Source organism: Lycium barbarum, chromosome 9 (assembly GCF_019175385.1).
Source record: "Lycium barbarum isolate Lr01 chromosome 9, ASM1917538v2, whole genome shotgun sequence".
NCBI classification, from domain to species: domain Eukaryota; kingdom Viridiplantae; phylum Streptophyta; class Magnoliopsida; order Solanales; family Solanaceae; genus Lycium; species Lycium barbarum.
Genome location: NC_083345.1, coordinates 752,672 through 815,419, shown reverse-complemented (window position 1 = coordinate 815,419; position 62,748 = coordinate 752,672). Strand labels below are relative to the sequence as shown.

General features: G+C 34.6%; 5 protein-coding genes across 12 annotated transcripts in view; 4 read left to right on the top strand and 1 right to left on the bottom strand.

Moving 5' to 3' along the window:
* The first annotated feature begins 19,442 nt into the window (after window positions 1-19,442).
* On the top strand, window positions 19,443-41,494 carry LOC132610032 (signal peptide peptidase-like 5). Its single transcript, XM_060324285.1, has 14 exons — window positions 19,443-19,729; window positions 20,852-21,013; window positions 22,945-23,056; window positions 23,160-23,279; window positions 32,067-32,190; window positions 33,630-33,798; window positions 36,041-36,075; window positions 36,168-36,324; window positions 37,723-37,776; window positions 37,887-37,979; window positions 39,238-39,380; window positions 39,699-39,769; window positions 40,918-41,001; window positions 41,076-41,494. Exons 1-14 carry the CDS (start codon window positions 19,616-19,618, stop codon window positions 41,207-41,209), a joined length of 1,572 nt encoding a protein of 523 aa, XP_060180268.1. The 5' UTR covers window positions 19,443-19,615; the 3' UTR covers window positions 41,210-41,494.
* A 2,418-nt stretch (window positions 41,495-43,912) lies between these two features.
* LOC132610608 (putative late blight resistance protein homolog R1B-17) lies at window positions 43,913-48,234 on the top strand. 6 transcript variants are annotated; one of them, XR_009571190.1, is made up of 4 exons: window positions 43,913-44,069; window positions 45,037-47,427; window positions 47,745-47,856; window positions 47,962-48,234. XR_009571190.1 is itself a non-coding variant. In XM_060324923.1 (4 exons), exons 2-3 carry the CDS (start codon window positions 45,066-45,068, stop codon window positions 47,798-47,800), a joined length of 2,418 nt encoding a protein of 805 aa, XP_060180906.1. In that variant the 5' UTR covers window positions 43,913-44,069; window positions 45,037-45,065; the 3' UTR covers window positions 47,801-47,844; window positions 47,962-48,234. The 6 variants fall into 6 exon arrangements, 4 of the variants coding, with proteins under 4 accessions (XP_060180906.1, XP_060180908.1, XP_060180909.1 ...); XR_009571191.1 differs by having other exon boundaries at window positions 47,745-47,866; XM_060324923.1 differs by having other exon boundaries at window positions 47,745-47,844.
* Window positions 48,235-52,416: 4,182 nt separating this feature from the next.
* On the top strand, window positions 52,417-54,870 carry LOC132609342 (protein WHAT'S THIS FACTOR 1 homolog, chloroplastic). Its single transcript, XM_060323260.1, has 2 exons — window positions 52,417-52,523; window positions 53,474-54,870. Exon 2 carries the CDS (start codon window positions 53,474-53,476, stop codon window positions 54,671-54,673), a length of 1,200 nt encoding a protein of 399 aa, XP_060179243.1. The 5' UTR covers window positions 52,417-52,523; the 3' UTR covers window positions 54,674-54,870.
* LOC132609343 (DNA polymerase zeta processivity subunit) lies at window positions 52,417-58,129 on the top strand. Of its 3 annotated transcripts, none has more exons than XM_060323262.1 (6): window positions 52,417-52,523; window positions 55,619-55,729; window positions 55,829-55,909; window positions 55,995-56,107; window positions 56,396-56,585; window positions 57,572-58,129. In XM_060323262.1, exons 2-6 carry the CDS (start codon window positions 55,705-55,707, stop codon window positions 57,769-57,771), a joined length of 609 nt encoding a protein of 202 aa, XP_060179245.1. In that variant the 5' UTR covers window positions 52,417-52,523; window positions 55,619-55,704; the 3' UTR covers window positions 57,772-58,129. The 3 variants fall into 3 exon arrangements, with proteins under 3 accessions (XP_060179245.1, XP_060179244.1, XP_060179246.1); XM_060323261.1 differs by lacking the exon at window positions 52,417-52,523 and adding an exon at window positions 54,285-54,423 and having other exon boundaries at window positions 57,563-58,129; XM_060323263.1 differs by lacking the exons at window positions 52,417-52,523; window positions 55,829-55,909 and adding an exon at window positions 54,285-54,423 and having other exon boundaries at window positions 57,563-58,129.
* A 2,208-nt stretch (window positions 58,130-60,337) lies between these two features.
* Window positions 60,338-62,748, bottom strand: part of LOC132610171 (ATP-dependent DNA helicase 2 subunit KU70) — a 12,183-nt gene continuing 9,772 nt past the window's right edge. The window contains exons 16-19 of the mRNA XM_060324457.1: window positions 62,706-62,748; window positions 61,321-61,423; window positions 61,015-61,186; window positions 60,338-60,703 (exon numbers count right to left, since the gene is read on the bottom strand). The exon at window positions 62,706-62,748 is cut by the window's right edge and continues 75 nt beyond it. Coding sequence (XP_060180440.1) covers window positions 60,590-60,703; window positions 61,015-61,186; window positions 61,321-61,423; window positions 62,706-62,748 — 432 coding nt within the window. The 3' untranslated portion in view covers window positions 60,338-60,589. The remainder of the gene's footprint in view (window positions 60,704-61,014; window positions 61,187-61,320; window positions 61,424-62,705) is intronic.

The following is a 62,748-nucleotide window of genomic DNA, read 5'->3' as shown; positions in this document are numbered from 1 at the left end:
GTCTGATCTCAAGATGAGTACTCATCCTTCCATCTTCTTCATTCTGCTTCAAACTCTTTATCTGCCTTCCTAACTTCTTGTTTTTTGTTGTTAAACAGTCCATTATGAGCTTGCATGTTCCCATTTTGGAACTTGAGTGAAGCTGATGTGGACCTAACGTACTCTTCATGCTTGTGTTGACTAAGGTATTCTTTGCTCTTATTGTCAAAATCCACCTGTTATATACCTGGATATGTGTGTTGAGCTTGTATTTGTTCATATCTGGCATCTTAATTGACCGGTGTGGACCAAGAACACGTACCTTTGTTTTTATCAAGACTTTAAAGCTATGATTGTTAATTAGGGTTTTGGAATGGCACATAATTTAATTAAGATTGGCTGGAAACTGTTTTATAATAAACACATGTCGTGCCTTTATTGTGAGCTACTATTTTTTGTCATAGGTAGCAATAACTTTATTACAAGCTCATTAGTCAATAGCTACAATATCACACATTCCACGAGTCATATTGATATGATTAGCTTATTGTCCGTAGTAAATTTTGTGTATGAAAATTAGTAACTATATCGTGAAAAAAAAATTATTAATAAGAATTGCAGTTTTGTCATTTTTATATCTCTTTCATTTTCTAACTATTTAGAAGAGTGAGTGGGCACTTTTTCGTCGTCCACCCACCACTTTTTCATCGTCCGTTTGTCGGCCCAAAAAAATAAATTGTGGGCCCACATATTTTAAACAACTACTAATATTTTAAAAAAAAATTGTGGCCCATATATTTTAAACAACTATTAATATTTTTTTTAAATTGTGGGCCCCATATTAAACACCAACCAGTAATAAAAAAAAATAAAAAAAAGTGGAACCCACCACATCCAAACTCGCGGGAAAAAAAAGTGGATCCCATATTAACAAAATCAAGCAATATTAAAAAAAAAAGTTAATCTCATATTAAAAAAACAAACAATGTTAAAAAAAAAGTGTTTCGAAAATCAAACAATTAAATCAATAATGATGGATTCATTGCCACATGCGTATCAACCCATTAGAGGGAGCAAATGAAATTATTGTACAGCAACATACTTAAAATACAAAAATGCTTAGAAAATCAAACAATTAAATCAATAATGATGGATTTATTGCCACATGTGTATCAACCCATTAGTGGGAGCAAATGAAATTATTGTACAGTAACATACTTAAAATACTTATATATATATATATATATATATATATATATATATATATATATATATATATATATATATATATATATATATATCCGTTTTCCAATTTTTGAAAAAAATAATTGTGGGCCCATATAGCCTCATGGATTCATTGTCACATGCGTATCAACCCATTAAAGGGAGCAAATGGAATTATTGTACAACAACATACTTAAAATACAAAAGTGCTTAGAAAATCAAACAATTAAATCAATAATGATGGATTTATTGCCACATGCGTATCAACCCATTAGTGGGAGCAAATGAAATTATTGTACAGCAACATACTTAAAATACTTTAAAAAAAAAGTGTGGTCTCATATTAAACACCAACCAATATTAAAAAATAAAAAAAACACCAACCAATATTTTTTTTTAAAAAAAAAGAAGTAAATAAAGTGGAACCCACCATCTCCAAACTCACGGGAAAAAAAAAGGTGGACTCCATATTAACAAAATCAAGAAATATAAAAAAAAAAAAAAAAAAGTGAATCCCATATTAAAAAAACAAAAAATGTCAAAAAAAAAGAGTACAGACTTTGTATTCGTAGCAAACACTAATATAATAAAGTTTTAGATACGGAGCACAAACTATAATGTTATATTAATCGTGTTTTGAACATAGTATCCCATATTGACAAAATCAAGCAATATATATAAAAAAAAAAAGTGAATCCCATATTAAAAAAACAAACAATGTAAAAAAAAAAAGTGCAGACGGGGTGGGGCCCATACTAAATAACACCGAGCAATAAAAAAAAACAAGAAAAAAAATAGAACTCACCATCTCCAAACTCATGGGAAAAAGAAGTGGACCCCATATTATCAAAATCAAGCAATATCAAAAAAAAAAAAAAAAGTGAACCCCATATTAAAAAAAATATAATGTTAAAAAAAAAAGTACAAACTTTATATTCGTAGCAAACACTAATATAATAAAGTTTTAGATACGGAGCACAAACTACAATGTTATAGTAATCGTGTTTTGAACATAGTATATATATATATATATATATATATATATATATATATATGCATAAAAATAGTGCAAATTAATAATGTCCAAAAAAAAAGTGCACCCCTTATTAAAAAATCAAACAATATTCATGTAATTTCCAATGTATCTCATTAAGTTAATAATGATGAATTCATTACAACGTGCGTGTCAATCCATGAAATTGTTTTTCTTCAAAAGGTTAAGTAGTCAAACCATACAATGTTCTTTTTTTTATATATATTAGCCTGAGATCTAGTCTAGATATTAAATTGTTGTATTTGCTATTCCGCCATGTCATTTATTTGTTATGTTTACTAAAATAAATATACTTAAAATATTTATATTTTAAAATAAGATAGAATTTAATTACTTTTTTATTTTTATTCTTACTCTAATAAATGTGAAAAGAAATTAATGTCGTAAAAAAATATATCAAATGCAGATCAAATAATAAATAAGGTAAATTAGTCAAATTATAATTCTAATCGACGTTTTCCTAAAAAACCATGCAAAAGACAACATGACAAGTAAAATGAGCTAAATCGAGAATATTTACTAAAAATTAAAAAATAGTATTTCTTCATTTAAATAAAAAATCAATTTCTACTTTGTTTTGTTTTAGACATGTAAAATTAATTTAATAATTTGAATTAGAATTGTCCAAATCAAAATTTGATAAAAAATAATAAGTATTTTACACCTTTAAATTAATCGAATTAAAATTAAAAGTATCAACTGATGCTTAAATATTGCTATTATTTTATCTCAAAGAGAAGAAAATAGTTTCCTTTTAAATAAGTTTTCTCTTTTAAACAATATTAATAAATTTGCCGATTTTGTGTACATAACAAACATTAATATAATAAAATTTTAGATACGGAACACAAATTACAATGTTATATTAATCATGTTTTGAACATAATATATATATATATATATATATATATATATATATATATATATATATATATATTATCACTATTCAAAAATAACTACATATACATAAATGCATTATAATCTAAAATGTTGGGCCCGCACAGCACGGGCATAGTGAAGAAGAGAAATGGTTGAAAGAAAAGTTTAAAAAATCAGGAAGCTACAGTCAGCAACTACGAAATCAGTTATTGAGACATGACCCGTACTGACAACAACAATGACAGTATCACATGACATTATGCTTACAAGAGGCACAATCACACAATCACTTTTATTATAATAATAAATAAATAAAATTGCCCTATAAAACGTGTTCATTTGTTATGTTAATTAAGATTTATAATAGAATTTAATTCAATGGAATTGCTACAATTTCACTAAATAAGCTAGTTGTTTTGATTCTCACAGTTCTCATTTTATATTATATTATATGTTTGTTTGGCCAAACTATTAAAATCAGTTTATTTTGAGAAACATTCTTTAGCAGAAGTGTATTTTTGAAAATATATTTCGATAGAATTGCATTTTGTGGTTGGCCAAATCATGTAAAAATTGTTTTTTTAGTAGAATATGCCCGATCAATATTTTTAAAAGTTACTTTAAGTGTCAAGTCATAAAAATAAAATTACAATTAATTTTATAATTTTATGAATATGAATCTTTGATGTATGTAATTTTGTACTAGAAAAATCAAAAGAACTTATTTTTAGGAGAAATTACTTTTTTCGGTTTCTACTACTTAAAAACACTTATTTCTTTACCAAACGCTTAGCCAACACCTTCAAAATTCTCCAAACTGATTTTCTTGTAAAAATACATAAATAAGCTAAGTACTTTAGACTTAATAGAAGTTTGGCTTATTTATTTATTTATTTTAGGCCAAACAAACTCTTCGCATCCTCAAAAAATAATTTTATCAAATATTTAATTTTTCTTTTCTTTCTTTTGCCATTATCAGTCAAAGCTTTATTTTAAATTATTTTAAAAGTATTAATTATACTCTAATCCAATTATGGAAGGAAGACATCTAGAAGATTTAGGTAAGATATTTCCAAATTTATTATATTCTAAAAATATTTGTAAAGTCTTTAATTTGTGTATTCCAACTCAATTTTTAGTCACCCATCTTATTCTTACTTAATACTGTATCAACTTGAAGAGATTGTGAAATCCTATCTACCCAATGCTGTTCAAATTATTTCATACCATATTTTTTAAAGAACAATCAATTTCTCAGCAGTCTACTTTTTTCTCATTTTAATGGGGTTTTTCATATTCATTTATTTTATTTGATATTATTGTGCACCACTGCACTTCGAAAAATCTATGAATCGTAATGCTGATGCATATACTTATTAATGTTGTAGTGGGAGCAAGAATTTTCTGTAATAGTTGGTTTCGGAATAGAAAAGTCTACTACAAATAGTGTTCGACCAGTTATATATAAATTGTTACTATATTTTTTGTGTGTCGCTCGCATCATCCCTTGAAGAATCATCCCTTGAAGATTAACTCTTATTTTCTCCGTCTCAATTTATATGATGATGTTTGACTGGACACAAAGTTTAAGAATGAAAGAAAGACTTTTTTATATTTATGGTCTAAAATAAATCATACATATTTGTGTGACTATAAATCATCTCATTAAAAATAAAATGGAAAGTTTGAAGTTAAATTGTTAACTAAATATAGAAATGTATCAATTCTTTTTTAACTAACTAAAAAGAAAAAAGTGTCACATAAACTAGGAATCTTTTCTATCTGACTAATTATCGCCCAAACATTGCTTACACTTATAACATAGGAGGGAGTGATCAGCCGATTTTTACATGGACAAGCCGAGATCATCTCACTTAGAAGCTGAATTTCGAATTCTGCGATACATCAAAACCTCACAGGGAAGAGGTAAATTGTTAACTAAATATAGAACTGTGTCAATTTTTTTAGACTGACTAAAAAGTAAGAGTGTCACATAAGTTGGGACGGATGGGGTAAATTCGATGTCTTCGAGCAAGAATTAGGAAGTCAAGGTTTGAGAAAGAGCAGAAGGCCAAGTTTATAATTGTCAAACGCCAAACGCAATTTATAACTACAAACGTAATTAGTAAATCGCATGTTTTATTTTTTATTTTTTTTAAACCCCTCCCCCAGGAGCTCCCTCCTTTGCTCCCTTGGTGACTCGAACTCGCAATCTTCGGGTTGAAAGTGGAGGGCGTTTACCATCTGAGCAACCCCCTCTTGTCGTAAATCGCATGTGAGAAATGAGATTATAAGTTTTTTTTTTTTTCTCACTAAACCACTTTATTTCTTTTTATCCTTTTGGATTCAGAATATCGTGAGACCATTTGGTCCGTATCTTTGGCCTCTCGTCAAAACAAGGCACTAAAGCTAAAATGCATTGAATATAAACAATTTTTATCATTATCATGTTAGGTTGATCGGTTGTATATATTACTATATAATTTTTTTTATTTTTCAGATTATCATATTAAGATTCTTATGAAGATTTACTACTCATAAGTATACTTAATTTGATGGTATAGAAAATTTATACACTTAAAACTTTTTTAAAAATAGTTTATCAACAAAGGTGAGCGTAGATTTAAACGAAAATAACATTTTGCCTCCGGCCCTAAGTCATTGACCATGAAAAGTGAGTACTCTCTTCTTTCTTTCATTTTTTTTTTTTTTTGGGCTTAAGGGATTAATTATTTTTTATTATATATTGCTTTGAAGACGAAAGCATACTAAGTCATTTGTAAGCATAGCTCATGAATGAGCTTATCATGTAGCAGTATAACATCTTCATTATAAGACAGAGAGAAAGTAAAATCCAAATTATTTAAGTCCAACATAAACTTAATTTTTCGTTGGGTTATGAACACTTTAATATTACAAATTATAATATTAAAGTGTGACATTTAATCCTTTTAGTTAGTGGCCATAATAAGGCAGAAAGTAGCGCTTCATTTATCACGTTCTTCTGGCAGCTACATGGCCATTACTTTTGTTCTTCCTTCCATCTCATTAATCCTATTAGTTAGTGGTGGAATGTGATAATTATATTCCTTGTAACTCTTATAACTTTTAACACTTTATTCTTCCATATTATTACCAATTTATTAACTCACCTTCCCACCTCTCATAAGGATAATTTTCTTCACCTATAAATAGTTATTCATTCTTACTTTGTGGTGTGTAGAAAATTATAGAGTGCATGAAAAAATGAGTTAAAAGAGTGTTTTTTTAGTTGAAGGAAGGTGTTCTTATATATAGTGGAGCTTTAGACTCTTCAACTAGACCGGAGTTGTTTGAGTTACACGACGTTGACTGATTGTTGTATCCTGGAGGGACAAGCCAGAGTACTATTACTACTGGACCGGTAAATATTATACCGCAGTGGGCTTGAATCTCTTTAAAGAGAGCGAGATATACGCGCCTCAGCCTGAAAGTTTATTATTTTGTTCTTCATTTTTATTTTTATTTTCAATTGTAATAATTTGTGGTATGTCAAAAATATTTTTCGCTATAGAACATTGTGACTATTTAACAGCAAAAGATAGAAAATTGTTAGGAAAAAATCTTGTTGTGTGTATGTTCCGGAGGTAAAAATCTATGTTGCTCAGACTCTTCAAAAAATGTTGATAAGTATTTGTCAGATAGTTTATTTTTTGTAGATCTGACACAAGTACAGTAATATTTTTAGAGAGGATCGGAACAACATCGATAAAAATAGATATTTATAGTACTTTTAGATATCTGTTATTATAGTTAGTTATCTTAACAAACATAACCTTTTATGATGTTGCACATAAACTTTCGACTTTCAATATAAGTTAATAAATTTGAGTGCTTAACTAAATAAATAATTGAATAGAAAGCTCAAAAAATTAATTAATTTCGGCCTTCGTTTAGGACTAGCCTTTTGACTTTATATTATCTAATAAAAATTTGATTTTTTCTTCAATATTTTCCGCTAATCATTTTATTTTAAATTGTACTAGGGATGTTTAAAAAGACTTCATTCTTTTTGTATTCTACCAATAATGCCAATTCACATCAGATTATAAATGATGTCCAAACAAGGTCAACAACCAGTAGTCAGTAGGGACATTGTGGTGAGATGAATAAAATTCATTCATCATAAATTAGATTCGAGCGTATGAGAAAATCTTGTTAGGAAACGTTTTTCTCTTAAATGACATTACATTAATTCGAATTTATCGGAACATCAATACGAACACCAACGCAGAATAAGAAATCAAATAATAAGGTCAACTTAAAAATTTCACTAATGACATAAATTATCATGAGTTGACTTCATTGTGTCCTTACTTTGTTGCTACCATGTGGGGAGGATTCCACGTAAAGTTTAGTGCCTTTTAAAAAGTATCTTCCATTTGGATCTTAGTGGTTTGAGTATGGTATCCCACTAGGAGTAATAAATAGGATTAAATACGCAGTTGATTCCTTTTCTTGTTCAATTATTCAGTTTTTGAGTTTTATTGGCTCTCCTAATTTATAATCGTGTTAGATCCATTGAGGAGTATTAAAACGCTCTCTACATGATTGAGTATATGACCGAATTAAAGGAGTCAAAAGGGATTCAATTGGATCCCTCCACAGAAAAATTGCATTGCGTAGATGTAAAAACAGATTTGTTTGGCTATACGTGTATTGTTAAATTTTCTTAACTTAATAAAATATTCTAATTTTGTGATAATGTGGTTCAAAAATGGTCTTATGTCACAATATTCCATGTGTGACACTCATTTTTTTTTTCTTATATAAATTTGTTGATCTGCCACTAATGAAGAGTGAAAAAGTCAGACCATTTTCCACAAAATGTGCACTTATGAAAATTCAAAACATACATAAACGCAAGCAAGAAATGTGATTTGCATGCCTCTTCAGCTAACTGAGGTAAAAGGTTATCTGACATATATAGTTAGTTCAAATACATTTCAGGAATAACATTTATAAGTTGCATTTATGAAGAGTATTTGGAAAGCCACTTAGGAATTGAATTTGTGTGTAATTGGGTGTAATTACACGATTTGACATGTTTATTTAGTCAAGTAATTACTTATTGGTAGCATAACTACATAATTGAGGACCTTTTAAGTTTATTCATGTCCTCTTGTAGGGCTTCTAAAAAATTTCGTTACTTTTTATCTTCGTTGGGAGTTTTCTTCTTCGCAGGAGACCTCTTTCATGATTTTCACACCTTTTCCTTTCCCGTGTGTATATTGTATGTATATCCGGCATATCTCCTATGTATACACGTGACATACACAAATATATATATATACACACACACACATCTGAAGCTTGGAGATGCTAATCAAAAATACCCATGGATGTTGTGTCTATTTATCTATTCCCCAAGCGAGCTCTCTGATTTTGCACTTTCCGACACAAATATTTTCCCTTTTCACTTTTGATTTCATGTTCATTATGAGAAACAATTTAGTGAATTTCTACGTCGGGTTGTTTACTGTATTTTAGGCAAATTAACGTCGGGGTGGGGTGGTGGGTCGGAGACAATGACGTTTGTATGAAGAAGAAGAAGATAAGAAGACTGAGAAAATCACCAAAATCCTTTATGGAATTATTAGAGGTTAGATAGGTGTTGACACCCAATTTTGTCCCTCCTTTATTCCAGTTTATTCCCTTGGGCTTCTAAATTATTAACGAGCTAAGTACTTCATTCTCACTACTATTTTTATTTCTACTACTATTAATATCGTTACTTTCATCTTCACTATTTTACTATCAACATTACTAGCATTACTTTATCACGAATTTTTATGGTTTGTCATCATTTCATTTTAGGATTTATACTCGTTAAATTAATTATAAGTTAATACTTTAGTAAGTTCTTTACTTTCTACATATTAATTACTAATTGTCTTTACATAGTATATATTGTACTAGTTATTAAGTTAGAAGCCCAAGAATAATTAAAATGAGGGAAGAAAGACCAACACTTCAACCAAATCCGAGCCCATCAACAACAAACATAATATGTTCCAACATTTGAGCCCAAGTTAGTAGCCTATTAATATTTTCGGACCAGTCCCCTATAACCAGCCCACTATCCGAAATATTCAACCCAGCCCATATGTTTAAATTCGGCAGTCCAGCCCACTACCCATCTACCCAACCCGGTTCATTCAACAAAAGAATGAAACCATTAGGGTTCTATTCTTTTTCCTTCACGCCGCACAACCCTCTCTCTCTCATCTCTTTCCTTTTTTGAACAAAGGTCTATTTTCCCTCAACAATGGCAGATCTCTGTTGCCCCATTTTCGTGCAAATACTTTCCTCTCTCATCTTCAACGGTTTGGTCAACATAAATGGCCAAAAACACTTCTGAAGCTTCTGAAAAAGCAAAGCAACTTTAAGGATTCGATTTTGATTTTCAAACAGCGAATTCGTGTAGGATCCCGCCCAAAAATCTAAAACCCTACTTTCGTCCTATATATACGAGCATTTGGAGTTCATTGAAGAGGAGGTTTTTTTGGGAACAGCTTGAAACACCTAGAAATCCTTACGTTGTTTTGGACTACCACTCTAAACTTTAAGATTGCTTAAACGTCTCATTCTGTCTTGGTGGATTTTGGTCTCGACAGAGATTTTCGTACCCATTTGTGTGAGGTTCGGATCTGTTCATAACGGAAGGGTAGATTCGACGCCGACGACCCCGTTCACTGCACCCACAAGAGGTAATACCCGACCTTGTTCTTCCTTCCTTATCTTAATCTTACTTTTATCTCTTTTTTAATATATTTTTATGGGATTGGTGTAGTTTAAATTTGGTAAGTTAAGCTATTATTAGTTGATGAACCACAACCTGTAGAGTAGTCTGAATTGAGTCATTTGTCTTCAATATTCATAAACGTGTTAATAATTGGATTCATGAAGGGTTAGATTAATTCCAGTCTTGTTTACATACATTGTTTACATTCCAGTTATGTGTTACCTTATTAAAAAAATTTAGCTTGATTGAGTTTTCTGGGTTCAAATGCTAGTTTCTTTTCCGCTTTAGAATCTCATCCTGCTAATCTGTTTACATTTTGTGCAAATTAGTCTTTGTTTCAATCCCGCTTGAAATGAAAAGGACTAGTTTTCCTTTTTAACTCATTTGTATGAACATGCAAAGATAGTTGTCTGGTTCTGTTTTGGTCCCATTTGAATCAAGTTTGAAGATTTTGAGTGATTGTCCTCAAGTGAATCAGTCACTAACAAATTTTCTCCCTAACTTTACAAAAAATGCTTCTCTTTAAGTCTATAACAAATGTTGTTTACTAGATGCTTTCCCTTTATGAGCTGATAAAGTTCTAGACGAGTTCTCTCTTGTTTGGCCTCCAATTTGAACATTTTTTTGGAAATTGTTAGTTGTATTAGCATATGCAATACCTGGAAAATGAATTTGAAGCAATTAGGAAACCGTTACTTTTTGTGAATCTGTTACCTTGCCTGCCCTAGCTTTAGTTACCTAAGGTTTGTTTAAGAGATGACACATCCTCCATAAGTTAACAGGTTTTCATGAAGGTGAATCCAAATATATATTCCGAAGTTATTTCAGAGTCCTTCACTTTCTACTTTATGTCAAACTTGTTGTGTACCAGCATATAAGTTATTCAAGTCATTGTGTTATGGTGATTCCCCATTCCTTTAAAGTTGTCTTTATTTGCCAGTATTTTAATTCCTCTAAGTTCAAGGCTACCTGGGCTGCTGATTATTTTTAACTTACTGTTCACCCTGATTATTAAAACAGTCAGTTCATGCATTAAGAGGTGAAACTGTTTTAGAAAGCTCAGAGATAGATAGATTGTTTGATTGTATTTTGTTTTGGTAAATGAATGTTATCTACTCCTTAAAATCAGTAGGGTATCAACTAAGTCTAGAAACTGGTTCAAATATTCCAAGAGGATTAGTTTATAAACATTAGGGTGATCTTGAATAAATTCTTAAAGTTAGAAGTTATTACTTGTCTTGATTCTCTTGTTAAGATGTTTCATTTAACAAAATTCCTGCTTGGATTGTAATACGTTTTGGTAAACCTTTCAACTCTTAAAGTTGAGGGTTCCTCTCCTGCATTTCTTTCTTAAAAAAATGATCTCTGTATGAATGTTAGTGTGTATTTTATTTGAAAGTCCAGTAAACTGCTGAGTTTCTTTTGCTACAGTATGTCCATAGATGTTTTCGAAGGCATTCACACTAAGTGTTGAGTCCCTGTTTGGTTTCCTCACGTCTGCCTGCTGTACTCGAGTTTCTTTATTCCTCTGTTAACTTAGCTCAAGCATGCTCTCACATTGTATTGCTAAAACATGTTATGTTTCTGCATTTGTTAAAGATTTTACATGCTCTCACATTGCAAGTATACCATGTCTGATTATGTTTGTATGTGTATATTTAGAGAATGCCTTAGTTAATACATTTATGGGGAGATTAGTGGGTCATTATGGATTAAGCTTGAACCCTCCCCGGTGTTAGCCATGCCTGGGATTCATGAAATCTCTTGGAACTTGTGCAACATCGGGAAGACAAGGGCAAAAGCTTTCCGATATTAACCTTCTAAGTATCCTTATGAATGTGTATATACGAAGTATACTCGAATATACATAATATATGCACAGTCCACTAATCTGTCTTGAATTTGTGTCATATATATTTTGCCTTACTTCATGGTTACATACATTTCTAATTATTTATCTTTGTTTTTCGCATGTACACTTTGGGAGCAAATCGAGGTCTTTATAAAAGACCTCCCTTGCCACAAGAAAATCTCGCTTTTTGAGATGCAATCCGCAGCTCAATCCATGTCTACTTTGCATCCAATTCCTTCCTCGCGAAAATTTTCTAACGGAAACAAGAGAGGGGCTATTGTCATTTTTGGACCTATCTCATGACTAACCGATGCTTGTCTTTACATATATATCTATTTGTTTGCCTTAAGAGTATTGACCCTAGGACACTTATAATTAGATGGGATAGTTGACTTAAAGGAAGAACTAGTAGTTAATTCTATCGATTTCTTTCTTTTCTTCTTATTTTAAAATCATTTATAGTGCCTATAATATTTACTTTTACTAGAATAATTGATTTTCAAGGGCGAGCACATATTTTGAATTAAGGGGATTACGTTTTGTTCTTTTTACTATCTTAGAAATTTTAAAACGTCACTTATATGCAAACATGAACTCAAGTACATTCTTTATAAACAATTCCTCAAGTTTGATTCAATTATGTATATTTTTATAGCTGAGCATAGTTAATAGAAATGATAAAAAGGGAAAAGAAAAGCTCACGTCCTTAAGGGAAAAGAAAAGCTCACGTCCTTTTTGCATCACATTTGTAGAATAAATCTAGATTTTCACATCATCATATTCACGTAATATGATTTTTATTCAAAACATCACAAATTTTACACACTAACGTTAGCTTATTTTGAGAAATAAAAAAAGCAAACTAGTTTTGTAGATGACTTTTTCACTTTAGCTCTTTTTCAACACTTGAAACATGTATTTGTTAAAACCACCTTTGCATAGTCTATATTGAATTACTAGTCTTTCACAAGTCTTTCATGTTAAGGTAATCCCAACTTTCGAAATACACAAACGTTTTACCTAAACTTTATTTAGTTCACTACTTTTTCATATGATATTTGTATTTTTAAAATGTTTCCACATTTGTATACAACAACCAGCCTCAATTTTTCTCAACTTAAGTCCGGTCGGTTAACCATTTTTAATGAATCTTAAAGGGTGCTTAATACCTTCCCTTTAGATTAGTTGAACCCTTACCTAGGTATTTTGGTTTCGTAGACATTAAAACGGAGTTAACTTTAGATAATTACTTTAATTAACCTTAGGTGCCCTAATTCACCATAAATAATTAGGTGGCGACTCCCTAACTTTAATTAACCCCGGAATTACCGGAATGTTGTAAACCATTTTGACTCCGGTTAAAATGGGGTATAACAATAGGTTTTGTAAGGAAACTATTGATATGTTTTGAAAATTAAATATATTGCTAGTTATGGTAATAGATCCTATTTTAGCATACCTAGAAAGTTATCCATATCATAAATGCGACTTGTAAATTATAAATCACATCTCATAAATGCCACTTATAAATAGTCGTTCGTAAATGCGGCTTGTAAATCGTATTATATTCCTTAACCGCGACTTGTAAACCGTATCTCGTAACTGCTATATATTTGTAAATCACATCTCATAAATGCTACTTAATCGAAATTGCATCTCATAACTAAGACCCGTGCTAATGAATAAACAACAGCAACATCAACGACAACAACAACATCAACAACAACATACACAATGTGATATGGATCCCAACAAACTCAAGACCATTCACTCGGAGTCAAGCAAGGGAACTCTAAGAGCTACAAGCGTTGGGGGATCTTGAAGAGAAGGTCTCGCGAGTGTACAACGTTTGGGAGATAGCGTGAGAAGAGATTGAGGAGGCTACTACACAAAGTGGCTAGGAGTGCAAGAGGGCTAGAAGTGCAATTCATGGCTAAAGGTTGCAACTCATGGCTAAGAATACAATTCAAGGCTAAAGGTGCAATTCAAAGCTATAATTGCAAGGTGTTGGGCGTACGAAGGATTGAAGGTCCCATGTGGATTATTTCCGCAAAGGCCACTTTTGGGCCTTTGTTGTAATAGGCTTAGTTAGTCTTCATTTCAACTGAGCTTGAATATTGATAAAACTTAAGTGTTTTGAGAGATTGTTTAGTTATCTTAATATAGTTTGTTTGGTTGACTAAGTGTCATTTCTTAGTTGCTAATTGAATCCTTTCTATTAAATTCACATAGGATTGCTCATTTGTGGATCCCCAATTTGAGTCATCTTTGAATTCAAATAGTATAGGTTTCTTGATTGAATTTCAATTAGGAGTGTTTGTGTTTAATATACCTAAGTTTGCCTATAGAGTTCATTATCAAGTGGGTCTTGCTTTTATCCCCTTCTTTTCTCATCCCAAGTTTCATCTATTTTTCAATTTCCACATTTTGTTATTTTTGATTTCTAGAGTTTTCAATTAGGTTCTTATCACAATGTAATTGTGTCACGCCCCAAAACCCACCCTAGACGTGACCGGCATCCGACGTCCTGAACAACATCGGAAGAACCTAAACAACACAGTAATAATACTTGAACCCGCCAGGTTCAACATTCGCCTCCAACAATTTATAAATTAAATGTAACAAATCATGAATACATGAATTAAATCAGCGGAAGTCTTTATAAGTAAATAGTCATAAACGTGGCAAACACCCATTAAGTCGTACGAGACTTTGACAATCTACCCACAATTTTGACAACTATCTATGGAGCTTCTATGAGACATAACAATCGTCTAACTTCGGGACGCAACCCGGAAATCTAGAATAATAAATGAAACAGAAAGTGTCCCACGAACGAGGATGTGGGCTCACCAAATCAACAACAGCAGCAAGTTCTCCTAAGCGTCGAGAGTATCACGAACCTACTCTCCTCCGTTTCCTAACATACCATAAAAAACAACAATGGTATGCCTGAGTACTTTCGTACTCAGTGAGTGCCTCGGGGACAACAAGTATTATAAAAATAAAATATAATAATACACAAAGAAATCAGTTCTGAAAAGATAGTATAAAAACAGTCATTCCACTTTGTGATCCTTAATATCTTTTGTTAAACAGTTTACAAAGCCATTAATCAATATAAAAACAGGTATTCAACATGTGTATCTCAATAAGAATTATCAAAACCGATTACAAAGCCTCTTGTCAATTTATAACTTCAATTATGCCTTTTAAATCGATCATGATTGTCGACAACAGTTCCATGAGAGAATGAGAATATCACACATGCCAATACAGGTCCAAGAATCAATCATATCGCGCATAGCGCACCATACCGGAACATATGATTCTCGGTGGCTATCCTTCCTCCAGAATAGCTAGGCATAAATCACACCGGACTATGTAGTATGCGGTGGCTATCCTTCCTCCCGAATAGCTAGGCATAAATCACACCGGACTATGTAGTACGCGGTGACTATCCTTCCTCCCGAATAACTAAGCATACATCACACCCCGGGTAGCGAACCCAGCGGTGGCTATCCTTCCCCCCGAATAGCTAGGCTTGAATCACACCCCGGGTAGCGAATCCGGTAGTGGCCACTCTTCCTTCCGAATGGCTAGGCAATTACCACACTAGGATCCATAGTGGCTACCCTTCCTCCCGAGTAGCTAGGCCAAACACTACAATAAAGTCCATAGCATAGAAGTCGATTCACAATTTGTCTCAAAGTAGTCACACCATCAAATAGCATTAAAGTTCATTATGCCATTACAAAAATCCATAATTTCATAGATAATCTTGAAAACGTTTCCGCTTCTTTAAACAAGATTCCTTTGTCATAGTTCCTTTGTAAAATCATCAATACCAACAATTAACCATCATCACTGATCATCTCCTATAGAAGAAAATGATTATGATTTCATATACGTACACAGAGGATAATACAATCAAGGTTTAATGTGGGCTTGTCCCCTCACGCACATTAACCATTAATCAAAATATGTAATAAATTTCAAGAGTGTAAAGCCAATTCATCATATCATTCAAAACATGCTTTTATAAAGAATCAATCTTTCAAGAGAGTTTGCAAAAGATACATATACATTACCTTTATATTCAAAAAGGATTTTATTTTTTAAGGAGACATACAAATCACAACCAAAGAGTTCGTAAAAACTGATAGAAAGAGTATGTTCAAAAGAGACATACCTTAATTTGTTAAACAATGTTTAACAAATCACTTTTCTAATGAAGAACACCCAAACCCTAGCTTGAATCACTTTGGGAAGAATTATGTTGCAAACCCTAGGTTTTGGTCACAAGAATCATGTTAAGAATCATGGGTTTGACGTTAGAAAGGGATTAGGAACTTGAATTCAACCTAGAATCATGATAAAACTTACCTTGTAGGGTTCTTGAGGCTTGGGACTTGTTCTTCCTGACTTTAGGGTAATTTTTCGTGAATGGGGTGTTGGGGAAATAAACCCCAAATCTTAAATATAACTTAAAACGCGTAAACCGGACTTTTTGACCCGAACCCGACCTGTTACACGATGGTTACGCGATGCGGGGACATCGCGCGATGTTATGCAACTCAATACTCAGACTTGCGCGATCGGCCCACGATGCTGGGCCATCGCACGCGCCTGAAAAAGCGACGTGTGTCGGTTCTGCACAGTGTTCGGTAAAATGGACATAACTTCTTGTACGTAAATTTGCTTGGGCTGGACGACCTACCGTTGGAAATATATTTCAAAGATCTACAACTTTCATGAAGGAAGTTTTGCCAAATTCGCAACACATTTTTATGAAAATCGCCCAAAAAACAGACCTAACAAAACTTAGGCGAATTTAAGAGGCCTTAAGAACTTCACTAGTCGGTTTGACTTCAAAACGATCATCTTCCACCCGAATTCATCAAGAATGGTTTCATATAGATATAATATCATCTTAATACTAGATTTTTACACATTCACACCTAGTTCAAGTTTATGGGGTGTTACAAATTGTCACAACCCAAACTAGAGGGCCATGACGGGCACCTAACCGTGCTAGTCAAGTACCATTTGACATACATCTGTGACATCAATATGAGCATAGGTGGGACGATAGGGCCATCATATGATTCTCGATAGACTCATAAGAAAACATGTTTGTATCAAATAGTTTGAAAGACTCGTCTATATGGATATGCTGGACATACTACATGAGCCAACAAGGCTATCATAATTACCTGTGTGACAACAGATGAAACATCAAGTCTGGACATCATCTGACTGTACATAACTGTCTACAAGCCTCTACTGGAAAACATACGTAACGTGGTCGGGACAGGGCCCCGCCGTACCCATGCATATGTATATATATATGTGTGTGTTATATATATATATATATATGTGTGTGTGTGTGTGTGTGTGTGTGTGTGTGTGTGTGTGTGTGTGACCATGCTGACTCCTGGCATCTCCGGAACAAATGGAGTGCATCGACCTTATTCGCTGAGCCAACATCCTTACTAGATGGATCACCAACCTGTATCGCGAGACCTGCGATATGAAACGCAGCCCCCAACAATAGGGGAGTCAGTACGAATAATGTACTGAGAATGTAAGGCATGAAAACAACATATATAAGAATCATGAAAGGAATCTGAGACATGAGAGTCAATCTGTATATCTGAATGTGCCTATATAACTCTGTATATCTGAAAGTGCCTCTGAGGGCGTATGATATGCATGCTTTCTTTCAAAAATCATGTACATATATCATAATACTACACCCGGCCATATAATATAGGCTCGGTGTTATCCATACCCAACTGCAGTGGTAAGACATGAGAGTCAATTTGTATATCTAAATGTGCCTGTATAACTCTGTATATCTAAAAGTGCCTCTGAGGGCGTATGATGTGCATGCTTTCTTTCAAAAATCATATACATATATCATAATACCGTACCCGGCCATATAATATAGGCTCGGTGTTATCCATACCCGGCCATGACAGGCTCGGTGTTATCCATACCCAACTGCAGTGGTGTGCACAGTAGGTGCCGTATCCGGCCGACTATAGCATAGCTCGGTGTTGTAAAATAAGTGTATACATATATATACAATGCGTGAATGACTCATAGGAATAACTTCTGGGCCTTTCGGAGTGACGTAGGGTCGGTAACCTCCGAATATCATTATGGAGCTAACATCATCACATGTTTGACCTTTGGTGGTTCAATGATCATAAAATTAAATCAAGAATCCTAAAAATGAAGTAATACCATTATCAGGAATCCAAGGGAACACAGACTTTCTAGCATTCTAAGAATGGTCATTATGGATAACGTTCGTTCGCTTGTTTCGTTATCTTCATCTGATTCATGCCAAAAAGAAGGAAAGGGATAACCTTAACATACCTTGTCGTTTACCTAAATGTCCAACACTTAGTTCCGAAGCTTGCAACTCTACAAATAAGGCAATTATATACCATAATCAGACCATATGTATGCTTGAAAACTTATTCTAGACTAGCAAGTGACTTAACGAAATTTGGACAACATTTCCTCTATAATTTCCATTCCAAATGAACTCCAAATCAAGCCCAAACATCAACAACAATATTATCGATAGTTTTTATCAAAAATAGATTCAAATCCAACCAAAACATCCTCTGGATATCAGTCCATATTCTACAACATCGATACTTCGACTTATAACCTTTCAGCTATATTTCTCTTCACTTAAAACCAAGAAATCTTCTCATAAACAATCTTAACAACAAATTTAGGATAAGATACATACCTTAAAGCTCAGAAACTCTAAGTCAACCTTTAGCTTTAAGCTCAAACGAGTAGCCACGCACTTGAGCAATATAGTTACTATGTTTTTTGCACTAGTTCTAAGGTTTCTAGGGTGTAATCCTTGATTATTTGCTAGATAAGGTCAGGGAGGGTTTGAGAGAACTTTGGAAGGAGTATATGGGCTGATGAAGGTGAAGAAGGAGAAAAATAAACGTAACACACAGATAGATACAACTTACAGTTGAGCACCGCCTTAATTTCGACGGACCGTTGATGTACAACGACGGTACCGTCGAACTTCGACTGTCCGTGTCTCTCACTGTCTTTCTCCAAATTGAATCATGCCAGTTGCATTGGAAAAAAGACTCGCTGAACTTCAGTTTACATAGGTTATGAATTCCGTAGCTCTTCATATTCTAGGACATATACCCCCTCAAATGGACCAAAAATCCTGTCCTGAATTCCGTCAAAATTTTCCCAAAGTTTCAACAAACTTAATTTCTTCGATTCGCCTTAGCATCCAACCTTCCCGATACTTACTAAACATGATACCAAGCTCTCGTGTATGAAAAATGAGCATGTATAATCCCTTATGACCTTGACGATAACCTCGTTTTTTAAATCTGCGTCAACTAACTCACGACGAAACTTTACGTATAAAAGTACGAGGTGTAACAGTAATCTCACAAGTGGGATCTAGACATAATAGTTTTTTTTTTTTTTTTAATGCAGAGAGTCTTTTTGATAGACATACGACTTGTAACATTGACGACTAATATACCCAACTGCGACTTATGACGTCATCACATCGATATTTAGACACTCAATATGACGTCATCACATTACATATTTAGACCCTCAAAAAATAAAATTCATTTCCACTTTAACGTTAAAACCGTTAGAACATTCTAAACGTGCCTAAAGCAAAATCCCTCATTCCTTCCTTCTTTCCCCCATTCTTTCTAAAAAAGAAAAAAAGAAATTCAATGCAGAAAATTGGAGAAGAAATATAGCACAAAAATTTGGGGGGGAAAAAAAAACAAAGGAGGGAATCAATATTGAATAAAATATAATGGCATTTTCATGCAGTTTCATTGGAATAAATATTTCTGTTTTTGTGTTGGTTGTATTATCATCATCAATAGCACATGCTGCAGATAGCTCTTGCAGCAATGACATCCATAATGTAAATATTTCCAACCCTTTAGCATTTTTAGAGAAAATTAATTGTGGGGTTTGTTTTTTTGGTTGTAATTGGGTTGAAAAATCATGTCTTTGTATTTTTTTTTCTTTTACATCTTTCATGGTTAATTGTAGCATATTTAGAGAAAAAGAATTGTGGGTTTTGTGTTTTTGGTGTTAATTGTGTTGAAAAATCATGTCTTTGTATTTTTTTTTTTTTTTTACATTTTTCATGGTTAATTGTAGCATATTTAGAGAAAAAGAATTGTGGGTTTTGTGTTTTTGGTTGTAAATGTGTTGAAAAATCAGGTCTTTGTATTTTTTTTAAAAATATAATGGTAATTATTTCCAACCCTTTAGCATATTTAGAGAAAAAGAATTGTGGGGTTTTGTGTTTTAGGTAGTAATTGGGTGGAAAATGTCACATTTTGTATTTTTTATTTAATACATCTTTCATGGGTTCTGTAAATTTTTTATTTGATGTTGCCATTTCTTGATTATGTGGAAAATTATGATGGGGTTATGGATTTTTTTGTTTTCTTTTGTGGGGTTTCTGTGGTTAAGAACTGTTTTTGGTAATGTTAATGAGATGATTTGAAATGGCTTTGGAGGTTTGCTTTTGGGTTCATGAATTTGGTGGCATTTGATTCTGAAATTGGAGTTATTTGATATATAATGTTTAATTCTAAATACCCGGTGGTGGGGGCAAGCTAGCTCGAACACCACAACCATAAGAAAAAAGTTCAATTTTGAGGTTCTGGTGTGTGTGTTATAAGATTACCATACAAGGATTCATTCAGCATTTATTATATAGTATATTATTTCTTTCCATCTGTCTAAGTTACCTGGTACCTGTTGGTGGTGGGGGTTAGCAGGTATCCCGTGGAATTAATCGAGGTGCGCACGGTTAACAAAAATTAATAATATTATGGTTGTATTTAGAATTAGGATTTAACGAAACTGCAACTTGATCATGTTCTTAAGAGATGGAATTTAACAACATGGAGAAGATTGATTGGGTCCATTTCTTAATTGGTCTTGAATTATTCTTCTATTTCAGTTCTGTTATGCACATGTGGAAGCTTACTGATGTTTAATGATTCTTTTTTTCTTCCTTTTGTTAAAGATGCTGTTGAAGTATTTCGTTAATGAAGGTACTAGGAATTATGAGCCAGTAGTTGGCTTAACTGCGGCATTTGGGTCTGTATTACCCACTGATACTAAAACCGTCATGTTGCCTGCTGTTTTTGCACAACCTGAGAATGGCTGTTCTGCTTCTACCACCAAGGTATTTACTCTACACTCCTTACAGACCTTTACTTTTAGGTGGATACCTGAAACAAGAGGAAATGACAAAAATGATCCCTTAAGTATGCACTTAACAGTTTTGGTCCTTTAAGTTTGTCAAAAATTAACACTTTTAGTCTCCGTGAAATATTTACCAAACTCCTTCCGGTAGCTTTGACTAGAACTAAAAAAAGAAAGAAATTAGCGGGAACTCACATTTAGAAGAATTTTTGTAGTTTATGTTAATTTTAATATATTTCTTCAGTCTGGTGCAATTTTTTGAGGTATAATTTGTGCTATTTTTTAATATCTTTTTAGTGTCTAGTGTAGTTTTTTGTGTTGCATATTTTAGGATTTGATGAGACTTTATTGGTGTTTATAGTTAAATCTTTTTTTTTTTTCATAGTTCCTGTTAAATCTAACAGATAGAATTCGGTAAAATATATGATAGGGGTAAGTGTTAACTTTTGGCAAACTTAAAGGACCAAAACTGCTGGATGTATACTTGAGGGACTATTTTGAAGCTACTATCAAATGTAAGGGACCATTTTTGTCATTTTTCACGGCCCAATTTTGGTTCTTTTGATCTTTCTTGATGATCTTGCATTCCTCATTTTTTAATTTGGAGAATCTTGGATAACAATAGAATTCATAATTCTTTATGAGCCAAGTCCTACTATAAGAGTAAAGAATTGATTTTGTCCTAAAGATTGATGCAAATCTCAGCAAGGTTGAGAATATTTAAGGGGCTGAAGTGTGAACCAATCACATCTATATTTAGGAGAAGAGAATAAATAACAAACTAAAAAAAAAAAATTAATATAGAATTTTAGGTGATGACATGTACATGTTAAGCAAATTGAGCATCTCTTTGTCCCCTATCAGGAAGTTAAATAAATTTAAACTTCTAAACTCTGCATAGAACAACTTATTTTCAGCTTATAAGAAATCATAAAGAGTAAGTTTCACTTGTGAAAATGGAAAAGCAAGTTCTTCCTGGTGGACCCCAGTGGGGGTTGAAATAGGAGAAATGAAGTAGAAATGGCGATAGGTCGAGGATGGTGTAGCACTATGTACGGGGCAGGGCAGGAATGATTTTTTTGATAGCTCAAAAGTAGCTATAATCTTTCCTTTTTCTTTTTGATTAGTTTGATGAACTAATCACATACTAGATAAATACCTTACTATACAACCTTTTGTTCTATCATGAGTCCTGTCAACAACCTCACCCCTCTCTGCCCAGCAACTCATCTTCCATGTCAGCCCTTATCTTTTAAAGTTTTATTTTTATGTTTTGTTATGTTTATTTATGTAAACTATTATTTAAATTGCTCATAAGTTTTTCAAGTGAAAATCATTGTTTAGATCATCTTGAACTTTAAGGAATAAGGATCGTGTATTATAAAAATTGTCAAGTCTTCCAAATTTAGATTTTTTTCTTCTTTTTGTCTCATTTACAAAAGACTATATGACTACATTTCGACTTTTATGATTTTATTTAAACTATTTGTGTGATCAGCTATATTTTGTAAGTTCTTGCTAAAGATAACATATATAGTCCAATTGCAAGAATATCCATTATATTAGCAATTTGTGAGTCTTAGTTATTCTTTTAGTTTTTTTGTTTCTTCAAGCTTCTGTTAATTAGAGATACAAATTACAAATACAAGTGGTAATTTACAAGAAAAATATCCTTTTCATGGTACTATTCAGAAGTGGAACCACATACTAGTGTGAAAGAGTTTCGAGTAATAAAATAACCTGAAAGGGTTACCACTAGGATCTACTGAAAGTTAACTATTGCAAACTGATTTTACTTTGAATACCAAAGATGTCTAAATTTGCTATATCTTTTTGGTTGCTGTAAAAATAGGTTTGATCATGTGTGGTGTTTGTTATACATTAATAATGCAGAGATATCATTTGTTCTAGTTATCAGGCTTCGTTGCACTAATTCGTAGAGGTGAATGTGACTTTATAACCAAGGCCACGGTTGCCCAAGAAGGAGGTGCAAGAGGTGTTGTGATAATAAATGATAAAGGAGGTTGTAACCTGACACACATTGTCATCTTAAGTCTTTAAGGTCTTTTATATGTTTCCTCTCATCTCTTTCTGATATGACGCCGTTTTTTCCTGCATTTACTTAGGTCCTCTGGAGATGGCTTGTCCTGATAATTCTACCATATCAAATGTAACCATTCCCGTTGTTTCTATTTCAAATGAGGGGGCAAATACGTTTGGTAAACTCATCAGTGATAGAATTAAAGGTAAAGCCCTGGCCTCATATATATAGCTTTGTTTTGTCAAAGTTAGCTTTCTCTTGGATTCTAATTTTGGTTGTCAAGATGTTGAGTAGCTTATGATGTAATCTACTTTTCTAATATGACATGCCTTGCAATTCATATTAATGAGTGCTTTTAAAGTATGAAAATATATCTATTCATATATCATTGAGATGTAATCCCATTTCTTGCTGGTAAACTTTTGGTGCACATGAGAGGTCCTTGTTGCATATATTGTTGGTGTATTCTGTAGGAACTGTGACATTCGTGTGTTTTAGAAAGCTTTTAGATGTTCTTCATCTATTTATTTTGTATCTCGATGATGTGCCTTCATTGCAAAAGGCATGTCACAGGTTAATACTTTGAAAAAGCAGTTAAGCAATGAGTTTGAGATGAAGGTTTTGTGTAATGCAAAGAAGATACTGTAAATGAAGATTACAAGGAGCTGAGAAACTTTTTCAGTATTTGAACATGAACAATGCACAACCCATAACCGTACAATCAGTTGTCCATTTCATGTCATTGCAGACATGTCAGTGAACCAGATGCAGAGATGGTGTGTATGCCTAGTGTTCCTTATTCTGGTTATGTGGGTAGCCCCTCGGACTCGGAAAGGAATAGCAAAAATAGCCAACCCAATAGCTCTGATTCTGCAGTTGCCTCTGTTGGAACTAATGAAGCAAATGATTGACCCATCATATCATCTGAAAAAAAAGAAAATACCAAAAAGTTCTAACTCACAACTAATAACATTGATTTAATTGGCATTGACAAAATAATATGAATATTTTGTCTATTAAGTAGGATTCCGCAAATACCTGAAATCATGTATACTATGGTTTACACTCATCTTCATATTTCATATGCTGGTAATGTAGTGAGTAAACCCTATTCAAAAATCTAGTAAGTACATACTGGGTATGTCTACACTCATCTTGACATTCATATGCTGGAAATGTAGTGAGTAAATACTACTAAAAAAATAGTAAGTACATACTGGGTATGTCCTAGGAAAGAGCATTGATCAGCAATGAAATGGATTTTGAAGTTCTTAAACAGTACTACAGGTGTTGGTCTGACATTCAACAATGTAAAGATGGTGATCAGTTATAGGCTATGTGGCTTCAGATTATGCTGAAGACTTGAATTAGATGATATCTCTAATATTTTACTTCTATGCTCTTTCTAGTAGTTCCATTAGTTAGAAGGACCGCACAAACTATAATTGCTGTTTACACATGAACCTTGAAAATTGAGCCTAACTCAATTCCAAAATTTAGCTCAATAGGTGATGATCGTCCAGGAACATATAAATTTCTTTGGTTAAACAGTAAATTTTTATTCAACTAAGTATGCTAATCTGCACAACTAGCTCATGAGACTATAGAGCTAGATCCAAACAAGTATATCAATTCAGCCATACAGCTAAATAAAGTTATCTCAACTATGAAAGTAACCTATGCAACACTAGAACCATTAGTTACATGTAGGAAATTATTCAAACTATCTAACACTGTCTTCCATTTATTCTTCCTTTGACCAAATATATGGAGCTGTAAGACAATATTCTTCACTCTGAACCCTGGAGCTTTGCTTTGCTTCTGAAATATTCGAGAGTTCCTCTCACTCCAGATATGGTAAATAGATGCTGCAAACAAGAAACCAAGGATGTTACTTGTAGGTCTAGAACATGACACTGCATTTATCCAGTTCACCTCCTGGGCCAGTTCAGCAGTGTTAGCCAGATGTACTTAGAGTAGGGGCACTCAAAGTATAGATGGCCTAAAGTTTCAACCACATTAGAGAAACATAAAACACATTCCTGAGCCACCTGAATGCCCCATCTGCTCAGCCTATCAATAGTGGATAAGCTTCCATGTAGGGTTAGCCAGAGAATGAATTGATGCCTAAGTACCAGACCTCTGGTTAAGGCTAACTTTCTCCAGGAAACCTTTGGGTACTGAGGGAGAAATGATTCATATGCTTTCTTGATACTGATTGGAGTTCTGGACACAAAGATCTAGGTTGCTTATCCTATTGTCATTTGAATTGAACCATTTCCTTGCTTCAAAGATTTTCTTAACTAGCCAACTGGCCTGTTTAGGTGTATCTGTCTGAGTGATATCCCTCCTTTTGATGTAGAATGAGTGAATCCATAGGACCCACAATATGTCCTCCTTCTTAGCGAAAGATTGCAAAGAGCTTACAGATATCTCTCCTATTCCACAGACCAAAGTTTGTATACTTTACTAATGTGGTATTCTGACACCCCTTCTCTGCATGCCCAAGGTTGGTTACTTGGAGATGGCTAACATAGTACAGATGGCCCAACCTTAGGTAGCCCAAAGGATGAGTTTGGCTATGATACCATATTTTAAAAAATAGAGCTTAGACCAACTCAACGTCAAAAACTATCGCAAGATGTGAGGATTTTCCGAAATCATGCAAGGAGGCTACAACACATACAATTAAATAATGTAGGATTCTAACACTTCTCTGAGCATGCCCATGGAGGGACATCTAGAGAATGGAGTTGCATAACATGGGTGGCCTAACTTTAGGAACAAGTCTGGCTCTGGCATCATGTCAAGCAGATGGACCTTGGGTGTAACTTAACCTAAAAACTAGCTCGAGAGGTGAGAATTATCCAAGGTCGTCTATTTAACTGATACTGATCATTACTCATATTTAACCTGAAAGGATTGAGTTTGAATCTGTATATTGTAGTATTCATTCGGAGGAAGAGTCCTCAATATATACAAGTATGAAAGGCTAAGGTTTTAAGAGTTTGAATGAGATAGGAGATAACAGAGAATTTACCTATTCCTATTTTATCTCTACAATACATATATCCAAACTTGAATTCAAATATTACGTAGAATCTAGAATATTCCTAATATCCTCCCGCATGTGCAACTGTGGTGAAAACACTGTAAGCTTGTCTCGCAGGAATTGAAAACGTTTTGTAGAGAGACTTTTGGTCAAGATATCAGCAACTTAATCTCTGGAGCTAATATAACGAACTTCCAAATCTTTCGATTCTACCTTTTTCTGACAAAATGAAAGTCAAGTTCAATGTGCTTAGTTCGAGTATGAAAAATTGGTTAGCTGTGAGATAAGTTGCAGATAAATTATCACACCGCAATTTGAGGGCAGCAGGAATGACAACACTTAGTTCTCTAAGAAGATGCTGAATCCAAGTATTTCAGCCGATGCAGCTGCTAAGCCACGATATTCAGATTCCGTGCTTGATCTAGCTACAACATTTTGCTTCTTAGAACACCAGGATACTAAATTAGGGCCAAGATAAACACAATAACCATGAGTAGATCTGCTATCATCGGGACAACCAGCCCAGTTGACTTCTGAAAATGCCAAAGAAGTAGTGATCAGATGTGTAAGCCAAGATCAATAGTACCCTTAAGATACCATAGCGGCTGTTTCAGTGCCAGGAAATGTGACTCCCCGGATCATGCATAAATTGACATAGCTTATTAACAGAATAAGACACATCAGGCCTAGTAATAGTCACATATTGAAGAGCACCAATGAGACTTCTATACTTAGTCACATCAGAGAAAGACGGACTGCCATGTTGTGATAGTTGAAGACCAGCTACCATAGGTGTGGATAAAGGTCTAGCACCATCCATGCTTGCACGAGTAAGTATATCACGAATACTTGGCTTAATTCTTTCTCAAGCCAAGTATTTTTTTAATACTTGGCTTGAGAAAGAATTAAGCCTGAAGAACTCCGCACTACTTGTATTCCCAGGAAATAATAAAGTGAACCCAAATCCTTAAGAGCAAACGAAAATGATAATCTGGAAAGGATGCTTTCAATGAAGACACTAGAGCTTCCTGTTAAGATTAAATCATCCACATAGACCAAAAGAAGAGTGATATGGCCATCATGCGCATGAATAAAAAGAGAAAAATCTAATTTAGAGGCGACAAAACCAAGCTCAAACAATGTAGAACTAAGCCTATAAAACCAAGCTTGGGGCGCTTGTTTGAGCCCAGACAAAGCCTTTGCAGTCTACACACATGATGAGGCAACTTCAGATCCACAAAACTAGCTGGTTGTGTCATACACACTTCTTCCAGTAGGTCACCATGTAAGAAGGCGTTCTTGACGTTCAATTGACGTAGAGACCAACCTTTTGATACTGCTAGAGTAAGAATGATCCGAATAGTTGTAGGTTTTACTACCGCACTAAATGTATCATGATAGTCTATTCCTGCTTCTTGACTAAAGCCCTTTGCGACCTTGTAACGTTCAATAGTACCATCAGAATTGAGTTTCAACTTGTAAATCCATTTACAACCCACAAGATTTTTAGCACATGAGGAAGGTACCTAGGACCAAGTGCCATTTTGAATTAAGGCATTGTACTCCTCTTGCATAGCTTGTCTCAACATCTTTATTAGCTTGGGAAAAACAAGTAGGTTCAACAGGTAGAGTGGTAGGAGGTAAAGGATATTTGGTAACAGAGTTGGCTTGAAGGTTTGAGGGTTTGGACTTCAATCTGGTAACCATATGATGAGGAAGAACAGGAGCTTTAGATCGACAGGAGTGAGCAGATGATAGAGGAGCAGCATTAAATTGTGAGGCAAACACGGAGAGAGCCACTGAGATGGGTTGAGGTAATGAAGAAGCTCGACATTGAGGCAGGTTAATGGTAGAAGTATGCTGTCCAGATTCATGTGCAATGGGAATAGGTGTGTCGTGCAAATGAAGTGGAGTGAGGGACGAGTTATGTTGTCCAAAAGTGTTCCTAATGGGCACATGTAATTCTGAACTTGGAGAACTAGGACTAGGCGTGAGAGATAACACACCAGGAGAATGAAAAGTACTTCATGGTTCAACAACAGTTAGCTTAGGCGAAGCGCGAGGACATGAAACAGTGTATGAAGCTGGAGATAAAGCTGCAAACAGGAAGAGATTCTCGTCAAAAACAACATGACTAGAAAGGTATACTCTTCCAGAGGACAAGTCCAAGCACTTATAACCTTTGTGATTATTGCTATACCCCAAGAATATACATTGTGCGGAACGAAAAGCAAGCTTGTGTATATTATAAGGACGTAGATATGGATAAACACAACCAAAAACTTTTAATCAGGAGTCTTATTAAGTAACTTTTCAAACGGAGACACGTTATGCAGTACTGGAGTAGGGGGGTCTATATATTTAAAAAGTAGCAGAAGAAGAGGCTTCATCCCAATATTTGAAAGGAAAGGAAGCATGAGCAAGTAAAGTGAGGCCTGTTTCGACAATATGCCTATGCTTACATTCAGCAGACCCATTTTGCTCATGCATATGAGGACATGACAATTGATGAATTATTCCAAATTGGTCAAAGTATTTGGAACATTTTCTATATTCTCCACCCCAATCAGATTGAACCACTTTCATTTTTCGCTCAAAAAAGTTCTCAACTTGGGATTTGAAGTGTAAGAAGATAGTATACACTTCATGTTTTGAGACCATTAGATATAACCACGTATATTTGCTATAGTCATCAACGAATAAAACGTAATAGCAAAATTTATTTCCAACAAGATAAGGAGAGGGACCCCATACATCAGAGTGGATCAAATCTAAAGGATTACTCGAAATTGAAGTAGAATTCGGAAATGGCAACTTGCGACTACTTCCATATTAACAAGATGAACAAACATGAGCATAAGAATATCTTGAAATTGACAAATTAAAAGATCTTATGATATTATTGACTACATTTATTGAACATGCCATAAGCGGCTATGCCAACAGGGAAACTAGAACTAGACTTAGATGCTTGCAACACTTGAGGATGACTTAATGTTCTTGGTGAAGATGTTAAAGAGTTGAGTTTGTACAAGCCATGTTCAAGTTTCCCTTCCAGTAATACCTTCCTGGTTGTGGCTTCCTTTACAAAACAAACACGTAGGTGGAACTCAAAAAACACACTATTATGAGATGCAAATTGCGCAACACTAAGCAATGTTATAGCAGGAACATGAAGTATGTTTTGCAAGCGTAATGATCTACCAGAAGATGGTAAAATTGAAACATTAACATGAAAAAATTTCAAACCTGTACCATTTCCCACATGAATTTGATCAGTGCCATTGTAATCTCCAGGCGCAGTCATATTGTTCAAGTCATTTGTAAGGTGATTGGTAGCACCCGGATCAGAATACCACGATGGATCGATCACAGTGGATGGTTGCGCAATCAAGACAGCCATATTTTGCTTATTATTTGCTTGATAAGCATGATCAAACCTGGGATAACAAACTAAAGCATTATGTCTAAATTTTGAACAAACTTGACCTTGAGCCGAGGGTCTTATCAGAAACAGCCTCTCTATCTTTACAAGGTAGGAGTAAGGTCTGCGTACTCTCTACCCTCCCCCAGTGGCGGATCTAGGATTTTCACTGAGGGGGTTCGAAAAATAAAATGTAGTGACTGAGATTTGAACTTGGAACCTCAAGGTGAATTTTGACAACCTTAAACCACTGAATCAACCACTTCTCTTGTTTTTTAGGGTGTTCAAAATCCATATATGTACATAAAAAATGAAAAAATACCATATATATACGGTATAATTTTTTGCTGAGGGTGTTCACCGGCCCTAGATCCGCCCCTCCCCTCCCCAGACCCCACCTGGTGGGATTGTACTGGGTATTTGTTGTTGTTGTTATTGACATTGAACTGTACCATAAGACTGTTGTTGATTATTGGCCCCATTAGAATGTGATCCCCTACCATGACCATATTTTCCAAACGAATTCTGACTTTTTTTTTTTTTTTGGGATCAAGTAAAAAGTTTCATTGATACTAACAAGTCCATCTTGGCCGTATACAAGTGGTATACCAAAAAGTGGAGAAACCTACAACAAATGGTTCTGTCCAAAAGACACCAATCCTCTATACAAACAGGAACTACGTGGGTGCACCAAAAGAAAATAAGAGATCGACTACTCCTCAATTGAGCAAAGCTCATCTCCTCCCCTTCAAAAGCTCTCCTATTTCTCTCTTTCCAAATAACCTACATTAAAGAAAGAGGAGTAACGTTCCATGCCTTGTGTCTTCCTCTCCTAGCTCCACACCTCCAGTTGAGCATCAACTCCTTCACGGATCTTGGCATTACTCAAGAGACACCAAACCAACTAAAGATATCCTCCCATAACCTCGTGGCTAATTTGCAATGTAACAGAATATGATCACCCGTCTCCTTACAAAGGAAATACCATCTTATGCAGATAACCTTCCGTTTCCTAAGATTCTCTGCGTCAAAATCACTCCTCTAGTAGCTAACCACGTGAAAAAGCACACCTTCCTTGGTGCCTTAGGTATCCAGACGGAAACATATGGAAAACTATCCTCTGCTCTAACCAGAAGCTTCTCATAGAAGGACTTAACTGAGAATACTTTGTTATTCCCCAACTCCCAACTCAATTATGAAGAAGATCTAGCAATCTCTGAAGCTCGGTCACCTCCCAATCCTTGAAATTCCTCCTAAACCTCAAATCTCAAAAAGTCTCGTTCCCATGTGCCCCCTAACTTGTTTTTGGCAGGAGACTCTATACAATACTGAAATTCACTATGCTTTGACGTGAGTCTTGACTATGCCCTGATACCATGAAAGGATTCAGTTTGAATCTGTAGATTTTCGTATTCATTCGGAGGAAGAGTCCTCAATATATACAAGTATGAAAGGATAAGGTTTGAAGAGTTTGAATGAGACAAGAGATACGAGAGAATTTACCTATTCCTATCTTATCTCTACAGTACATATATCCAAACTGGAATTCAAATATTACGTAGTATCTAGAATATTCCTAACAAACTGATGTGAGATTCTAATACCCTTCCCTCCAGTACACCTAAAGTTGAGCATCTGGAGTGTAGAGTTACATCATGGTTGACCTAACATTAGGGTCGAGTACTCTAACACCATGTTAGAATGGACCGTGGCCCTAATCCAGAACTCAAAAGCTACTTAAGATATATAAATTGTCCAAAAGTCCAAAACCATGTAAGGAGAATACAACTTAAAAGCTAGTTCAACTTTTATCCTTGATGATTTTTGTTAGAGACCCAAATTGGTTGAAGGATGGGTTGTTGCCCTTAATATGGTCTTGGGCTATAATCACCTTATGAGCTGGTTTTAGGGGTTGAGTTAGGCTCAATGCTCATTTTGATGGTGTTAGAGTCACCCATTCCAGTTCTTGGTTTACCCAATATTGGGCATCATGTTTTGTTGTCTACACTTCAGGTGACAGGCCTATGCATATGGGGGAGTGTCAGAGGCCCACGTTGGTTGAAGATGAACTGTTAGTCTAATCCTGACCTCATGAGCTAATTTTGGGAGTTGAATTAGGTTCAAGGATCATTTATTTAACAACTATCATAATAGTGGAGTTATATTCACCTATAAAATGGTTGCCAACAATTAGGTTGCTATATCTGGTATTTTCTCTCAAAATTGGTGTTTGCTTTAGTGGCTTGTGGAGCTCTGCTCAAATGTAAGCCATGGAGCTACTGAGATGTACTTTTATCTCATTAGCCTAGAATTTCTTTTCTTCAAAATGTCAGTGGTAGCTCATGAGAATGTGGACTTAAAAGCTGTGTTGGCTAATATCAAATGGCTTTTTATTTGCAAACTTTGTCATAGTGACTCTGTAATTGGTGCATATTTTTTGTTTGATCTTATTTCTTGTTTTTTGTTTTATTTCACTTGGAATACTTTTGATATATGGTATCTTTTTCTTAATCCAGTTTCGGTGATGTTATACTCACCAGATCGCCCTGTTGTGGACTACTCGGTGTCGTTCATATGGTTGATGGCTGTTGGAACAATTATTTGTGCAGCTTTTTGGAAAAAATTTACTCAATCTAAGGAAAGTGACGACTATGAACTCACAAGAGCCCCCTCCCCCCACACAAAAAAAAAAAAAAAAAAGGAAAAGCTGTCCGATATATTTCAAATTTGACATGCTCAGCTTCTTATATTCTTGTAAATTCAGTTAGTAGCAATCTCATCTCTGCTTTTGTATGTGGCTATTTGTATAAGCTTTTCAGCACTGCATCTTGATGATGATGTGGTAAATTTTAGTTTACTCTGGCTATTAGATCTTGGATAACACAATAAGGTAATAGTTGTTGGTCTTTCAAATTTAGCTGCCTGCATCACAAGAGCTGCCCCGGAACATACATCTGAATTGACCAAGGTTGATATGTTCTGTGTAATCTTTTCGCTACTCTGCCATTTGCTTTTCCAAATAATCCATCCTTGATATATACCTTCTGTGGACACCTTAGTTTCTGATCAGTGCACTGTTTACATTTTTCCCATCACTACCACTAATAGGGTGTCACCTACAGAACATCTCCAGCGGAAAGAAGAGGTATGCTGAAGCTAAACTGGATCCATTAAGTCAAGAATTTAAAAGGAATTGAATAGAATGGACTCTCTAAGGATACTTGGCCATGGAAAAACCTTCGACATTGAGGAGATGGCTTATTCTAGAGGTTCTTTTTCTCCTCAGCGGAAAAGTTAAAGGTGTGTGAGAGACGTACTTCTCCAGAGAAGAAATTCGATCTTCACACAGTTTTGAGGATCTCAAAAACTGGCAACAACCATGGTGGTGAGATAAGACTCAAATAATGGAGGCTGGTTTGGTTGATGGAGCTACAAATTATGTGTGTGTGCGCGGGGGGTTACATGTGGTAAATCAACTAAGGGAAAATGGTGTAGTGTTAGAAGACCTAATATTCTCAGATGTGTCGCAAGGTGTGCGATTCTGAAAACCTCTAAATATAAGGAAGAGAATGAGAAGGGAAGGAAAAGCTTGATCATTCCCTTAAGCTTAGTTGGGAATTTATAGTAATTACAAGTATTTACCATTTGGTAAATGTATCATTCAAAATCAAATCAAATCAGATCTAATCTAATTAAATGTAATCAACTTCCTAATCAAGCTAATCAATCCAAACAAATCTTTTATTAAATAAACCATCATCAATATAAATCTTATCATATCTTTACATACTAGTTTTCCCTCGTTTGTGTTAAAATACAAATTATTTAGTATTGGAATGAAATATACCGGAATAGAGCGGATGGAACTAAAGATTCATATATGAACTCAGTTGATTTGAGATTAAAATATAGTGGAACGAAAGATTGATTTATATTTGTATGTTTTGAGCACACTGTGAACATGCCTTTCTTGGTTTTCCTACTTGTAGTTTGTGTCAATTCTGGATAACACCAATGATTCCTTGCTTGATGATTAAAAGCTGTAATGTCGTAAAAAGTGATATGGTTTCCGTACAGGATGATATTGTGGTAGCCAAGGTGGATGATGACGAAATTCTGCACATTACTGCATGGACTGCTATTGGATTTGTTATCTCAGCATCCACATTTCTGGTGCTACTTTACTTTTTCATGTCTACGTGGTTTGTCTGGCTGCTGATATTCCTTTTCTGTATCGGTGGAATTCAGGTATTCAAGTTCGTTCTTTCTCCTTCTTGATTTTCGTCTAAGCCAATACAATTCGGTCTGTTAAGGCCATCTTATTTCATGGCACTGCTTATTTATGCTTCATTATTGAATTAGTTGATAGTCTGAGGCCATGCATTTAGGGATCATTTGGTTGCTGGTCAGGAGGTGATTTATTCATGTATTGAATCTTGCATAACTTGTACCATGTTTGGTAACCTTTTTTTGCTGTGTATAAAACTCAATACACCAAATATGGTGTTTGGTTAGCAATTTAGAATCCCACATAGCTAATACATGTATAAGTTTTGAGGGAATCTATGTATATTATCTTATGCAGGATAGAAGATGGAATAACTAACACATGAATGACTAAACCCTGCATAACTAATCTCTGCATTATTAATACCTGCATAACTCTAACCAACCAACAAACGACCCTAATATCTAACAGATGAGCAATATAATGATATCATGTATCTGTTCGTATGGTACGCAAAGATGAGCAAGATAGATATCAATAATATCATGTGTCTGTTCGAAATGTACGCAAAGAAAATGGAAGATAAACTTGAAGGTCTAAAGATTTTTAGAAAAAATGTGTGTATCAATGCCTAATGATATATATATGTGTGTGTGTGTGTGTGTGTGTGTGTATACTGTGATGTATTTGTGAACCATTATGTTACTGAACTTTGTGGGATTTCACTGGGTATGTTGTTGCTTATAGTAGTTTTTCCTGCTAATCTAAAACTACTCAGGAAAATGACAACTTTGTGCTTCGGTAGTAACTGTTTCATAGCTGGTCTAATCGAGCATTCAAGTGGACAAATATTTTGTCATGCTCCCACTCCCTACCTTAGACCCCTGATAAAAATATCAAAGAAACTTCTGGGACAGGGTGTGCTAGCTCCTGTACGATGTATACAATAACATATCATAATGATTAACAAAAGTAGATCATCGAGACAATTTTTTGTTCATATCTAAGGAATCCCCAAGTCGTCACTAGTAATCATTGCTTTCCGGGCATCAACCCTAGAACTTGGAGATAGAAATAGACTTGAATTAATTTAAAGGTATTGCTCTCCTTAGAAAGGTTTTTGTCATGTTTTCCATGAAAGGTCCAAATTGACCATTGAAGGGTTACCGTCCACTGTTTATCTTTCTTTTCCTCATTGTAGTGGTGCAAAGACTGGAAAGTCCTCATGTTTTGGCATAACACATAGGGACAACATCCTATGTAGGCCCCACTTGCCATGGAGATGTACTCGGTTCACAGATCACTGAGAAAAGAGGCATTCACATGAGTGGATTGCCTTTTCTATTCACTCGTGCCAGATTACAAGGTTAAAATAGTTAAAATTAATTGCCCTTATCAGTTTAATGGTTCAAATCAATCATTTGACCCTTGAATTGTGCTACAGCCACCTGCAGATGTCAAATGTTTCTTGATATGCAAATTCATGCTTTATTGTGACCTAGTCGCTGAAATTATTGAATTTTCCTCTATAAAAGACTCAATCACCAGGCCAATTCTCCTTTTGGGCATGCGAAGTGAATTAGTAGCTTTGGAGTTGTAGTTATTCGAAACACCTAAGTTGTGCCTAGTATATTGTCACTTTCATATTATCTTTTTAGTGGCCCTATAATAATAACATACTTGAACTCATATGTTCATTAATGGTAGAAGCATTACGGGTTACATTGTCATGGAGCTATGCTTTCTTAACCGCAAAGTCAAGGGAATGCACCAGCTGATGAGGTGTATTTACGCTTAATATCCTGGCTGCATCAAAGACCTTAAGTTATCTATGATTCCCACTTGAGATCGTAGGAATAGTGGATTTAGCCAACTTTTTGAGTGATACAATGCATGTTCCATGATAATAGTGCCTGCCATAATCTTTTGAAAGGTTAACCTTTCCATCTGCTTATAGATGTAATTGTAATATGTGGACTTACTAATCCATATGCTTTACTTTGCTTCCATTTTCTGTAAGTTGACATGCACAAGTATATATGGTGCTTTGGAGGTTGGGTTACCTAAGTTCTGACTACTCATTCAGCTTTCACATTATTAGCTTACTTTTGATTTTACGCTTGATTTGTGCAACATATGCAATTATACCATGGATATATGCATGTTCTACGTTTTTGGCTGAGCAAAACTGATTCTTCTTTGCATTTGGTCAACATTGTTTCTGCTTGTTGAACTCTTATTGTTTAATTGTTTCTTTCTCAGGGACTGCATAACTGTATAGTGACGCTCATACTAAGGTATGATGTATTGACCCATGACGTCTGTGTCATATTATGTACAAAATTTCTGATTAGATCTTTAACTATGCTTCCTACAATCTTTTAAGCAGCAAATGTAGAAGTTGTGAAAAGAAAACATTGAATTTACCGCTTCTTGGGGAGGTCACTATTCTGTCAATAGTTGTCCTAGTACTTTGTGTGGGATTCGCCATCTTCTGGGCTTTAAACAGGAAAGAATCATACTCTTGGATTGGCCAGGACATTCTTGTAAGCTAATTTATAATTTCTTCGTAAACTATTTCATGTCTGTTGTTTGTGTGATAGACCTTTGCAGTTGGATATTTATTTGCGTTATTAGTTAAGGAAAAGGCCCGAATATACCCCTGTACTATACAATTTAGAGCAAATATACCCTCCACTAAAAAAGTGGTCTATTTAAACTCATGCCGCTACACAAATGGCTTAGATATACCCTTTTTGGCAGACGGAAGTGAAAGAATCGATTTTAATTTTTTCGATTTTTTTTAAATTAAAATAAAAGCCACTTGGATTTAATTAAAGGGAAAAGGTCAAATATACCCCTCTACTTTCAAAAATAGTTTATATTTAACCTCCATTATACTATTGGAACAAAAATAACCCGGTCATTAGCAAATTTAGGACCCAACTGTTAAAATGTCATGTGGCGTGCTATATTTGGGTGAGGTGTACACCATGTAGCGTGCCACTTCATCACCCTAATAGACACGTTTTGGAATCTGTCACTAAAATTTTAATGTTTCACTTTTTTTTTTCTTTTTCATCCACACTTTTTATCTTTTTCTCTCTCATATTTTCACACTAAAGAATACAACAAAAACAACATACCCACTATATTCCCACAAGTGGGGTCTGGGGAGGGTGGGGCGTACGGAGACCTTACCCCTACCTTTCAGGGGTAGAAGGTTGTTTCCGATAGAAAATCGTTTTTCAGAAAATGAACTGAAAGAAATGCAAGAGTAAAAAGCTAAAGAATGAAAACAAAAAAGGAAATAAGAACAAAGAAACCCGGATAACGATAAGCAAATAGATTTATAGGGGAGAGATTTATAGTTCCCTCGTCATCAAGAAGGCCTTCTTCTATCGCATTACATTCCTTTATGGGTGTTTCCGCATGCTGTTAGCACCAGATCTTGCATCATTGAAGAAAAAAGAAGAACGATTTTTTTTTGACACTGATCCGCATTGACGATGAACATAAGCTTGGTTCGACAAATGGTGAAACTAAAAAATAGGCCACTTTTTCAACGGAGGATATATTTGCTCTAAATCCTATATTATAGGGGTATATTTGGACCTTTTCCCTTTAATTAAATTCACTTGGCTTTTATTTTAATAAAGAATCAGATAAATAATTTTAAACTCGAGTTTTTCACTTATCTGAGCCATTTATGTAATGGCAGGGGTATAAATAGGTCACTTATTTAAAGGAGGGTATGTTTGCTCTAAATCATATACTGCAAGGATATATTTGAACCTTTTCCACTAGTTAAATGATCTTTTAAAATCTGCTATGTTATTTCTAGGATTACTGAGTTTATGCATCCTTATCACCTAGTCTTACTCTTCTAGATACTTACACCAGCTGAAAACTGTTTAAAATAAATGAAAACTTTATTTTCGCAGGGGATTGCTTTGATGATCACTGTTCTGCAATTGGCTCAATTGCCTAATATAAAGGTGTGTTGGTAGCTTCTAAGATTCACCAACGAACATAGTTGATTTCTTGTTTTGCTCTACCTATGTCTACTAATATACTTCTCATTTATGTCATTCCTTTTCTCTTTCAGGTTGCTACAGTGCTTCTCTGCTGCGCATTCGTCTATGACATCTTCTGGGTTTTCCTATCTCCTACTATATTCCATGATAGTGTTATGATTTCTGTAAGTTTTCTCTTTAGTTACAACTTCAGTCTGTACTGTTGACGCAGAGAATTTGGCTGAATCACAAACCTTTTTGCGGGATGTCTTCAGTGGTATATTGGTTTATGGTCAAACCAATCATGAGTTAGGTCTAAATAAATATTTGTGCAAGAAAATTAAGAAAGTTAAATTAATTTAAAATTTTATTGTTTTTAGCTTTGACATATCAACATAACGAATGTGTCGGGCTTTGCATTAACAAATCATGTTTTATTTACTATGCTCACTCTTAATTATGTGGATTTCACACCTATATACAGGTGTATCTTCTTGTTGTAGTACAGGTGTATCTTGTATTTTATTTGTGTCAACTTGGTAAGAATGCTATTATCTCTTCCCAGTTTTTTCTCTTTAACATTTTCAGCATGGAGCCTGTTTGGTCTTTGGTTTCTTGAAAATTTAAAATTGCCACCTGTCTGGATAAAGTTTCAGTCTTTTTCTAATTTCATTTTTTCAGCCAGAAAGGAATGAGAATTCCCCCCTGCTTGGTTTTTATTCTTTCGAAATATGCAACTAATGTTAGGCATAGAGTTTCTTTACACTGATGTCATTGCTTTTCTTGCAACATGGTCAGTGAGTATCCATATAGCCGACCCAACTTGCTTAGGGCTAAGTTTCTGTTGTTGTTGCTGTCATTCCTTTTTGCAACTTGTGCTAATCCATCTCTGTTCCAGCCAGAATACAATAAGCTACTCGCATTATTTATGCCTGCATATTAAAAGTACAAGAATTTATAATGTCAATTACAAGCTAAACATTTAGCAATTAGTCCTTCATATAATGTTATATTGTTTGCTTATTCATTCATCATTGTTTAGCATGCATACTATGCATGTGTTCAAGTAGTTTTAGCTAAATAACCTTATTGAACGCTTTTGGATATTTAACTTGTCGGTGTGGATTGTGGAAATTTCACAAAATGAAACAAAATTACTTCATTGTTTTGCACCGAAACTAGATTATGATTCTTATGAAGCTGCTCCGGATAGTTTAAAACATAAAGATGTACCAGTGTGACTTAAATGTTTTTTTGTTGGTATATGTTAATTGCATTTTATTTTGAGTGGTTAATCATGGGTGCTTTCTTTATTAAGCTGGGTTGGATGGTGTTGTTATATCGAAACTCACTTCTTGTCCACGCAATTCATACCAGAAGATATTTAACTCTTTGGTATCTGTCATTAATTTTTCGCGTTGTTGGATTTGGCCTCTGTTGTAGGTTGCTAAAGGCAACAATGCTGGTGGAGAAACAATCCCGATGCTTATAAGAGTTCCTAAATTGACAGATCCTTATAAAGGCTTTGATATACTTGGCTTTGGGGATATTCTCTTCCCTGGTTTGCTAATTTGCTTTGCGTACAGGTATTTTTGCGCTTCAGTCATCTTGCAAAAGATAATTGTTGCTCTCTTTCATAAAAGTTAAAGATTATCGCCTCACCTCGGTTAAATGATAAGAAACTTCCTTTTTGCATATTACTTCTCTACCTTTGTTCTTAAAGATATTCTTATATTAGGCGTCTATAAGGAGAGTATATATGAATTTTGTCGCAATGGCGATTTAGTTTTGACTTTTGAATTATCCCATTTCCAGAACAAAAGCAATTGAACCTCTTGCCTTCTCAAAATAAAATGCAATTAACATATACCAACAAAAAAACATTTATATATATATATTTGCAGATTTGATGAAGCTAGAAACAAGGGATCATTAAATGGATACTTCCTTTGGCTGATGATTGGTTATGGGACCGGTGGGTGCTTCTCTTTTGTTTCTTCCTTCTTATTTTTATTTTATTTGTTGTTTTTTTGTTTTTTCCTGGCTCTTTCTGCTTCTATTGTGTTCTTTTATATCTGGCTTGTCTTAATATGTTACTGCTGCTCTCAGTTGCTTGAGACCATAAATACGGGTAAAATTCAGAAATAGCCTCTTTTCAGTCCCGTAATTGAAAAATAGCCACTGTCCTAGAGTTTCAAATTATAACAAGTGGAATTCTTCTACGACATCGTCATGAAGTTTCACTTATGGAATTTGAAACTCCAGGGCAATGATTATTCTTAAATACAGAACTGAAAAATGCCCCGTGCCCGCTATTTCTACCATAAAAACCTGCTAAAAGATTAAAGACCCACGTGTCTATCCAAAATTTGGCTGCAAAACATTAAACAAAATGGCTTTTCATTTGTATTCAAATGACAATTAAGACTTAAAAGCACATACTCTGATAAAAAACCCTCATATAAGGCGAAACTCAGAGACAGAAGTCTCTCTTAACTGAGTTCGGCTGCCATAATGCAGATTAAAGACCCACATGTCTATCCAAAATTTGGCTGCAAAACATTAACAAAATGGCTTTTCATTTGTGTACAAATGACAATTAAGACTTAAAAGCACATACTCTGATAAAAATGAACCCTCATATAAGGCAAAACTCAGAGACGGAAGTCTCTCTTTTACTGAGTTCAGCTGCCATAATGCAGATCGTTTTGAGATTCTCGCTCCAATGTACAAGTATTTCGTTCAATGCCTCTAACCTCTGACTATTGTAATACAACAGTTTCTCTTCTGCTTATGATTCTGTACATGGGGCAGCCCGATGCACTAAGCTCCCGCTATGCGCGGGGTCTGGGGAAGGGCCAGACCACAAGGATCTATGCTTATGATTCTGTACATATCTGTCGTTATTGTTTTGTGCGCCGTGTATGTTGTTAATTCTATTTTTTTACATGTGAATCATATTGATGATCTATCATTCTTTCTCTGTATCCTTCTTTCCATTTTACTTTTTGATTCTTATACTTTCTCTTCCCCCACCCCCAACCCCCAACCCCCCACCCCCTCTCTTTTTCCAATGTTGCATTTCACTCATTCGTCGCTTTAATCAGTCTAAAATCCATGCAGGTCTTGGCTTTGCTTACTTGGCCATGTATTTAATGAGCGGACATGGTCAACCCGCTCTCCTGTATCTCGTGCCTTGCACACTAGGTATGACAAATTAACTACCACTTAGTTAAAATTGTTGTTTAGTTTTTCATCGTTTTAAAACCTTTGTCATCTAGGAACTTGTGTGGTACTGGGGGCGGTGAGACACGAACTGAAAGACCTTTGGAACAATAGCGATGATACAGAACAAAAGGCTGAAACGCGTCTGGGAAGCACACGTCTAGGAAGCGCGCGTCTGGGAAGCGCTTGATAAAGCTTTCGAAGAAATATAAAGGTCACAAAGCTTAAGCCAGTGGTATGGGGCATGCTGCAAAATCTGTTCATAGAGTTTGAAGTTTACCAAAGGAATACTTCACTATCTTTCTCTTTATGTATAATTTATGTATATCATTCATCCTTTTGGTTCTTTCACATTCAATTAATTTCATTGCAGCTTTAACTTGATTATTATGTAACATCACAATAATCACAGAACAGGGAGAATGTTGTAACTCATTGAATTACTTTCAATAGTAAATAATTCACATTTCTATTACTATTAGTATAGATGTTTCTCTTTCATCTGCAAATTGCTGTTTTGATTTATATTAAACTTTTTGCACTTATGTCACATAGAAGGCTTGAAGTGTGTGAATTCCAAAACGTTGGTAGTGAAGATCACCAAAAATGCAGGAATAATGAAGACATATCATGATCACCACTAGTGGCGGATCTAGGATTTTCATTCAGAGTGTTCGAAAAAAAAAAAAAAAAACTAAATATATACTGTAATTTTTTGTCGAAGGTGTTCAAAAGTTAATATATATACACAAATACAAAAAATTTACCCTATATATACACTGTAATTTTTTGCCGAGGGTGTTCGGGTGAACACCCTGGCCCCCAAGTAGATCCGCCCTTGATCACCACTAACACTTGCTGTGGAACGGCAAGTATTTCTCCATCCTTAATCAGAGGTTTGGGATATTAATTCTAAAAATGGGGTTGTCTTTGATCGGGAGCTCTTTACTTCCCAAAGTAGAATTTTCCTACACGAATTCTGATTAGTCAAGCCTAAAACCGGTACCAAACACTGGACAAAAAACTAAAAAAATGAAAGGACCTCTTTAAGAAATACAATATTAGAAGGGAAAAAATGATATACCATCAAAAGGTGGATTATATAACTATATTCTTTTATGTTTTTTTCTTTTTCTTTCTTTTAATTAAAACTAAAGGAAGAGTCTAGAGCAAATTCAAAATTTAAACTATATACATGAGTTTTGCAGAACCCTTTTATTGATATTTAAGTAACTGCTATGTAAATTGTTTACTCCCTCCGTTCATTTTTATTTTTCCATTATTCTAAAAATAGATTTTTGCTTTTACTTGTCCATTTTTGCATATCAAGAGAAAAATAATTTATTTATTCTGGCCTACCCTTAGCATTAATTACTCATTACAGATTATTTTTCAAATTCATTAAGATTATACACTAATTAATATGGATATCATGGTAAATGCTCACTTCATTTGTTATTTCTTACGGGTTTGTAAAGTTCATAGTGGACAAGTGAAACGGAGGGAGTATCTTCCAAATTTACATTTGACGCTGGTCACAAGACACGAGTATACAGTAGTTTTCTCGAACAAAATTAAATGATATACTTATTATTTTGGAATAATAGCACTTTTGTTCTCTAAATTATTGGTATATTCTGCTTTTAATTCTTGTGACATATGGGTCGATATATTTAATCTTCAATAAATTTAAATATGTGATTTTTCTTTCATAAAGAAAATATATTGTAGACTAATTAGTATATAATTATACTATCATCTAATAGAAAGTAACAATACAAATGTAACACATGAGTAATTAAGCGATAGAACAGTTAATGACAATAACAACGACAATGTAACTCCACTCGAGTCTGAAACAGTTAATATTTATGATAAGTTTGTGAGTATTCACGATCAGAGTACTTAGTATACAAAAGTGCAAAATGTAATGTACTTAGTAACATATATAAAAACTAAAAATAAAATTTATTAATAACTAAAGGACAAAAGTTCTATTAATTCTATTATTTCATTTCAGAAAAAGGAAAAGAAGATACTACCAAGTATTGGTTTACAACTCTTAGATGCTGACCGAAATGATGAGTATTACTCAGATTTTTTAGATAATGATAAAAAATACATCTAGAACTATCATTTTTTCGTGAATCTCAACACCCATTTATCAGCAGTTTCCTTTTCCTTACATGAAATTTAATTTCATCATTTATGTATTAAAAACATCTCGACAACTATCAGTTATTTTTATTCCGAACCTACTACTCAAACTAGGTGTGTTTTAATACATAGATTATGATCAGCAGCGGAGTTAGGATTTTCACTAAGGAGATTCAAAATACGAAGAAGTAAACACATGAAGAAGCCAACGGGGTTCAACATCTAGCATATATACATAAAAACAAAAAATTAACCATATGTATAAACAGTATAATTTTCCGCCGAAGGGGATTCGCATAAACCCTCTTGGTCGTACTTTGCTCCGCCCCTGATTATGATAGTTCAAGTAGGAAAAGAGAATAACTGATAGTTGGGGTGTGAAACTCGCCAAAAAAAAAAATAGTCCCTTCATTTCAATTTAGTTAGACTTGTCATGGAGTTTAAGAAATAAAAGAAGACTTTTAAAACTTGTAATCTAAAATAAACCATATATATTTTTATGGCTATAAATCATTTCATTAAGTGTAAAATGAGAAGTTTTAAGTTAAATTATTTCTAAATATAAAAAAAAATCAGCTTTTTGAGACATGATAAAAAAAAAATATATCACATAAATGGAGTAGTTCAAACTATTAATTTGACCATACCTCTAAGATTTTTTGGATTGGAACTTTTTGCACATGCATGCACGTAACCCTATTTTTTTAGCCGCCAACGTGAGAGTTCCCCACGCTAGTCCACTTGTGCCATGAAGACAAAACTCAAAATATTATTATATATATATACACACACACCGTTCGCCTTTGTTGACTTGATTACAGCATTGCTAAATTTTTAGCTCGTTTTTACCTCTGATGTAGAAAGGACTGATTTTTTCTTCTTCTTGATTGAATGTAAGTTTGATTTTTCTTTCTCTTTTAGATTTTTCGTCTTCATTGTAAGCTGAATATTATTGGACTGTGAATATTTGGACTTAATACTATAAATGTATAGACTTAATAGGCTTAGAGTCAAGTGTTCTCTGTGAAACCTATAGATTCAACTGCATTTCTTAGAATGCTTACAAGAAAATTTACATTAAGGGTGAGTTTAGTATGAACAGGGAAATATTTTCCTGGAAAATAAGTGATTTTCTTACTTATGTACTAGTGTTTGTAAGTAAGCAGACAATATTGTTTCACAATCATTCATATATAATTTAGGCAAATACTATCAGGGGAGGGGTGGGATGGGGTGTATTTGGATGATAGGGAGGAACGAAATTCACTTATGGAACTTATTTTCTCTTCTTCCACTAAAAAAGTCATTTTCCTTATTTAACTTGTTTTTCAAGAAAAAATGTTTTTCTAGAATTTTGACTGACCAGACATGGAAAATTGGAAAAGCATTTCTGCAAAATGTTTTCCTCCATGCCAAACACATTCCTATGATTTAGTGATTTTCATACGAGATTAGACTCTTTCTTCATATTATACCTTATTAATCTTTTATAATTTTGTTTTCCCCAAAAGTTTCCACCCTTGATCCCCATTTTTCATCTGACAGCCTATTATTATTCATGGTTTTTTTGGTGAAAAATAGAGCATTTGAAAGTTGTGCTAAGAAAGTTGAAACTTTATATGATAGTTTCCAAAACCACCAACTCTAGTTTATTATCTTTCTCTCTGATAAAAAGAACTTGGCAAAAAAGCATGAGAAATATAAAACCCCTTCCAAATGTTATCTTAATTGAAAATTTTGCAGTATTGGGTTCTATTGCTTCAATTCCTAGATTTAGTAGATAATTCCAGTGCATAGCGGGAGCTTTGTGCACCGGGTTGCACTTTATAGTTCTAACATAGTTATATTTACTTCCAACAGCAGTAAAGATATCAGGCTAGCTAATTGACATGGGGAACGTTCTGACGGGTAAAAGAACTCGTGCTAATTCAACGGCTTCCAACCAATATAGTCATGGTGAAAGAACTCGTGCTAATTCAACGGCTTCCAACCAATATAGTCATCATCCACCAATTGATGAGGAAGCGGTTGGTTTTGATGATGATGCAGAAAGTATAATTCAACAATTGAAATGGGGAACAAAGGAACTAGACATTGTCTCGATTGTTGGAATGCCTGGACTGGGCAAAACAACATTGGCTAAAAAGGTATTCACTCATCATAGTATTGATAAACACTTTGACGTTCAAGCGTGGTGCTCTGTTTCAAAAGAATATAATTCGAGGAAGGTGTTCTCTGAGATTCTTAAACAAGTTGTAAGCAATATGGGTGGTATTGAAGATGAAGACATGCCTGACAAGTTGCGCAAGAGTCTGATGCGCAAGAGATACCTCATCGTATTAGATGATATATGGGAAGTTGAGGCATGGGAAGAGTTGCGGTTATCTTTCCCACAGGATGAAAATGGAAGCAGAATAGTTCTAACGACTCGAGATGAAGAAGTGGCTAGGCAGCTTAAGCACCACAGTGATCCATATTTTCTTCGATTTCTCACGGTGGATGAGAGCTGGGAATTACTTCAGAAGAAAGTATTTCAAGGAGAGATTTGTCCCCCAGAACTACTCAAAGCAGGATTACAAGTTGCTGAAAGCTGCAAGGGATTACCTCTTGCAATCGTTTTGATTGCTGGAATTATTGCAAAGCAAAAGCAAGTCTCTTTGTGGCGTGAAGCTGCAAATGATTTAAGTTCCCGTGTTTTAGAAGAACAAAGCATGAAGATAATAGAATCAAGTTATGACCCTTTGCAAGACCATTTAAAGTCTTGCCTTCTTTACATGGTGTTGTTCCCAGAAGACTACAAATTTCCAGTGTCCGAATTGCTTAACTTGTGGATAGCTGAAAATTTTGTACACAACATGGAAACAGAGAACATGGAGGAAGCGTCAAAAATTTGCTTGAATGATCTAGTGAACAGAAGCCTAGTTATTGTTTCTGGAAGGAGAGAAGATAACGGCGAGATAGAATACTGCACCGTTCACGATGTAGTGCGTGAGTTTTGCTTGAGAAAACTTACAAAAGAAAAGTTTATGCAGTACCAACAGTCAAAGGAACCTCAGTATACTGCAAGTTGTATCCATGATGATCTTGTCCACCAATTGTTGCAGTGTGAAAAATTATTGGATAAGATTCCAAAGTTGGCAGGCTTGAAGGAAGGGGAGTCTTTTGCCCAATGTCATGATAGGTCTCTTGAGTTCATTGCTCATCCAGAATCCCGTGTATGGGAAAAGACAAGTCTTTTACTTGATAACTTAAGATTTATTCGGGTGTTGCATTTGTCGGATGTCTGCTTGGAAAGACGTTTGTGGGCTATGGTAGTGCAAGCAGTAACTCACTTGAGGTATCTTGCAATTTGTACCCGAGAATTTGATTTCCAGTGGGTATCACACCTACACGATCTACAAACTTTGCAGGTGGTGAGGAAAGATGAATTTTCAAGGCGTTTCGAGACATCACCTTCTATTTGGAAAATGCAGAAGCTAAGGCATGTGGATATACAGGACTTTTCCTTCAAATGGGAAGACAATGATCGAGCAGCTTTCGAAGAATCTTCAGAAATTGTGTTACCGAACTTGAAGACTTTTGGAAAGTGCCGTATATACATAGTCGATATGGCTCCGGAGTTCTGGAGGAGATTCCCAAATATTGAACAACTCAATCTCCACTTTGTTGAACAGGGTTATGAAGTTCATATGCCTAATCTTGAAGAACTCCCACTTCAATCTCTCGAAGTGGGCTTCTCACGCCCAATTACAGGCTACAAATCCATAGGACGGGACAGTTGTGTTGCCTTCCCTTCAAATCTAAAGGGCTTGTCCCTTGATAGACTTTGCCTAACAGAAAAAGTTGTTTCGCAACTTGCAAGTCTGCGAAACCTTGAGAGGCTCAAACTACGTGGCATATACTTCAAGTCCGAAGATAGATTCTCGCAGGCTGAATATTGCATATGTTGGGATGTCAGTGACTATGAGTTTCGAGCACTCAAATACTTGAATTTACAGAATGTTCTTGTTACAGAATGGCGCTCCTCAGAAGCATCCTTCCCCGTGCTTGAGAAACTAATTATAAACAATTGCAAAATTATGTGCGGTCAGATCCCTTCTAGCTTTGTGGATATCCCAACACTGAAGTTGATTAAATTGATTTGCTGCGATAAGTCACTTCAGGATTCAGCTCTCAACATTAAAAAAGAAGTGGAAGAGATGACAGGATGTGATAGTCTCCAAGTTCATATGCAGCATAAAACATATAATGGTACGTGATATCATTAAGACAAAAGGGCAGCCTGGTGCACAAAGCATCTCGCGTTAGCAGGATCCGGGGAAAGGTCGCACCACAAGGGATGTGATGTAGATAGCCTACCCTAATGCAAGCATTAGTGGCTGCTTCCACGGAGACAACTTTACCGTTGCTCCAAGGCTCCCCTTCTATCATTAAGACAAATTAGGCAAATTTTATTTACATCATGTGCACTGTGATACATATGGAATTAAGAAAAAAAAATTAAAGTATAATAATTCATTTATGTAACATTTTGATTTTTCTCTCTATTTTGTTTTCATTATTTGTAGGTTTCTTTCTCCAAGCTGCAGATGTAGATTTTGCAATAGACTGCTTTGGTGCTTGAGATCAAGAAGACATCCGTAACACACTGCCTCTTTATGCCTTGAGGTTGCAAATGATGTACATATTTGTAACGACCCGTTAGATCGCTTCGAACTTTCGATACTTGTTGAGTACACAACGTTCTTTTGTACTCATGCTACACTTGCTGCTCTTTTTGTGCAGATATGACATACCCTCGTGGGAGCATTTTGATGACTGGGTTTGAGTTTGCTTGGAGATATCAGAGTGAGTTGCTTGGCTAGTTCGTAGCACCGTGGACTCCCTCTCTTATTTTATTAGTGTTCTATTCTCATCCAGACAGTGTATCAGATTTCAGACTTATGTATTTGTGTCTTTTTTGATGCTCTTGAATCATATCACAGGTTTTGCGATGTTGGTTGTATTTCCGCACTTTTATCATATTAGACTAATATTATGTATTTCGTTATGTTTTCATTTATAACTGCTAATAAAGGAAGAAATCGGCTAAATTGGAATTGGTATGCCTATCGGGCTGGGGTGTAGGTGTCTTCGTAACTTAGGAAATTTTGGATCGTGACAATATTTAGAAGAGGAAAGCATGAAGATAATAGAATCAAGCGACCATTTGGAAGACCATTTGAAGCCTTTCATTCATGACATGGGATTGTTTCTAGAAGACTACAAATTTCCAGTGACCAATTTGCTAAAGTGTTGGATAGCTGAAAATTTTGTACAGGACATGGGACACAGAGAACATGAAGGAAGCATCTAAAATTTGCTTGAATGATCTAGTGAACAGAAGCCTAGTTGTGGTCATTATAAGGGGAGGTAATGGTGAGATAAAATATTGGACTGTTCATGATGTAGCGTGTGAGTTTTGCTTGAGAAAACTTACAAAAGAAATGTTTATGTAGCTCTGTTGAATTTATCCAGGATAATCGACGGAAATTTTCGACTTTGCTACAGGTGCTACCTCGTTGAATTTATCCAGAAACCATAAACCATACCATTTGTTTTTGCACTGCCGTTTTGTATTGGAACCTATGTTTGCCTATGTTCGCTCGGCTCTTTAAAATTGCTGCCGCATCGGTATCGGATCCTCCAAAAATGCACTACCTTTGGGGAATCCACACACACGGTGACATTTTTTAAGAGTCTGAGTAACATAGATCCCAATAACTATTCGGTGGACTATTTGAAGCAAGCAATTGTATAATACTTTTGTTGTCTTTTTAATGTCAAGAGGAACTAATTACTGATGCAGAATCTCTTATAGACTTTAAATCCATGTCGTTATAGGTAAGACTGACGTGAAAGTGGATCGGATTCCTTTTGCAAAGCTATCAAGCACAATTCATGTTTTATATGTGAGGTTATTCACTCAATAATTTATGCTCTCATTTGTATTATTTTTTGAAAAGGTGAATTGCCACATCTCCGTCTGAATGTAGTCAATTCACTAAAACAAGTCAAATTCTTATTTCCCTATTATGTAACTCTTTTTTGTCGTTTGATTCATCTATCATTTTGACTTTGAATGGTTAAATACCTAAAAAATAAAAGATTTAATATTTTGGATAAAATAGTTCATGTAATTCAACATAGTATTAAGAGAGGCAAAAGTGCTCCTATGTTCTAGTCTCATCATTAGGGGTGTACAAAGTAAACCGACAAACCGCACCAAACTGATAAACCGAATCAAACCGAGAAAAAAATCCAATTAGTGGTTTGGTTTGACTTGGTTTGGTGTTGAAAAAAAAAACCCGACCATAATTGATTTGGTTTGGTTTTAGCTAAAAAAAGTCAAACCGAACCGAACAAAACCAACCCGACATTACATGTATTCAATTTTAAAATTATTTTATACACAAAAATATTTATTTGTAGTGTAATTTATAAATATTTCTTAAATTTTTTTATCTATTATCATATTATTCAAGCTTGAAATTAGAATTTTGAATGTGAATAGGTTTTACATCCTGTGGATGTTATTAACTCATATAAAGTCCAAACCAAAACCAACTCAACACTAATACTAACAAAAGAAATTCAATTTACCACTAGGAATGACAATAATGTAGGATATATCTCCTTTAGTTTTGCATAATTGGTTTAGAGAGTGAAAATACATTACTTAAGTTTTTTTTTCTTGTCATGTAATTAATACTTATTAGCCATACTTATTTTAGGATGACTTAGTATTTTTAGATTATGGTCATTTTCTTTATGGCTTATTAATTAGCAATATTTATTTTAACCGATTTTATTATCTTTTTGTTGAATATTTTAATACAATGTCATCACTCTTCTCACATTTTGTGTTATTTTCTTATGAAACACTTTAATTACATAGTTGTATCTTATTAGGACTAAAGAAATATTTGAAGTAAAAGTTATATATTTTGTATCAAGACTATTCCGAAAACAACCCGAGAAAACCCGAGGTTAAAAAACCCGAACTTTATTGGTTTGGTTTGGTATATAAATTTAAAAACTCGACGCAGTTGGTTTGGTTTGGTGTTTAAGAAATCCGAACCAACCCGGTCCATATACACCCCTACTCATCATTATGTATCAGCAAGAATAATTTTAACGTTATATTATAAATGTAATGAATCAATTGTCTGTCTGTCTTTCTTTCTTAAATTTTGCGTTACTCAATTACCATCATATAAAGTGTTATGCCGCTAATGAAGTTAAAATCAATCGATGGATACGAGAGTTCAAATTCTATCGAGAGACAAAAAAAAGCTAAGTGAATTTACGCGTTTATGAATAAATTATTACCATATATTTGTCTGAATGAAAAAAAAAATGTATCTGATGAATTAGTTGGAAAGTCGGCAAACTCACCCAAACTCCATCTTTATAAAATTAATTGGAAAGAATTATTAGATGTGGCAATTAAAACGACTTATATATTGCGTTCAATTAATGAAAAGTGATCCAAAGTTACCCTTACACAATTCGAAATTGTTCAATTTTGTCATACGTTTAACCTTTGATTTAATCATACCTTTGCAATTAGCAAATTAATTCATATTTTGCTCTTATTATTAATGGCCCTAGCGCGAAATAATTAAACTTCATATGGAAAAAGGCTAAAAATGTCCCCAAATTATCGGAAAAGATTAAAAAATACCCTTCATCTATCTATTTTGCTAAAAATACCCCTATGGTTACATTTTTATCTCACTTATGCCCTTTTGACTAACGTTAAACATTGAATTAAAAAAAATATTCAAATTCCGTGTGACATTTATTACTGGATCAATTTAAAACTCTGACCCAATTAAATAAATTCAGCCACCTGATTTTCTCACTTACCTAACCTGCCCGAAAATCATAAAACGGAAAAGGGCCAAATATACCCCTATACTATTTGAAAAGAGTTAAATATACCCTTCGTTATACTCTGGGTCCAAATATACGTCTACCATTATATTGTGGGTTCAAATATACCCCTCAGTGAGTTGGCACCACGTGGCATGCCACCTCACCACCCAACCCATTTATCCCTCTCTTCACCGGTTCACCCACCATTACCATCCCATCTCCACCTTCACTCGCTCTAAGAAAAAGGGGTTTAAGCAAATATACTAACACAAAGCTTAATCCTAATTGATAAAATATTAGTACCTAAATATATTCTTTAATCAATATACCGTATATTTGAACCCAAAGTATAACGTTAAGAATATATTTAGACCCAAAATAATACGAATAGTATATTTAACCCTTTTCCAATAGTACAAGGTATATTTGGCCCTTTTGGGAACATAAAATCTCAACCAAAAAAAAAAATCATTTTCGGCCATTTTTGTTCTAGTCCCTCATCTTCTTCAAAGTCCAATTTTACCCCTTAACTTTTGGTCATGATTAGTATAAAACAAATGAACCCCAATTTCGAACCATTTACATCAGTCTCCATATTGTATGTTTGCTTCTTTTTCTCTTCGATTTCTCTCCCTTTATATATATATATATATATTTTCCATTGTATTATATGTATCTTTAATTAAACCAAAACCCTTATAATTTTTTCTCAAATGAGTGTAATTACTTTTTTTTTTTTTACTAGTGAATTTGTTTTTTTTTTCAATGCTGTGTTTGCTCCGATTTATTAGTGCACTAATCTGCGTTTACATAGTAATCAATTGAAAATAATTTGTGTATTTTTTTTTTTTTTGGGTGCTATAGCTCAAGCAGTGGAGCTTTGGTAAAATCAATATATAGCTCATTTTTCTTTTTGTTGATTTTATATTAATTCATTTGATTATTATATGGGATTCTTTCGTTTATGTCCCTTCTGCCAAACTTAATTACCAGCAGTAGCCCAAATATACAAAACCTATACGCTGATATGTATATTATACACTTATAGTATATGTATATTGTACGTATAGTTCGAGCCTTGTGTATAGAAAAATCCTTGGTAGGGAGCGCTTCTTCCCGAATGGGGCCTTACGCAGCGCGAATACGATATAGTTGGGCTCCAATGTTGTACGTATTGTATATGTATATTGCACGTATAGTATATGTATATTTGAATTTAAATATACAAGACGTATACATTTGCTGGCTATTTTGTAAACTAGATCACTCAAAGGTATTGGGCTGTAATTATCCCTTCTTATATTTATTCTATTTTGTCAGTTAAGGAGTAAGATTACTGCAAAATCGCCAGAGCAAGGAGTTTATGCCCATAGGAGCCTACAGAAATCAGTTGGCTGCTCAAATTGAAAAAAGAAATAATCTTTGAGGTATATTCCTATTCATTGGTTATGTATGTGAAGTTCTGGATATGCACTGTCATAATGTTATTGGTGTTTGAGAACTGAGAAGTATTCAACATATATCGGTTTGTATACTGTTTATCTGATTATTCATTGTTGACAAAACTGGATATTTAGTTATTTATTGATGCTTTTCAAAATGTGAGATATGCTGATAATGAGTAAGGGTATATGAATGTCTTAGGAAAACCAAAGCGTTGAGATATAGTTGCGAGCATACTGCATATGTGGTCATGCGTTTGCGTTAAGGACACTGAAGAACATTTCATGTGTCTTTGCTTACTCCAGGACATAGCTCATCAACTTGATTTGCTGAATAATGTGTAATTTTTGTGATATAAAATTAAAGCTACATTCATGAGCTCCATAGATAGTGTGGACAGTTAGTAATTCTATACCTTGAACTTCTTAGAAAGATAGAAGTGAATCTTATTAAATTTTATACAGTTACCAATCTCAAAAAAATCTTATTAAATTTTATAGGAAGGATTAACAGATTTTTTGTTTCAACAGTGTAGGAATAACTTGTCGTATTAGTAGTTGGGTGCAGAAACTTTTACAGAAGTCAACAGAATAAATATATAAACTCAATAACTTTCTTGGATCCATGCTGTAAATAATATGTTGAAGAATGTACAAACAACACTACAACAATGATGTTGTGGTTATCATTCAATATGTGAGTGTCTTTTTGTGGATCTCAAACCATGGGAGAAAACCTCCAGTTGACAACCTTAAATTTTTATGGGTAACGTCAAAAGCTGCCATACGAAAAAATTGTTGGGAACTTACCTGTTTATAGTTTTCATTAAGGGAAACGGCTCTTTTCTCCAAAATCTGTTCACGCTTCAAATGTTTAAGCAAGCTGAATTGGGCCCCAACAATGTGACCTGATGCACGTCTCTGCTCTTTTCCAGATGCATAAACATGTGATGGTGTTCTCGCTAATTGAGTCCCAAAAATGGTTTACAGTCAATGGAAGGCAAAGACTATGCCATCCATTGCCATCTGTGAAAGTAGGACATATGTGGCTACAAATCATGTTCAAATCCAGTGGAGGAAGGAGGCCTAAGAAGAAAATATATTATAGAGTAAATGATCTAGACAGAGTCATGGAGCTTCAGAAGAAACCATCATTGATTTTACGCCTAAAATCCATCATTCAATCGCAGAAAAACCAATACCTCCTTCTTAGAGACCTTGAGAAAGAAGTTGGATTTGTGCAGAAGTGGAATTTCATGGGCATAATTGAGAAATATCCTACCATATTCCGTGTCACTGGTGGAAATAGAACTCCACCGATGGTTATGTTGACTGAAAAGGCTGATAAAATTGCACTAGAAGAAGATGAAGCAAGAGTGCAAATGGAACCTATTTTGGTCAAGAATCTAAGGAAGTTGTTAATGTTGTCAGTTGATTGCATGTTGCCATTGGAAACCATTCAACTGGTTGAGAATGATTTAGGCTTGCCTAGTGATTTCGAGCAATCACTGATTCCAAAATACCCACAATTTTTCTCAGTGAAAGATGTGAATGGAAGAACTTCCCTTCAGTTGGAAAATTGGGACTCTTTACTGGCAGTCACTGCCAGGGAGGAAAGGTTAGTGTGTGAAGGGGTCCTGACTTCAAAAGGGCAGGCTAGAGTATTGAAAGATGGAAACCTTTTTGGTCCTTTTGCGTTTCAAATGCGTTATCCTGCAGGATTTAGGCCGAACACGAACTACCTTAAGGAAGTTCAGAAGTGGCAGAAGATGGATTTCCCTTCTCCATACTTGAATGCTAGAAGATTTGAACTTGCTGATCCTAAAGCTCAAAAAAGAGTGGTAGCAGTGCTTCACGAGCTCCTCAGTTTGACTATGGAAAAGAGGTTGACATCTGCTCAAATAGATGCATTTCATTCGGAGTTACAGTTACCGGCTAGACTTTTGCTTTGCTTAGTCAAACATCACGGTATATTCTACATCACTAATAAGGGTGTCAGGAGTACCGTGATACTTAAAGAGGCTTATGACGGATCTAATTTGATTTGTAAATGCCCTCTTTTATTGTTTAGGGATAAATTTATAGCACTTACGGGAAGAAGAGATATTGATTCATGTATCAGTACTCCGTCATAGTTTATTTAATGAGAATATTGGTTGACATTGTATTCTGTTCTTTTTCCCCGGTTTTTCATGGGTCTTAATCAGTATTGGTGTTAATCAATAATACCGATGGTCAAGATATTGGCAGTGGTACAGCTTTTGTATTCAATTATATGTTGAAAGCGATTAAATACTGAATCAATCATATTAATTGGAATTTTAGCAAATTTGATGCTGTGCATTATTGATGCCTAAAGTTAATTTTCCTAACAGAGGAAATATATAGTCAATGGAGAGAGTTTAGATGGGGATAGAGCCTAGAGACATACTGAAAGAAAGAGAGATGGTGTGAACTTGAATGTTTTGAGAACTATCCTGGAAATCAACTAATTTTGTTTTGAATTTTCCGTAGAAGCTGTTTTTTGGATACTTTGTTTTGTTTTATGTCAAAACATTATTATTTATCTGCTTTAATCCTAGTTTTAGTTGGCACTCTGTTTAACTTGTTTTTAGAGGTCATAGAGAAGTTTCTGTATACCCTGGATGCTGGACTGCTGGTAGCAATAAAATTCACGTTACTCTACAATAAAAGAAAGCATCTCTGTAAATGCCTTAAATATTCATGAGTGTTCATATTAGGGATATCTCAGTTTTTATCTGGTTATTTGATCCAAACTTTACGGTTTCAATGGGTTGTTATCTGCTTAACTTGGTTGTTTTATATTTTGTAGAGATGAAAATATAAAATATATTTAAGAAGCTTTTTAACAAATTATCATTCATATTTGTTAATTCTAGTTAGTTAAGGAATTTTATTGATTGAGAGTCGCAATTAATAAATATAATTTCTTGTAAAATTGTACATTTACGTCAAAATTCATTTACTGAAATGGTCTCATTGAGACCTTTTCAAATAATCCTTCCTAATATCTATAACTAGTAAACTGAGGTAAACCAGCTTGAGTTCTTTATGCATAGGCTGAGGGAGAGCACATTGTGTGACTGCTTCGCATGTTTGACCAGAATACAGAGTTACAGAAATCAAAGGAGTTGAAGAGAGATTGATGGATCGCAATCGAAGTCCACAAGGTTGGTGGTACTTTTATCAAGTTCTAATTTGCTGATTCAAAGCTTTCTTTCCTCATTATTTTTAGCAAGGAGAGGTGTCTTTTCATTGTGAGATTGCAGGTGAAACCGCCCAGATTCTTGTAGAATTTTTAGAAGTTGCCATTACGTCAGTTGTATTCCTCAAAGGAGTTTATCCAAGTGGTAAAAGAAAAATTAGCAGAAATTTAGAGCTCTATTTTACTGCTTAAGCTAGAAACCTCTGAACTATGGATCTTGTTTTATGAAGGGGCATTTGAAAGGCGGCGTTACATGAATGTTGTGGTTCAAAGAGCTAGACACCCGGAGCTTCAACAATATATCCATTCTTCTGTCAATGGACTTTTTCCTTTCATACAAAAGGTTTATTCCATTCCTTTCAACTGGCCCTTAATAGTTAATTGCTCATCTTGGGTACCGGAGCTAATGTTTGAATATATAATCCCGCGTTGCCTCGCATTTTCCTTCAGGGAAAAGAGACAGAAGAACTTTTTGTTGCGTGCTTGAACTTATAACAATTCTTTGATCTTGTTTATTTGACAAATCTTATTGCTTTCCCAAGGGAAATGAGAGATTCACCTCTAAGCTGTTATTCTTCTGCTATCGTCGTTCCGTAGAAGTAATCATGTTTTTTTTTCTTTCTTTTTTCAGGGATTGGTTGAGAGAGTAGCAGTGATTTTTTTTGATAGCAACAACGTACCTCTCGAGAGATTTGTTTTCAAGATAAATGTGAACCAGTCCTATGGTTCAAAGTTGGAGGAAGCTGATCTGGAGTTTTCACTTAAATCATTTTTGATCAAGCTTCCTTTGTCACAATCGTTAATGAAGGTTCTTCCACCAAGTAAGCTATAATAGGAACTTCATATTAAATGCCACTATGAATCTTCTTTAATCACATTATATTAGTGTTATATTTGTTATATGTATTTAAGACTAACTATTCAAGGGAGAGGGAGATGAATGCTATAGACCCTTTGTGCTGAATTGATTGTTTTAGGTGACATCCCACTCTAGCCACCTTAAAAAGAGTAGACAAGGAAAAAACAGTTTTTTTTTTTTTTTACAAGGGAAAAAGAGCATATAAGGTAAATGGAACATCTTAATGGAGAACCTCTTATACCTAATACCTATGACATCCCACTCAAACAACCTTAGTTGAATTCTTTTAGCCAAATAGTATATATATAAGGGCCCGTTTAGACGTGGGTTTTTTCCCTTTTTTTTCAAAAAAAAAAAATATATATATATATATATATACACTCATATTGTTTGGTTATGCATTGGAATGATATTTTGGTTAGTTTTTGAAGATGATTATTTCAAGTGAATTTTCTTCCACTCACAAAACCTCAACCCTTTCTTCAAGTGAAAGACATGTCCAAACACAACTTCCAACTGTCAAATGCTATTTGTCAACTTCAATTTCAAATACTATTTTTTTCCTCAAATATCACCCAATTTATGTCCAAACGCCTATTAAGTATCATACACTGTACTGGCATCTACAGCAATGTGAATTTAACATGGCTGAATCTGATTCTCTGTCATTTTTCATGTACAAATTGATTTCTATTGGATCGGAGACTTTGAATTGACAAAAAACAATGTGAAATACTTCTCCAAGTTTATGATGGACTTCATGACAGAAGAATATTTTGTTGAACGGAGGTGGTTTGCCTGGCAAATAGTTTTGTATTGTAGGACAATAGTTGTCAGTTCACATGATTCAAAGGATGAAAAGTTCTTTTAGTTTATCGCCCACAACTTGATACATTGCCATTTGGCTTTTGCAATTTGACGGGTTCCTCAACTTGTCAGCTTCGACAGATTGCAGCTGGGAGATAACAGCTTACTTTCGCTCTCTCCCGCAGAGTAGTACAAGCAAAGATGCAGAAATGTGGGTCCCAACAGATACCCGGCAGTGGCAGCAAGCACCTCTTATAACTCCTATCAAGTCCATGAGTAGTGAACCTCTAGGTGTCCAGTTATATCTTGAACATCCAAGTCTCTCTGAACCAAAGGCTTAGAGAGGGCCATCTCAGAGGCATTTGTTATGGAGCTATTCCAACATCTTAAGATATTGTGTGTTAATGCAATCACTCCGAGGTTATAGAATTCATGTACTTGTATAACAAAAGGTAGTAAAGAATTTGTAAAGGTGCCAAGAAGATCTTATTGTGGTGTATTCTTGACTTCTTTCTACTTTTCCTATAGTTTTTACTGCATATATTAAGGTAGATTAGGCATAGTGGGAGAGATCCATGGAATGACATTGCCTCGGTGCGAGATTACGCAAGGCCACAAAGAAAACGAACATAGTTATGTGTACCAGATTATGTGGAAAAGCACCTGATATTCATGTTGGTCCAGGTTTGTATCAGTTCAGAGTTCGTAGTGCCATTGTTATTTTGAAAATTCAGTTTCTGATAGTTACGTAGTGTAAAACTTTAGCTGGTTTCCCCAGAAAAATACGGATAGCTCTTCTATTATTGTGGGTTAGATCGAGCAGACTTTCTACTCGACAACACAGTTGCATCTGCACCAATTTCCAAGCCTGTGAAGATGCACAGGAGATTTTAGGAGACTCGGTTTTCTTATGGACAACAAAACAACAACAATATATCCAGTATAATCTCACCAGGCGGGTTTTGGAGGGTAGAGTGTACGCAAATCTTGCCCTACCTTTTGAGAGGTAGGGAGGCTATTTTCGATAGATCTCCGACTGAAGCAGAGATGAAAAAGCATCGGTAACTCCGTAATAATAAGCAGTAATAACAGCAAGATAATAGGACAGGCGTAGTAAAGGTCTTCTTATGTCCATTTTAGTTAATATATAAACGGGGGTTACTATTGCCATTTTTCTTTCGCAACTATTACCACATGAATGGTTTAATTAGGTTAACTTTTAAAATCTGTTTATTTTAAAATGATTTATTTATAAATGGACGAGTAGTAGTTTCTGTTTTGTCAATCTATTCAAAAAGTAATCTTAAGTACAGTCAAACCTCTCTATAGTGGCAGCGTTTGTCCGGAAATTTCGTAGTTGCTATAGTGAGGTGTTGCTATGCATGTATAATGACATTTGATATTTAGATCTCATTCTGCTGTTATAAATAAAAGTACGCAAACAATTAACTTTTTATATTTTTTATGTTATAAACGAAAATAATATACTTGTAAATTTTAAAATCTCAATTGATTTTCAAATCTCATAAATTAAAAATTGAAAAGACTAATAATTTACTACTAAATCCATAACTAGTTGTACCACACAGATAAAGAATTAAAATATATGGAAAATATGCATTTTAAATTAATTGAGAATTTAAATATTTCAAGTTTGACGTAAGAACTCTACAATTGTAGGTTGTTTCGTAAATTCTAGTCTCTTAGTGATAATATAACGCTTCAACTGACGAAAAATTTTGTCCAAACTTTCGGCAAAAGTAAATTCAATAGCTTTCCCTTGAAGGCTGGCTGTCTAAGTGCTTAATATTTTACTATTCTATCTCCAAGTAACAGTAGGTTGAGGCTCTTCATCGACACTTTTGTCGTCACATAATATATTTTTTACAAAATATTATTACACGCTATTTGAGTATGGCTGTTATAGAGATGTAATTTTACAAAGAGTGTACTGCTATAACGAATTTTATTGATGTTATAGGCAGAATGCTGTTATAGAAAAGTAAAATATAACATGAAAAATCGATTCCGGAGAAATCAGGCCGTTATAGTGAAACGCTGCTATAACGAATGACAATTATAGAGAGATTTGACTGTATTTATTATATGGATCTTAATAAAGTTTTAATTTTTTTAATTAAAATAAAAAAAGATAAATTTCAAACCATATAAGATTTTACAAGTAGCTCATGCAGTCTCGTGCAAGGCAATGGCCACACTTCGTTTGCTCACGTAGTCCCACCCTTTGATGGATCATATAATTATCTCGTCTAAAGATTGAAACGGTTAAAAGATGGATAACTTTGTTTACAAATTTCTCCCTTTAGAATAACTTAATTATTGATATTTTTGCATCACACCCTTAGTTTGTTATAACCAGAGTCCTGAGGAATGTGGTGGAATGGCAAAGATCTTTGATCCTTTTAATCAAGTCTCGAGATGGAGTGTGTTCACCTGCTTAGTATACATTCCCACAAATACAGACCGATCAAACCAATAAGCTTTCATAAATTAGATGCTAACTAAAAAACAAAGTAAGTTTATTACTTAGAAAAACCCGAAAACGTTTGACTTAGCTCGAGACATTTTGGCACTGAAAAAAGAAAGCTCCAAGCCCAAAAGGCAAAAGAATCCCTGCTCAACCTTTATCTCTTCATGTAAGCATAGTGCTTTGGAAGTAAGAGAATTTTTTGATGAAAACTTTGGACGTAACAGAATTATAAGCCAAGGTCGAAGCTCTAAGAGCTAAGATCAATTGTCTCGATGACATTGATACTATCCCTCTCCAAACGTATAGATTTGAGTCCATTCATCAAGATCATAAATCTTAGTGAGACCAAGGACGTTGCCACCAGAAGCACAAACACGTACAGCCATATTTCCTCTAGAGCAACTAGAGAGAGGAGGTTTGCATGAAATACGGGGAAGGGAGTATTGGCAAAGTTGATCGAGTCAATTTAACCCCATTCGTACACCACTGACATCTTTGATCAAGTCACTACAATTTTTCATATACATGAAGCAACAACTAACAAGACCTCTTAATTTACATAATAATGCCAGACATAAGAGGCCCAAGTTGAGGGAAAGACCAACTACTGCAACAAAAAGAGAGTATAAACTTATGGCAGACGGCCAAAGATCAGAAATGGTTCCAACTCATTTACCCATGTGAGTTAAGATCCTACTAATCAAGGCTTCTTTCTTGCCAGTGACTGGAAGGTTATGTGCAGCTAGGTAATACTTCAACTCTACAACTGTCAAGTCCTTTAACTGCAAGATCACAACAAAAAGAAGTGAAATACAAATATGTACTAGTGAAAACTAATGGAATTCTATGATGTGCATTCTGAAAAAGAGTCATTGTTTTACGACAGCTTAGGCTGGAATCCTTTTTTAGGGCCTGACCCACTAAAAATTCCTCATTCACTTGAAGCATTAAACGTTCTTCTTTGCTCCGCTTAGTTTATCTAACCCAAACTATTCCCTCGTAAATTATAGATTGACAACATTTTGGATCTGTTATAAAGCCCAGAACTAAGGCAAAAATCTATAGCATAACATCAGAAGTTTGGAAATGTTACCTTCCCATTATCAGCAAGGTCAGACCAGTCATAGTTAGCATATTCTTTCATAGCATTTGCTTTTCGTTTCTTTGTGGGTTCAGCTTTTCCATCAATTTTTGAGTCCTCTTCCTCATAATTCTCGCCATATACAGAGAGCTTAAATTCTTCCAATGCTTTGACAATACCAGGCCTTGCACCCAAAGAATATATAAGCGAAGGAAATTTCAGAATAATAAATTTTCTGAACATAGAGGCAAGTTATAAACTAAAAGAGACCAAAACCACAGACTAAAGGGACCTAAGATGGTGGATATCCGTCACTACCTGGCCATTCCTTCTTCATCTGGAAGAGTCTCGTCTTTAATTTCAGGCATCTCGTCTTCATCAAGTGCAAGAGCTTGCAATACTGCATAATGTCTCTGCAATGCTGCAAGAAATGATCTTGTAAGAATACCAAAGGAATTTCAATATGATCAAAATATAACCTACAATTCTATGGAGGAGAGGTGATATATACATATATGTGGGAAGGGGCACTCCACTTCATACAGTTCTGCAGAAATTACGAGTGCGTGTCAATTGGAGAGGATCTCCAATGAATTAGGAATCCAACTTCAAACTTGTGTTCTTTCACACTGATTTATAAAGAACACATAATACAAAATATCCTTCATGGTTTACTTTGCAGTATTCTCTAACATCAGCCAGATATGTCAGCTTTCTCTAATAAGCAAGACGACCATGAATCTTGATCATGAAGGACTTACAAATAGTACATTAATGGAAAGGTCATACTGTTGAACTTAGGCAAGTAGAATGATTTTTTACAATCACTTCTTTATACATTTTTGTCCAAAACATATGTCATCTTTTTTTAATATTCTGCAGATATGCAGATACATCATTAATGAGGACGAAAGATTAGTGTTTTGAAAAGCGAAAAGCGCCAAAAAGCAACAAGGTCCTTGAGGCTTGAAGCGAAAAGCAAGAAGTGAAGTGCAGACTTCTTTGGAGTAAAGCGAGCAATTACAAAATTTTAAAACACACACATATATGAACTTAGTACTATAATAATCAAATTGCAATTAAAATAACTAATCTCAACAACCAATATACACTAACAACAATATTAATCCAAATTTTTTTTGAAGAGAAGTCAATATTAATCCAACTAATCAGAGTTTAAAATCAAAGAATTGACCAGTTTCCAATTGGGTTACTCTGCCAGTCATCGTTTGAAGCGCACATTTCTTTTAAGGGCATGGCTACACGCCTTCACCTAAGCAATAAGCCCTCACTTTGCATTGTTCTATTGCTTTAAGCGACAAAGAGATAGCTTTTGATAACTTTGTAACAGATATTAAACACCTCTTAACAAGACTTGTGTTAAAAGTTGTTTTTTTAAGTTTCTAAGCAGAATCAGCAATTTACACCACCTCGAAATGTTTAACAAATTACATCAGGAACTTCACTTCTTTTGGATGTCAGCCCTATAATATTGAGCTTATTAATTTGCATTTAATCAACGAATAGATGGATCAGATAATCTGGCCCAACTTATACATTAAGCTCCAGAAAGGCTTCCACCATGTAAAAATTATTAGCCCACTAAACCGGAGAGCCTTGTAAAAGCTTCAATTTGGAATAGAAACTGCACTTATAGTTCAGCATAAAACTTTGATCTCCTGTCCCAAGTTATGAGAACTTACCAGGATTAGCAAATTGGCATACAGAAAAATCTTTGAGATCAAT

What these genes read in the sequence shown, in the direction of transcription:
- LOC132609343 (XM_060323261.1), top strand. Translation starts at nt 55,705, where the DNA reads ATGGATCGCAATCGAAGTCCACAAG. An exon ending in TCGCAATCGAAGTCCACAAG is followed by an intron (nt 55,730 to 55,828) that starts GTTGGTGGTACT and finishes GTGAGATTGCAG; the next exon opens with GTGAAACCGCCCAGATTCTT. An exon ending in CAAAGGAGTTTATCCAAGTG is followed by an intron (nt 55,910 to 55,994) that starts GTAAAAGAAAAA and finishes TGTTTTATGAAG; the next exon opens with GGGCATTTGAAAGGCGGCGT.
- LOC132610032 (XM_060324285.1), top strand. Translation starts at nt 19,616, where the DNA reads ATGGCATTTTCATGCAGTTTCATTGGAATAAATATTTCTGTTTTTGTG. An exon ending in AAATTTACTCAATCTAAGGA is followed by an intron (nt 32,191 to 33,629) that starts AAGTGACGACTA and finishes TTCCGTACAGGA; the next exon opens with TGATATTGTGGTAGCCAAGG. An exon ending in GGATTGGCCAGGACATTCTT is followed by an intron (nt 36,325 to 37,722) that starts GTAAGCTAATTT and finishes TTATTTTCGCAG; the next exon opens with GGGATTGCTTTGATGATCAC.
- LOC132610608 (XM_060324923.1), top strand. Translation starts at nt 45,066, where the DNA reads ATGGGGAACGTTCTGACGGGTAAAAGAACTCGTGCTAATTCAACGGCT. An exon ending in GCAGCATAAAACATATAATG is followed by an intron (nt 47,428 to 47,744) that starts GTACGTGATATC and finishes CATTATTTGTAG; the next exon opens with GTTTCTTTCTCCAAGCTGCA.
- LOC132609342 (XM_060323260.1), top strand. Translation starts at nt 53,474, where the DNA reads ATGCATAAACATGTGATGGTGTTCTCGCTAATTGAGTCCCAAAAATGG.